Source organism: Lutra lutra, chromosome 7 (genome assembly GCF_902655055.1).
Source record: "Lutra lutra chromosome 7, mLutLut1.2, whole genome shotgun sequence".
Taxonomy (NCBI): Eukaryota; Metazoa; Chordata; class Mammalia; order Carnivora; family Mustelidae; genus Lutra; species Lutra lutra.
The window spans coordinates 90,143,559-90,215,647 of NC_062284.1; positions in this window are offsets into that span (position 1 = coordinate 90,143,559).

Below are 72,089 nucleotides of genomic sequence, written 5' to 3' on the forward strand. Positions count from 1 at the left end.
GGACTTAATGCTACTTCTGTTATCTGATCCCAGGAGTTCACAGACACTATCTCATACAAATTCTGAGATATTTAGCAGCAATGGGGCATATAAAAAAATATTTAATTTTTAAGAATATGGCTTTCATTTTTATTTTATTTTTTGAGATTTTATCTATTTATTTGACAGACAGAGATCACAAGTAGGCAGAGAGAGAGGAGGAAAAATGCTCCCCACTGAGCAGAGAGCCCGATGCGGGGCTCGATCCCAGGATCCTGGGATCATGACCCAAGCTGAAGGCAGAGGCTTTAACCCACTGAGCCACCCAGGCGCACGCACATGTGCCCCTCATTTTTATTTTAAAGAAAAAATAATCTTGAAGTATTTAACTAAATTTTACACACACACGCATATGGTGGAACCTCTAGAAATAGATGTAACTTAAATGGACATTAACTAGCTAATTTACTAAAAGGACTTGAACTTGCTCATTAAACAAGAAGTACAAATATTTGAGAATTTAAATATAGACTAAAAAATTTTTTTTGAAGATAGTTCTATTTGGGAAACAGAGATCAAATGAAAATTCTTAAGGAGGTGATTAATGTGATTTATCTGTACATAAAAATAACACAGTGTTTTAGCATCTATACTTACCCTGAGGCACTGGTCTCATTAGGAAGGGAGAAAATAATGTCCTATATATCTAGTTAATACTTTGAATGTGCAAGATCCTCAGAGAGAGGAGTTGAAGGTTTTTTAGATAATTTTTGTTTTATGGATAGAAAATAATAAGTGCTATTTTATGCTCAAAGTTTAATTTCTGTTTGATTACTTTTGAATTTGTCAATATTTTCAAGTAAGTCAAATAAGACTGGATTTTACATGAAGTCTTATTATAGTTTGTTTTTTTTACAAAATATCATTAATAATAATAATAGCAAAACTGTGACTATGTCACTATAGAATATAAATAAATTCTGGATAATTCTAAATTTCCCATCAATCAGAGCTCCTTATTGTATTTCAGCAATTCAGAATTATACTTTGAATAAATTGTTATTTTGTAAGCCAAAATACAAGAATATTTTGATATTTCACTAACTTGTATAACACGAGCTAAAAAATAAGTAAAATACTGACATATCAGGCTCAAAATTCCTATTAACTTATTTAGCTTGTATAAAAGCTGATGCTTGACTCCATATTAAAAAGAAATCCTAAAACCTCTCTCTGTCTTTGAAATCAAAAGCTCAGTTGAAATTTCTTTTGTTTTCCTTTCTAGGCTTCTAAAAATGTATCCTTTATCTCCCTTCTTCCCTCCCTCCACACAGCCCCAACAAATGCAAATGCAATTAGTCACCTTTGGAGTATGCCTAAAATGTTCCTGGCTTGTTCAATAGGGTTCAGTCATCACAATATGCACTAGATCATAATAATGAAAATTTCAATAATAATAAGCTGACATTTAATGAATGTTAAGCTTCAGATACTTTGTGAATTGCTATATATTCATCGCTCAGTTTTAATACTCATAACAACCCTGTGAGCTAAATAGTATTATCCCTATTTTGCAAATAAGTTGACAGGCTTAGAGAAGTTTAGTAACTTTTTCAAGGTCACAAAACTAATAATTGACAGATTTTGGTTTTCAAACTGGGTCTACCTCAACTACTATCTTACATCGCCTCTCTGTATTACTTAAGAATAAAACCCATTGCTAAATTGAAACCACTGAGAACTTAGATCTTATCTACTTCATCATTGTATCTCTCATGCTCTAGAAACCAGTGCAGTGCTCAACAAACATTTGTAGAATGTGTAAGAGTATCCCTCATATTAAGTCAAAAATTTTTTTATCATACAAAAAGCCACGGTCAGTATGTCCTATATAACTCAAAGCAGAAATCATGTTGCGGCAGCAATCTTTTTTTTTTTTTTAATTTTATTTATTTATTTGACAGACAGAGATCACAAGTAGGCAGAGAGGCAGGCAGAGAGAGAGGGGGGAAGCAGGCTCCCTGCTAAGCAGAGAGCAGGATGTGGGGCTCGATCCCAAGACCCTGAGATCATGACCTGAGCCGAAGGCAGAGGCTTTAACCCACTGAGCCACCCAGGTGCCCCGCGGTGGCAATCTTTTATTTTTTTTTTTCTTTTTCCTCTAATTCATCCCCGTTAATCGATCTTACTTCAGTATGACATTTTCTCCCAAGACTTCTCTTGCTTTTGTTGTTTCACTTTTGAGTAGACCTCATTGCCTTATGCTTCCTAATAGCTGCTCTGTTTCATTCTCTGGCAATTCATTCGCAAGCAGAGATCTGTCATCATTTACCAGTCACTTACCATTTAACTTTCTCTGTAAGAGAAACGCAGAAAATAATATATCTAGGTTTTTTAAAGTACTTTTTTAGACTGGAAGGGTATAGCAGTCTTTTTGTTCACTCAAGAATGGACCGGCAAAGCCCCTGCTATCCTGTCCACAACTAAAGAATTGTACCTAGATTTCCTTTGTGGGAAGAGAAGAATTAGTAGGAGAACATATAGACAGACAAGATTTCCTATGCAGTGAGAATGTGGAGGTAGAATACAGCATCTTTGAACATAATTATCCTCTATAAGGATCAGAAACTTTGCCTAAAAGTTCTTTTGTTTCTCATTTTCCTCTTTTCCTCTTTCTTCCTTCTTATTCTCTCCTCTTGATTCTAGTTTGTTTCTTCTGACTCCCTGAAGGAATAAACACAGATCATTTTCTCTCCCTCTCTCTGTTTCTCACTCTCTCGTCTTTCACTATATTTAGTCTACTTTGAAGAACTTTTAGACTTACCAAAAAAAAAAAACCCACCAAACCCAACATCCCACAAAATAGATCTGGTTAGTGTTACTAACTGGCTTTATGAGTGGTGGTTGTGTAGCATTACATAATTCATGTAAGAGAATGAAAACATTTTTTTTTCATTCCATATCAATGATTAAGACCAAATTCAAATCTTTTCAAAAGTCACCAAGTGACTAAAATTCACTTAGACTTATTTGTTAAATAAAATTTTTTAAAAAAGTATTTAGCTGTCTACTGGTCTATGGCCTTTGTTCTGTAACAAGCTTCAAAATTATGTCCCAGAACCTAATAAAGATTCCTTTACCCTACACTCTTAATGGATTCTCCTCTCCTTACTAAATTACCCACTGAGAATCCCTGTTGATTCATATTTTCCAAGCCCACCAATATTTATAACATTAGGGGAAAAAAAAACCCACATTTTTGTCTACCTCATCTCCAGTGAGATTAGGATTGTCATCATGGGCATCCAAGGCAGAGCACCAGGTATCTGAGGTATCTGACACATTATAACAAGACTTTTTATAAACATGCTGTATGAAATAAAATTACCCCTCTATTCCTGGTTTGCCAGGAATAATTCCTTTCTTTTTTTTCTTTTTCCTAATTGACTGTTGATTTCTTTGAAAAGTTCTTAAAATTCTGTGCCAAGAATAAGAGATTATTATTTATGTTCTTTTTTTCTTTAGTATATTGGCTTGGTGCATTACAGTTACAGTTTTCTCATGTTATCATATGCTTGCATTCCGAAGTTTAACCCAATATATTTATGATACACACACATACACGCAAAGTTGAATAAGAATTTTTAAAGGATGTCTGCACACAAACATCAAAAATTAGACTGTGTAGGCCAAATAATGGCCACCCCTTCAAAGATATCCGCACCCTAATCCTCAGAGCATATGAAAATGTTACTTCAAACCAAAGAGACTTTGCAACTGTGAGTAGGTTAAAGATCTTGAAATGGATTATCCAAGTAGGCTCAATCTAATCAAATGGGTTCTTTTTTTAGTTTAAATAAAATTTTATTGACTAAAATCATGCATGCAGAAAAGTACACACAGCCTTAGTGAAGAGCAAAATGCATTTCTATAATGAGTAAAAACGTGTAACAACCATCCAGATCAGGAACTAGAACCGAAAAGTAGTACTGGAAGGTCTTGCCATGATACTGTCTTTCACTAACCTAAATCTTCTTTTTGAAGATAACCAGTGTTCTGACTCTAAACACTAGAAACTAGTTTTGCCTGGTTTTCAACTTACTATATATAGAAACAGAGCATTTACCCTTTCACGTTTGGCTTCTTTCATTCAACATTATTTTTGTGAGGTTCGTGTTCCATATAGTAATAAACGGGTTCTTAAAAGTGAAGGAACTTTCTCAGTCATGGTCAGAGGGAAACATGATTGTGGGAGAATGGTCAGAAAGAAGCAACATGCAGGCTTTGTAAATGGAAGAGGGATACTGGGAGTATGTGGGTGAACTCTAGAAGCAGAAAAGGGTAAGGAAACAGATTCTCTTCTAGAGCCTCCAGAAAGGAAGGTGGTCCTGAGACACTTTGATTTCAGCTAAGTGAGATCCATATTAGATTTGTGACCTATAGAAATTTTAAATATTAAATTACATTAAACTGCCAAATTTGTGGTAATTTGTTACAGCAGCATATAATAACACAAAGATTGATCTAAAAGTTTCCTATTTGATATGTCTTCTAGTTTAGACAGTCATAGTTTTGGTCAAGTTTATTCTGGCCTTAAACATTGTGTTGAGTGCTTTTCTTCTTTTTTTTTTCCTTAACTTTGCAAAACCACATATAATACTAGATAGAACATGAGTCATTGGTGTAAATAGATTTATTTACTAATTCAATTTCTTCTATGATAATTAGTTTATTAAGGAATTATATATTCTTATGATTTATTTTTAAGATGAAAGACCATATCATCTTTTTAAATACAGTTTTTTATGATTATTTTTCTCATTTTTCTCTTAATCATTTTTACTTGAAACAAGTCAATTTTATTACTTTTTTTTGTTAAGAACCAGCTTTTGGTTTTGATTATCCTCTCCAATAATCCTGGTTTCTATCTCATAGAGAATTTATTTTTTCCTCCTACTTTCTATATGTTTATTCTGTTAAAATGTGTCTAGTTTCTTGAGATGAATGCTAAATTCATTCATTTTCAAACTTTTTAAAACTAAGTCATGTTAATGCTATAAATTTATTTCTAATTAGCACTTTCATTTCATTCCAGAATTTTGATATATTATGAATTCGTTTTATTCAGTTGTAAATATTGCAGTATTTCCAACATAATTTCTTCTTTTATTGGGGTATAATTGATATATAATATTATATTAGTTTCAGGTATAATGATTCAATATTTGTATGTATTGCAAAAAGATCACCACAATAAGATTAGTTAACATTTGGGGTGTCGGGTTAGCTCAGTTAGTAAAGCATGGGACTCTTGACCTTGGGGTCATGAGTTTGAGCCTCATGTTGTGTATAGAGATTATCTTTAAAAATAAAATATTAAAAAAGGAAAGATTAGTTAACATTTACTCATGACATACTTATGGATATTAAGAGATGAAGACTCTTAATATCTACTATCTTGACAACTTTCAAATATGCAATGCAATATTATTAACTATAGTCATTGTACTATATATTACATCCTCATTATGTATTTATTTTCGAGATAGAAGTTTGTACATTTTGATCCTCTTTACCCATTTCATCTTACCCTCATCTTTGGCAACCACCAATTTGTTCTCCATATCTATGAGTTTGTTTGTTTTTGTTTTTATTTTCTTTTTTTTAGATTCCATATATAAGTGAGCTCATATAATAGCTTTCTCTGATTTATTTCACTTAGCATAATGTCTTCAAGATCAATTCATGTTGTTATAAGATTTTATTCTTTTTTATGGCAAAATAGTATTCCTGTGTGTGTGTGTGTGTGTGTGTGTGTGACATCTTCTTTATCAATTCATGCATCAATGAACACAGGTTGCTTCTGTATCTTGTCTATTCTAAATAATGCTGCAATGAACATGAGGGATCATATTATGTTTTCAAATTAGTTCTTCTTATTTTCTTCAGGTATATACCCAGAAGTGGAATTGCTGGATCCTATAGTGGTTCTATTTTTAATTTTTTAAGGAATCTCCATACTGTTTTCCATAGTGGCTGCACAATAATTTCTTCTTAACCCCTGAGTCATATGTGACTAGATAGACAGAAAGACATGAGATTTTATAACTATTTAAAACATTTTTGCTTTGGGGCCAGATATAATGGACTGTACAGTAGTATCATTTTGAAATTTGTTGAAACTTGTTTTGCAACCTACAATATGGTCAACTTTTGTAAATGTTGTATGATGTTTTATAAATATTGCAAATGTTAAAATCAATGTATATTCTGTATTTAGTGCAGGCAGAGTTTTCTATATATCTTTTAGATAAAACTTGTCAACATATTCTATATTTTTATTAGTTTTTGCCTTTCCTAATCCTTCATTTTATTAAAAAAAATATTGAAACTTTCTAAGTTATGCATTTTTTTCAGTTTCTCCTTATAATTCTATTTTTGCTTTTTGTAATGGAAGCTATAAATTTCACAAGGGTCTCATCTTCCTGTCATAGTTCATTAGTGTTCTATTTGTTTTTATTAACCTTTTTAATTTAAATGCTATTTTGTCAAAATAAATGTTGTTAGTTGAATATTTTTTTAGCTTATAATATTTTAATATTTTAGATTCAATTCTATGTTTAAAAGTTCAAAGAATAATGATATTTTAGTCTGACTATTGTTAGTATTTGAGAAGTGAGTTCTAGATTGTCCCTCAGGCTTGGACCATCCTATCATGTAGTTGTAGGCATGACTAAAATTGTGAAACTCTTACAATCTTCTTAAATTTTCTTGTGGAAGAATGTGTTCCAGATTTCACTGAAAACAGACTATAAAACATAGATTTTGTGAGTCACTTATTCTGTATAAATACTACATATTTACATCTCTATCCATAATCATCTCTTCCTCTGGACACCAAGAAATCTTGTCTTCTGTTTGAGGCTAGATCCTGCCAAACATTTTCTGAATACAGATCTGCATCACAGGGACCTGCTGCCTTAGCTACTCACTCTTCTTTCTCTTGTATGTTTAGCTTCTCTCTAAGTGAGTTGGATACTCACTTCTTCCCCAGTGGGATAAGAAAAACAACCAGTATCGCAGATCCTCTAACAGCTCTTGAGGGACCCCATATCTCCTACTATGTACTATCTCTTAATATCTCCTCTCCTTATAGCTACTTCTCTAGCTATAAGATATCACCTTTCAAGTCTGCAGAATCTAAGTTTATTTTTTAAAAAACTGAAATTGTTTAGTCCAATTAACCTGTATTTTTCTACTTCCAAGTCCAAAAAATTGTTAGGATCTCATTAAGAAAGTTCTCTGAAATACTGATATCTTATTATTCTCCCTTCACTTATCCCCTGAGATAACATTACTTTCTTAGTGTCCTATTGCTTTGCTCTCCCTCAGCAGCACTACCATTACCACCCCTCAATCAAATGTTATCCCACCATGTTCTGCCTTAGAGTTCTTATCTCATTTAATATAAAAGTTTTGTTGATATAATTTTATTATGTTAACTCTTATCTATATTTTTATGAATTCTAAATCCTTACTTATGGCTTATTTCTCTCTCCACAGTTTCTGGGGAAATACATTGTTTATTTGACAAAGGATTAATGGCCCACATTTACTGGACTACCTTTTATTTGTGATGAAGAAAACTTGAAAGAAAAATAAGGAAGTGAAGTTTGCTGTCAGATTATGGCAGAGCAGGGAAGAAATTTGAATGCTACTAAATAGGTAACAAAAAGCATCAAAAATTTCAGCTGAAGACAGATCCTTGATAGATATATACTAGAAAAAGTATCAGTTTATGGTGGACAAATTAGAGAGAAGAAGAAGAAGAAGAAGAAGGGGAGGAGGAGGTGGGGAAGAGGAGAGGGAAGAGGAATGAGAAGAATGGAAAAGATGGGGAAACATTAGGACACAAAATTAGCATAAAAATTCAGTGACCTAAAGTGGAATGGGAAGGGTAGAAATGTAAAGTGAGGTTAAGATTCTAAAGAGTTTATAAAACACAATATACAATGATTTGCGAATGATGGAGTGTGAGATAAAAAGGAAAGAAAGACTTCGCAACAAAACTGCTTAAATATTCACTCTGCTGAATAAGAAAAGAACATTCCAATTGGGAAAAAAAGGGGTTGGTTCATTTTATCTCATATTTAAGGCATCCATTAGCCATCTCTGTGGGAAAAAAAAAATCCGCAGGCAATTAGAAAACTAATTCTGATATTCAAGATGTCATGCAAGAAACAAAAGTTAGGAAATTACTAAAGCTGATGGCGGATGTTCTATAAATGGAAAAGTTCCTCTAGAAAGGGTATCTTAGACCAAATAAAATCCTAGAGAGTGACTATATTTGTGTAGGGAAAAAAAAAGGCATTTCTATGGGCAAAAACATTGCAGCAATCACAGAAAAAGGGAACATAGCATCAGGTAAACTAAGAGAAGGTAGAGTTTCAGGAAGAAGAGTATGAACAGCAGGGCTAGAAGTTTTTGAAAAATCTGTATATAGGAGGTTTTTTAAAAAGGGGCTTTGGAAATAAAACTATTTGTATAATACTGAGTTCCACAGTATCATTTATTCAAAACACATATACTGAAGTTCCACGAAAGTGAAGCAGCAGCTTTTCCTGATTGAAGACTATCACCATGTTATGCAAAGGACAATCAAAAGGTACTGTGCCTTCTATTTGAAAGAAACAGTAAGCACTAGAAAGTTTACTGCAAGTTTACTGCCCTCAAGGGTACCTATTTGGAGAGAAACAGCTACTATTATTTTAGGGAGAAATAGCTATGTAACTGAATCAGTGCACTAAAGTATATCCTTTTTGTGTTGTGAAAAAAAAGCCCTGTAGGCTTTGTGGAAAAAAAAAAATGCTTTCAGTAAGAAAAAAAATCTGAGTCATTAATATTAGACATGAATCTTAAAAAAATAAGTAGAGTGAAGCTTAGAACTACTTAGACATGGGGAGTGACAGGGATGAATAGGTAGCTAGAAGTCAGATCATGAAAAGCTTTGTACACTATGCCACGTGGACTGTTGTAGCATCTTAACAAGAACCATTTTCCAGAGAGTATTTTAAAATATTAACAATTATACCCATATTTCTTTCACTCAATAGTCTTGTCCCCATTCAAGCAGAAAGCTGTTCTGTACAAATTGCCAAAATAAAGGAAGATAACCTCATTTAGGTAGATAACGAGGGAAGGAGCGATATTCCAGAAACAGAAAATGCTGCTTGATGGACTTCTAAGAGAGGGCCTCAGACAGCCTTCCTGAGAATCTCGTCCTCCTGCCTGACAGCAGAGCAGCAGAATGATGTCTGCGTTTGCAAGTATAGACAAATGATGTACAGAGTGCTGCAAGACCTAAAAGGATCTTGTGGACGAGATCCTGAGGCATCTCCAAAGACGCCTGTCTAGACAAACTACACATGAAACTAGATGCTCCCCACATTTAGTAATTTGACTCTATACAAGTTATGCCAACTTCTACAACTCAGCTTGCTCTTTTCATTTAGATTACAAAGAACATCAGTTCTTTCAAATAGTACAAATACAACAATACATGGCCATGACCATCACGTGGTCAACTTACCAATCAATTTGATTCTTCCTTTGATTCTACATTTTCTTCAAAGAGTAGGCTAGATTTGTTTTTTTTTTAAACTAACTAGTATATTATATAGTAATTACTTAATATTAGAAACAAGAAGTAAATCTCTCATAAAGAAGAGGCTATTCCAGCAGACCTTAACTGGATGACTATCTAAGAAAGATTATGTTTTGGCTTATTGAAAGGAAAAATGGATAACAAAATCTCTCTCATTACATAGTATATATCCATCTTTACTGTTTCTCAGTGCAACGATAAATTATTTATGTGAGAAATTACATATTGCAGTATTTCACTGATTAAAAAGCCAAATTAAACATCTCAGACTTAATACTCAAGAGGCACTCTTTGTTAAAGATGGCCTAATATTAAAATGAAATCGTCTTTGACACATTAGGAAAACTTTTGATGACTCTTTTCCTTTTTATGTCTCCCTCCACATCTGAAGATATAGTGTAAGTTGATAATACATTACAAAATGACCTTCACAAATCTAAAATAATGACTACCCAGAATGGATAATGGTATTATGGATTACCCAATGAATGAATGAACCAGTTTTAATGAAAAGGCGTAGTGAAACTTATTTGACCCTGACACTTCTATCTGCCCTTCTAAAGGGTCATAATACTATCCCAGTCCATTCATTCCCCATGACTTAATGATATCTGATTTAGCCTGTCTAGATCTACGAAGGGAAAAAATAATCTCAAGAACATTTAATCCTAGTTAATAAAACTAAGTTAAATGATAAGGCAAAGTAGTAAAATTTCAGTGACAATATTTAAGTTAGAATCTGATTTATCTGTACTACCAGCCACAGATGGAAAGTGAGAGCATGTAGGTGTATTGTTTTACCAAAAAATATATTAAATAAAAAATTAGAATAACTTCCTTTTCCCTAGAAAACATTTTAAAAAATGAAATTTAAGAATTTAGAAGCTAAGACATTTAAACAAAATATATAATCTGTTTGAGAGAGATATATGTATAGAAGTAAACAATCAGTGGCCATTTGAATGTTTCAAGTTACTAAAACATCTGTTTGAAGGAATTGACTACAGTTTGAGATTGTGGGATCATGTAAGTTATACCATAGTCGAAGATATTAATGAAATTTAAAGTTGTAGCAGTAATACCATTAGAATAAAAATTGGTAAATGAAGATCAGCACATTTCACATTAATAGTTTTTATACAGAGCCCTTAAAGTTAACCAGTTGTATCAAACAAATTCTATATGTATTATTTGCCTCAGTTAAAGTGCTAAAGTAGACTGAGATTAATTTTCCTCTCTGAAAGGAGTTAATATTTTTTCATTTTTGCTACAATAAAGACTGATTCATATTTTAGCTTTCAATTTCATATTACCAATACCCAGTTTTTATTGTCACCTCTACTATAAAGCATGTCCTCTTCTTGTCAAGCTCAAAAGGGCACTGTGATGAACCTCGCGTTGCATTGGCCCATGATCATTTTCCTGTCAACATCTATCACAATACTGCAGAAAGAGTGTCTTTTCTACAGTTACTTCAATGAAGCTATTATATGATCAGCACTTACTATGCCTGAACATCACTGCTCAAAACTGCACTTATCAGAAAAACAAAAAAAAGACGGTCTTGCGTGTTTTCCTTAATGATGTGCAATAAGTCGTATATGACAAAAAATTATTTTCCAAAAGGATCCCGCATTTAAAAGCAAATTTGCTGAATTATCCAAAAGTATCAATTAAACAGTGAGAATAAAACAAATGTGGGTCAATTTCAAACCTGAGTCTAAACATTGCTTGATAGCTTCTTAAAGCCCATGGAATTTTATGTCTTCAAAGGAAACTGATGTTCTGGATAATTTAATGGGGAAACTGATGGTGAAAAATCAACAAGGTTATGAACTGCAAATAGACCAGCTGAACAAACTCCATACGGTTGAACTATTAAGAGATTACGCTCCAAGGAAACTGAAAGACTAGTCTGTGAAACGTGGTCAACTTGCCAAGCAAATATTCTGGGACAGAGATATGGAAAATAAGGGTCATTCCCTCTCCACCTCTCATTTTTCAGGTGACCTGAAAATGCTCAGTCTTAAAATTGGACTGCCCTGGGTTCAGTTTTGTGCTCTGTTCCTTTCTTACTAGCAATGTGACACTGTGACTGTAATTTATATTGCTTATCCTTCAGTGTCATCATTTTTCAAATGATGTGAGTTTGGTGGGCGGATTAGAGCAATTTTTACAAACTGTATAACATCATTCCTGGTTATTTTTAATTTATTACGATGATAAAAAACAGACATGAAGATAGTTTAAATAATAATGAGGCTAGTTTAACAATTCCAACCTCATATAAGAAAGTCCTGTTTGATCTTAAAGGTACATCAAACATGAAGCACCATTTAGAGACCCTCTCTGAGGTTATGCTGGATAGAAAGCTTTCTAAATGGCCTATTTCCTAAATGGAAACGATTTCTTCAAGATTGGATAAAAATGCCTCTTACTTCCACATAGAGAGGAGTTTTTTTGCTTGTGTTTATGTAACAGTTACATTTCCCATGTAAAAGCGCAATTTAGCTTCACGAAGTATAGAAAGAGACCAAAGACAACTAAAAAAGAAAGAATTCCAATTTTTTAAGATCAAACAGGACTTTCTGATATGAGGTTGGAATTGTTAAACTAGCCTCATTATTATTTAAACTATCTTCATGTCTGTTTTTTTTTTTTTTTTCTTTAAAGACAAGAGTTGTTTTTGTCTTGAAACAACCAAAACCCAACTGAAGTAACTTTGGAATTGACTATTTCAAAATTGTCTAGTGGCAGCTACCACTGAAGAGAGAGACACAGACTCTATCAAGCCTTTCTGTTCTTGTGATCCATGTGTCTTTGTCAATCTCTTATTTTCCATTCTCCATAGAACTAGAATTGTGCCTACCAACAGCTCTGGGCTCAAATATGTCTAGCAACATGACACAGGAGAAAACACCCATCTTCAGTATAAACTCCTAAGGACAGTTTCATACTGCCCTAAGTTAGATTAATCACCAGGCCTGGAACAGTGATCACAAACAGGTATTGGAAATATCAGAAAAGTCCCAGGCTTGGGTCATTGGACAATCACTGTGAGTGATTTAGAAACTATATTTTTCACTTTTTAATAGAAGAAAAGTTTGATTATAAAGAGCCTCTTTGCCCTAGGGTGTAAAGTACTAGTACCAATGAGCAAGAGAAATATATATACTGTAAAAGGAGCATAAAATGTTGTACGTTATGCGTACATTAGCATATATTAATATAAATGTATATATTAAAGTAGAAATCCCTTTTTATGCCAATGTTCAGCAAAGAATATATTCTTGTCCTTCAAACTACAGACAGTGAAAAACAATGTAACATAAAAATAAGGATCATGAAAGGACAGTGGGAGTAATAAAGAGAATAAGGTGGGTTAAGACAGAAAAGAACCAAGATTAATGTTAAATTCAAGGAAGACATTCTTTCTTAACAACTACTTATATCTCTGTGCATTTTATATGTGTATAGTTTACAAATTGTCTAAATTACTTTTTCAATACACTAATATAAGTTACCCTTAAATCAAATTTAACTCACTCATTCCTAAAGGACAAATTTAATAATCCTTTTCATAAATTGCCTTAAAGAATGATTCCCCATACATGCTTATTCTCATAAGGCCAATGATGTATCCCCTAAGCAAATGTTATACTATATACACATTATTATTAATTAAGGTACGTTCAGCTACAAATAACAAAAACATTATGAATAGTGGCTTAGAAAAAAATAAGTCTATTTGTTTTGTACAACAAGAAGGTCATGGTTAGACAGTTCACACTGGTATGGAAGGTCATCCACCTCCCCAGGCACTTGTGGCCCTTCCTTTGTCCCACTCTGTCACCTTCAGCTTGTGGCAGTCACATTTCTAGGTATCCAGTTTTCGTTTCAGAAAAGAAAAAGTATAAAAGGGAAAGGACGTAGAGCAAAAAAAGAGAGACAAACAAGTTATATTTCTTTTTATAAAAACTTTCCCGGAAGTCTAACCCAGCAACTTCTTGAAATCCATTGGCTAAAACTGCATCATAATGGCCTTTTGTGGCCTCAAATTAATGTGAGAAGATAAATATTTTAATTAGCACATTTTCACCCAATGAAACTAATTTCACTACATGAAATTATTTAGAATTCTAACTAGTAAGGAAGGAGAGAATGTCAACTGAATAAGCAACTACTTATACTGAGAGTGCTATCATGATAAAAACATGTCATCTATAATTTACACCCCATGCAGGCTTTCTATACATGTGGTGTTAGAAGTGAAAATAATAATCAAAGACCATGATAGCTACAGCTGGCTAATGTCTAAAAAAAAAAAAATTCCGGTTACTGTGGCCAAGTTAAAGAGTGTGTCCAAAGAAGTTTTCAATTTGTTATGCATCCCACACACTTTTTTAAAATTCCATATAACTAAGATATTATGTAGGTATATCTTTATTTAAAGACTAGAAAGCGAACTGTCATAGAGTTGAAGTGATTTTCCCAAGTTCCATATCTAAGGCCAAGACTTTAACCGAGATATTTTACATTTCACCTCTCCTTTTTATTCACCATGCCTTCTTACCCATTCACACCTTTAGACTGAACTATTCTGTCTTCTATCCACCTCACCCCCCCATTGATATTGATGTTCATTTCAACCAAAACGCAAACTTTAAAAAAGAAAGTATAGTTTGGGGGTAGCTCATTGTTTAATTGGTTTTAGGCTTGAACTTTTGGAGAAATAAATCTGCAGAATCTTTAGTTCACTGATTATTGCTAAAATAATAATTATAAAAATAAGTAGATTGTTGATTAATTAATAAGTTACTTCTCTACTGTGCTAATATAACTGGTAAAGACCACTTTTTTAATCATATGAACACATGTGTACCTTCAGTAGCAATAGGTTTTCTAAAATGGTCAGTGATTACTACAGTGATAGATGGAGTTATAAATATACATAAAGGTCTGATTAATTCTGACAAGAAAAGTGTTTCTGAATGAGAATGAAATCTTTGAAGAAATTCTTGAAGCAAAACACAAAAGTTCTTCAAGGTAATTAAAATTCAGTTTTATTCAGATCTTTTATGTGGCTAGAACTATAGTACTTCCATGGAAATCCAAAATTGTTAGTGTAATATTTTCCATCAAAGCAATGACAGACCAGGACCTTTCATGGCATCATGAAATAATTAGAAAATGTTATGTTTTGAAAAGAAAATAAGAAAACAGTCACTCTATTTAGAACTCACTGTAATCTGTTTTTTTGTTAAATAACTTATGAGAAAATTATCCATGAATATGGACTATAGATTGCCGCTATTGACATGTAAATGAAAATTGTGTTTGATCCTTCCTAATGATGGAGTTTGAGAAGAAATTACTTGCCACATCAATAGCAATATATCAAGAACTAGAAGTTTGTGTTTTATCTGCTCTGACAAAGATCTCAAATTCAACATAGCAGCTGCACTTGGGGCTATTGCCTGTTTAACTTGGTGTCAGTCCACCTCTCTTTTTCAAGATCCATCTAGTTTCTCTTGGCCAAAATAAATTTAAAATGGATCAGGGATATGACTGGAACCTGCACCTTCAAGTGTGCTATGGTAACACTAATCTCTGAATTCCCTCCTTCCTGCAATGCTGATTCTAATTACTGTATTGTCTGGGGTGGAAAAGGGCAATTTCAGGATTTTCCTCCTAATCCTTCCTATCTTAATTGCACCTTTTTTTCTTTCTTCCCATATGTTTTACATGAGGTGCTAGATTTTCAGGTTCATGAACCCAGTTGTTCCTATTTCAGATCTAGGACACATGTGGTCAGTCTCCATGATAGTTCTGCTGGCTTGACAATTAGACTCTTGATCCTACTTTCTGGCACAGTCTACCTCTCAAATATTCCACAGTAGCCCACAGTTTTTATAAGATCTTAGAGTTGACAGTTGGCGTTCCTGGACCCACTTTTTTATTTTTCCGAAGATTCCAGTATTTATAATAGCAGCCACCCTGATCATGTGTCATAATTATTGCTCTGACACCTTTCGTTACCATGTCCATAGCACTTCTTAACATTCCACCCTGCACCTGTAAACAGACCCAATTAGCCACAAGGTACAAGCTTGATAAACTGTGATGCCACTATATGTGAAGGATTATTACCACCTCATGTGGCACCAGAGAGAAGATCCTAATTGTCAGGCTACTGAAAAATCTGGCTCTAAATCTATTCACAGGGGCTGCTTTCTAGGCTCATCTTGGTTTCAACCATCACAACTGTAGTTTTTATGTCAGTATCACATGACAGGGACTTTTCTGCTCTACCATATCAGGGTCTGTAGTCCCAAATAACAGAAATGAGAAAAAAGAGAAGCAAAAGAAAAAAGAGAATAACTACGAAAGAGAGTTTGCCAAACTGAATACTGCTTAGTATCAAATGCAACTAATTGCTTAAATCTCTGAACCATTGTCCTTTAGACTATATATATGGTTGCTTCTTCTGAATAATCCATTGGAGGAAGGAGTGAAAGATTTTTGTTTACTAGCTTTCATTTCCTTTTGATCAATAGTTTGCTCCATTGAGTGCTAAAATTCTCCTACAGTTTCTTACTATGAAACCAGTAAATTTCATAGCATCCTAGCACTTAATAGCAACAGAAAGGCCTGAAGCAGGAAACATGGATATGAGTGATTATTATTGGACTGCACCTTCAGATAATCACTTTGGGCATATGCAGATTTTGTCACTGAAGTATTACCCAGGGATAGAACTTGTGATCTAAGGTCCTGGATAGAGGTGAAACCAAAGGTTCCTAAAATGGAACATAAGAATTCTTCAATAGCTGAAAAGCTTGTGTTGAACATCAATTAAACCGAGATGACTCTTACCTCTCAGCTTCTAGGCTTGCTTCCTTATCACAAAATTCATGTCTATCTGTAAATTTTTATACAAAAAAGTTAAAGAAACAAATAAATTTATTGTAGTAAATTATGAGACTATTTTGATAAGGAAAATAATATGGTCTACCTGGCAAGGTACTCAAACTTCAAAGGCAATCAAATGATTAGATTATCAAACAGAATTTTAAGCTAAAAGCATATTACTTATACTACATCATTCCACATAATCTACAATTTATTCCATATAAACTATGAATATTTTTAGAAAGGATTGGTATTTTAAGAAAGTGAGCATTCTCAGAGAGACTGGCCACAACAACACTGATGCTATTCCATAAAGTGGTAAATCTTTTCATTAAATTGTGTTTTCCTTCATTTATTGATTTTACTCTATTTGTGTGTGCATGTACTGTGTGTCATCAGAAGTCACACGAAGTTTAAGAGAATTTATATCTTTAGTGGTCTCTTAGTTATGTTACCATTACCTGCAAAAATCTAATTTTTTTTTGCTTTTATTCTTCATTTTAACTATTAATCTCTTTTTTCCTAGGTTTTAGATATGCTTCTATGCTAGCTCATAATTTTCATGTCAACTGTCTTCATTTCTCTTTTAGAGTAATAAGCCATGATATACATGTTTAACAATATGATTTGTAATATGTCTGTATGTTGATGCTCTAAATTTCCAAATGAAAGGCAAGCATGTTGTTTTAGAGTAAATCTTCAGTAGAAATTTTAGTTTGTTGCATATCTTTAGAGAAGGTAATTAATACTCAGGTGAGAAATGTGTTTAGTTAAGCATGTGTTTCCTGTCATAATTGACATTTGAAAGTAGTCTATTTGAATATAACTCTTTATGGTACAACTTTTAATATATTTTTTCTTCTGTCAATAATCTTAACTTGCTTCTGTAAAAATATTTAGAGTGTAATTCAGGCCATCAAGATGCATTTCCATGTATTTTTAAATCTCATTGTATTGCCCTTTATTTATTTATTTATTTTTTAAGTAGGCTCTACACCCAGTATGGAGCCCAATACTGTGCCTGAACTCACAACTCAGAGATCAAGACTGAAGCTGAGACCAAGAATCAGAAGCTCAACTGACTGAGCCACCTGGGTACTCCTGTTTTGCCTTTTTTGGAACCAATTTTGCAAATAATATTGCATGAAACTTAATGTGTCATAATTTTTTAAACATAAGATTCTATAGTATAATCACATTGCTTGATATGGAAATGGTGCTTTATTTTTGAATATTCTTTAATATTCCTTTCAGAGGAACAACAGGGAATGATTTTTATCTCAAGGAAAGATTTCTTAATGCTAAGAGGAGCATTCACCTTAGGCTATGAGACATCTCAATATGTATTTATTCCTTTTTTCATTTATTCATTTTTTAATTAGTAACATAAACTATGTAATGGACATTAGTAACATGGCAACTGAATAATAACATCCCCGGAGATACACCTTCTAACCTAACCCCGCTATTTCCGAGAGCCTCCCTTGGCTATGAATATAAGCTCACTCCAAAAAATTTTTGGTTGTAATAGACTATGTTCACAGGTTTTATATCTTTTTAACCTATCATTTATTCTCACTAAATTTGTTAATGTATGCGTCTATTTATAGTGAGTCCTAAAAAGGTAGAGCTGATTTTAGCTAATGATATAAAAATTCTGCCCCATTAATTATAGAGATAGACTCTTTTGCTGGAAAAGAGCCACCCAACTTTAAATGGTTAATTGATGAAGTTCGCAAAGAAATAGTGAACAGTACTGAATTTACAACAGATAGCACCATTAAAACTAATTTTCTGAAAAAATAATAAGAGCTGATTGACAGGTAAGGACCTTTTAATATGCAATAGCTATAGCTATCTGCAGCCTCTTATTTTGTAGAAATGTGCTTTTGCTAATGAGGAATATAACTATTGGCTCTTTTTTTTCATGTTTGTTTTTGTTTTAGGGGGGAAAAAAACAACAGGAAGAGGATAAAGGAACATGGAGGGATGGAGCATTCAATCCTCCTCTGCCCAAACAAAAGCAGACTATTAATTTTGTATCACTAAAGAAGAAAGATTGGAAGAAAAGATCTGAAAAGTTTGCTGACCTGCTAGGTGTCAAGGTGATTAATTAAGACAATTGGGACCATCCAAAAGCAAAAAGTAACAATCGAGACTGTACACATTTACTGTGATGGTGCAGGTAAAAGGCAAAGAAAAAGAAATGTTCCATTTTTTTCCCCACAGAACACCATCACGTATGGGTCAATTTGGTGACATTCAGAGCAGGCATGGAAAATGTCACTGCAGAAGAACCTTGAATAAAAGGTTCCTTATGTTTTATGGAGCTGGAGAAGCTGGGGAGACCGCAAAGAGGGAGGCCTAGTAGTGGAAAAGTACAAAATCGGAATGAAGAAAAATGTCTTAAGGTCACACAACAGAGAGGTCTAAGCAGAGTTGCTGCAAAGTGCTTTGGTCAAGGCCTCCATATAAAGAAGGCTTGGAAATCAGTTGCTTGAGGTAGAAATGCTCACTTCTGTATAAACATGACAGGCGTGAGGTGGGGCAGACAGCCTGGGCCCTTGTTGCAGCTCCCTGGAGAGACGGCAGTGCATGTGCTATGCACTATGTCTGTGTGGGGGAAGACATTTTCCCTCCTGAAGCCTGTTAAACAAAGCCTTTGTAATTACCTGTGGTCAGCTGTGAAACATCACACATATAATCTTGGCCTGGACCCAAAACTCATGAAAGTTCTGGCCACCAGAGATTATGTGATACCCTGGGAACAACAATTATGCTTCAGGTTCCTGGAGGCAAGTGAAGCATAGACACGAAAGAGTCATTTTCTCACCTCCTAAAATTTGGCAAACCATAAAATGAGGATGGTCATCAAACTAGCACCCAGGGAAACATTATTCTTATCAAGGGCTCCAAAAAATGTAGCACTGATGCATCAGTTACCATAGGAAGTCCCCGAAGAGCAACTTGAGTAAAAATGTTCTGTACATGGGTGAGATTCTGGGGACAGAATCTCTGAAACAACTTTGAGGGGAAGTTTGTATAGGTTAAGGTGATCCCAAGTATGGATGCTTGTTTTAAGTACTGTAGGACTCAGGAAAAATAGTCTCAGGAGAGAGCTCTTTGCGTGAATTGAAAGAGCTGTTTCCATTAACTGCAAGACCTAATGGCCAAAAACCACTTGAGTATATTCCTCAACTGATAATTGGGGGTAGGGCAAGCATTCTCATCTTATGGAGCAACTACTGCCTAGGCAATTCAGCTAAAATCTTTGGTGACATTAAAGCCAATAGGTACGAGAATATGACCACAAAGCTTCCTTTGAGGTCTCTTCTGCTTTAATCCATAAAATCTTGGACTATAAGGTATAAGCCTGAGCAAACGTATTTCTCTACCATTGGTGTGGCAGAAGAAGCAATGGACTCTGTTCTCAAACTCTCTGCCTGAACCACAGCTATCTGGGCGCTTGGCAAACCCAGATCAAATGATAGGGATGAATATATTGAGAAAACTCATTCTCAAGATTTGCAGTAGAGCAGAAGTTGAAGGATCTGTCCTCAAGGATTCCCATCCCATCCCATGTGGTTAGACACAGAAATGTATCAAGCTTTAGACATGCTTGGAAGTCCTAGTAAATGCTTGGAGTTCCTAGTAGTCAAGATGGGGGACCCGGAACATTTACAAATTGGGACAACTTAGAAGATATGCAGATGTTGTAAATAACCCCCAAATCTTAGTGAGTTAGTACAATCGAAGTTCATTTTTAGTTTATGCCAAGTTGGCTGAGTCTCTGAGCAACAATGCAGGACAATTGTGCTCTTTGTAGCAACTCAGCAATCCAGGTTAATGAAGTCCCCAACACTTTTCAGTTGCTCTATCTGGAACACATAGTCTCTCCCAATCTACGTGGAAGAGAAAAGCAGTGCTGGAATGTCTCCCTGTAGTAATTAAAGGCTTTGGCCCTGAAATAACCCATTACATTCATTCACAAAGCCTTTGCCAGCTCTAGTCACCTGACACTGTGTGACTACAATGAGTCATGGCAAACAGTGGAATTGTCTAAGGCAGAGGATCAAGCTGTGTGATATTGTAAATGTGACCTAATTCGTACTCAGGATGGTAGAGTTTAGAAATCTTCCACACTAAAAAGACTGAAGGATGGATTGGGATAAAAATGATTCAATTACTCTCAGGGTTCTTTCACTACCAAATAGTTTTTTCTCCTGTCCACATACATTAACATTTCTTACAATTTAAGATTATGACATTAATGATTCTGGTTTTATATCCACTGCCCTAGTCATCATTATTGATGCAGAAATAGAACTATCTTTTTAAAAATATTTCATTTATTTATTTGACAGACAGAGAGAGAGCACAAGTAGGCAGAGAGGCAGGTGGGGAGGGGGAGTAGGCTCCCTGCTGATCAGAGAGCCCGATGCGGGGCTCGATCCCAGGACCCTGAGATCATGACCCGAGCCGAAGGCAGAGGCTTAACCCACTGAGCCACCCAGGCGCCCCTGAAATAGAACTATTTTTATGTCTAAAATGAACTGAGCTCCAAAGGACTCTTTGACAAAAATAGAATTAGATTCTAGATGTTAACTCCCCTTCCCAACAAATATGAAAGTTTCTTGTAAAGTTCAGAATTTTGTTGAGTTTTAATAACTGTCACTTTAACACCTAATAAAACAATGATCATTTTATATCCAGTATTTCTATTACTTAGCTTTTAAATTTATTTTTATTAATGCAAGGAAGGTGATATGAACTGGAAAACCTGGAACAGTTTATGGTCAGCTTAAAGACACCTGCTGTCAAGACTATCTAAAGAGGCATATTTATTAATTTAATTTACTACTCCTGATTGTTTTTTGATATATCGTCATTCTTCCTTTCTTCCTTGAGGGGGATATTTTTTTATTTTTTTATTTTTTTATTTTTTTATTTATATATATTTTTAGATTTTATTTATTTGATAGATGGAGATCACAAGTAGGCAGAGAAGCAGGCAGAGAGTGAGGAGAAAGCAGGCTCCCCGCTGAGCAGAGAGCCCGATGTGGGGCTCGATCCCAGGACCCTGGGATCATGACCTGAGCCGAAGGCAGAGGCTTTAACCCACTGAACCACCCAGGCGCCCCAAGGGGGAAATTTTTATGGAAGGTGTTACTGCACAGCTGTTATTTCCTCTAATAATTAGCTCATTGTAAAATTCAATCTGTTGTTACTTTAAGCTTTGCTATTTCCCTATGTCAGCTGCCAAAAGCATTATGTAACTTACTTATTCATGTTTATTTTTAAAAATGGTGTGGAAGTATATTCTACCTGATATCAGCACAATTCATTTTTATCTTTAATAAGTTTTATTTATGTGTGTTTTGCCTCACGGTAAATCACACTTGTTCAGTATTTTGGGGGATTATTTTTTGGTTTGTGCTTGTACATATTAAATGTCTTCCTATACCTTCAGATCTCTGTTCTCATCTGTTAAACACAGTGTGCTGGACACCTGGGTGGCTCCGTCATTTAAATTTCTGACCCAGATCATGATCTCGGGGTCATGATATTGAGTTCGGGGCCGGGCTCCATGGACAGTGCACAACAAGCTTCAGAGCCTCTTTCCCTCTCTCTCTCTGCCCCTCCCCTCCACTTGCACTCTGTCTGTCCCTGTCTCTCTCTCTCTCACTCTCAGATAAATAAATAAATAAATAAATAAATAAAATCTTAAAAACTAAAACAAAAACATAGTGTGCAATCTGGATTATAGGGAAAAACAGACATGAGAGAGAGGTGGCTGGGCAGGACAGCATAGAATAAATATAATGTATCCAGGAGAAAAATGGTTTAGGACAAGACTGGGCATCAAGACATAGATACACTCATTCCACCATGCAAGAGCGTCAATAATGTGCTATTCACATTTCGTCCTTATTTCCAATACTCCAATCTTCTAATCAAAATTATTTCTCTTCCCATCACAAACATGCAGATATAATATGGTAATAGTTTATCAAAAGTGACAAACAGCTAAGGATATTAAGTATCTTAAGAGGACATGTGTGTGTGTATACATAGGATATATGTGTATACACACTAGCATACATGCCAGGCACACACATAGCAAACACATAAACATCATCCACACACACATAGTCAGACACCACACGCATAAAACCCATACCTACAATATACCACATATCCATCTATATCACACAGGCACACAACATAAACCACTTCCTACAAACTATTCACACACTCACATACACTCCACCTGTCCTACCCTCACACACAACACTCAACGCTCTGACTCCTGAAAACCACAAACTTTACATCATTGGCACAAGCATGTATAAAGTATCATAGTCCTTTACAATGATTTCTTTGTTGAACATTTGTGTTATAAAGAAAATTTTGTAGTTTCCTAATAACACCTATAAAGGTAATTTACTTGTATGTCTTTGTTTTTAAAAATGGCCTTTCAATATTGTCTTTGGAATATCCCAAGGGTACAATATTTGTTTAAAAGGGTTTGTAAAGAAAAAGTTAATTTTCCTTCCAACACTTTTTATTCCTCAAAAAAAGCTATTAATTATTTCTAATATTGTTAAAAATATTCCAATAAAATGATGAAATAATTAAATTAGTCATTAATCTCATAAATGACTTTTATCATAATGCACTTTAGTATTAAGAATCATGGCAAATATGGGTTTTAAGAGATAATTATTCCCAATATTAAGTTAAAACCATTAACCCCTGTTATTAGATATTTGTCTCTGTAGGCTTATAAATACATAGTGATAAAATGTAATCATGGACGTTCGGACATAGACATCTTTATTCCAAAAATGTGTATTGAAAGCATATTTTATCCCTACTACTTGACAAAAGATTCAGAAAATACTAGAAAAGCAAAATGATTGTGAAAGCCATGATCACTGACAATAGATTTTGCCCAACTCTTATTATTTATCCTTTTCTCTCTATTGGGAGAGAAAAATGGTGGTGAGAGGAATGAGGGAGGGAAGACAGTAAGCAGGCTAGAGGGGATTAAGTCTGCTGGGATAGGGCACATGACAGATGTAACTTTTTTTTTTAAAGACATAAAAGGCTTAGACTAAATTAAGGGGGGGAAAGGCCTAAATTTGAACCACCATATCTCAGTGTATTATCTAGCAAAGCTAAATGCTTGAAATTATAGAAAAGTATTAACTGATACAGCAGCTCCTCTGGCACAGATGTTTGTGTTTGTACACATGCATACATGGACATGGACGTAGATAATTCCAAATACAAGTAAAGAAACAAAGGAATGTGATAGGCATGGTCAAAGGAAGAGAGAATAACATAAAGGATATTTTTCTTTTTTTATGTATTTCATTTATTCATCTGAGAGAGGGAGAGAGTACACAGCAGGGGGGAGAGGCAGAAGGAGAGGGAGAAGCAGTCTCCTTGCTGAGCAGAGAGCCCGATGCAGGGCTTCACCCCAGGACCTAGAGATAATGACCCAAGCTGAACGAAGGCAGACACTTAACCGTCTCAGCCACCCAGGCACCCCAAGGACAATTTTCTAAGGCCATTCATGACTACAATTCCAGTTCCCTTCTACTGTGAAAAAAAAAATCTTGTTTTCTAAGTTTATACAATATATACAACATACATATATAATATATATATATATATATATATATATATATATATATATATATAAAACTTTAATGTTCCTGACAAGGCATTCTTCTTTGTGGTGCCATATAGGAGGGCACATCAGAATAGCACAATTAATCCTGAAGATCAAAGAGATGAAGATGTCTATGATACTCCATTTTCCCAATCTCACAACAACCCCAGATATTATTGAATTAGTTGACAGAGGGGGGAGAAATGACTGTGTTGTATAGTCTTGATGTTGTTTCTCTGAATCTGTGAGAATATACGGATGGACTATGAATTTTCCATGCCTGCCAGATATACTTGTAAGGAAAGTGACCCCAACAATTTTATTTCAATTGTTGCGAGTGTTGCCTCTCCATTCCTGGGTTAATTTTCTATTTCTCACACCAGTGCTTTGCTTAGGAATTGAAGCCTTCCACCACAGGAGCTGCCAGCTCTGTACTGGGGAATGTGGCACTGGCGGGAAAGTAAACATTTAAAAGCAAGACATGGGAGAGATTCCTAAGTTCTGAAATGAACTCACAGAGACATGTCACTTAGATTAACACCAAATTAAACCAATGTAGATCTTACTTTTCAAAATATAAATGCAAGAAATTCAACGAGAAGGGCAAACCAGTCAGATCAAATTGCTGACTGAGCAACATTTCTCAAGCATCTCACTTACTGCTGAGAGTTCATTATCTATCTCAGATATGGAAGAGCAGTAGATAAAGGTAACTGCATGGTCAGTAGAGCAAATCCCTCTTCTAACACAAATTGCTATAGAGGTTTACAATAAACTACCAGCACTAAAGTGAGGGAAAGTAACTGCTATGGAAAAACAAACAAACAAACCCACTCACTAGAGTGAGTCAGCATTCTTTAATAGGGCAGGATTTTGTTTCATTTTGCACAATAATCTTAAGACAACAGGTTGATTGAGCTCAATTGATCACTGCATTGGAGAAAAGGAATTTTGAGTTTTATGTTTATGTTTTCTAGTTTTTTCCCTTGGAGAGCTCAAATAGATACAGGGACTTGGGGATGAAGAAGGGATTTGGGGAGTTTTTCATAGGGCCATAAAATGAGGTAAGGACCTTGATAATGGGCCACCAGTAAAAATAAGTGTGCCCAAGCAGTTTTAGGAAAAGTCGTGAGGATGCTTGTTCAAACTGGTTACTCTTCTATGCTCTAATTTCCTTTCATTACAGCAAAAATTTCACGAAATTTTTGTTATCATATAACACATTGTTTAATGGTGACTTGGGAGATGGCATACAATCCTTATTCACATCCAGGTAAAGGGAACCAGGAAGAATAAGAGAATTGAAAGCGATTGATAAATAAACCTGAAGCAAAGTCACAGAACAAAATGCAATAGGTAGCGAACAAGAGAGGGTAAGCATTTACGAAACAAGAATGTGTAGATTCTAGGAACCATTAAGGAAACCCTGGGCTTTGAACAAGTTCGTGGGATGAAAGCCCATGTTACTTTATATGCATATATTAAAAAAAAAAAGGGGGCAGCACTAGAGCAACAGGTTAGATGAGTACTCACTGTTGGTCCTCTTAAAAGAGACATCTGTGCCATCCACTGAAATCCATCTCCAACCCCTGACATATAGCTAGAATTTTTTCAGCTTCTTGGTAGTTACATATGGCAATTTGGAATTCTCTCCAATGGAATATGGTTGGTAGTGATATAAGCCAAATTCTGGCACATTAAAATCTAATATGTTCTGCCTCCATTTCTTTCCCCATTTACCAGCTGTGTGCAAATAATTATGTGTTCTTAGGGGATGACATAGCCGCAAAATATAAGGTGCTTCAGTTACCAAATCACCACACGAAGGAAAACCATGCCTCTCTCTTGACCACTCAACTGACTGTATGGGTAAGAAACAGTCCCTAGTATATTAAACCACTAAAATATTGGGAGGCAAAAGGGGGAAAAAGAGAGAGAGAGAGACAAGTTAAGAAACAGACTCTTAATTATATAGAACAAACTGATAGTTACCAGAGGAGAGGTGAGTAGAAGAATGGGTTAGATAGATGATGGGTATTAAGAAGGGCCCTTGTTGTGATGAGCACCAGGTGATGTATGGAAGTGTTGAATCACTACATTGTTACATTGTACTAATAGTACATTGTATGTTAAGTAGCTAGAATTAAAATAAAAATCTAAAAATATGTATATTTAAAAAAAATTAAAAATTGAAATAATGGGATGCATTATTTTTCTGAGTCCTTTTCTCCTGGCTACCATGTACTACTTTGTTGGAAGGTTGAGAAAGAAGAATGTTTACATGGGTGTAGGCATCTGACATATAGGTTACTCTGATTTTGTGGTTTTGACACATTTCCAGAAATCCTGTATATTCCTACTCTCCTTATTAATCCCAAAATACACAACATGAACTTTGTGCTTTCTTGAGGCTGAAGATAAAACTTCCATGACAAAAATATCATGCAATCAAACTTAATAGGTAGAAAGGTAATTACACATAATACATTGTGATAAGGCTCTGATAGGAAATGTAAGCCTTAAGGAAGAGAAGAGTTGGAAATGAGAGAGAGGTGCTATAACAGATGAATCTGGAGGGCTTGAATGTAGAAGGCATTCCAGACAGTGGGTGATGCAGGTGTGAAAGTCAAAAAAGCAGTAATAGAATGAGGTATTTTCTAAAAAACATAAAGTAATTAAGAGCTTTAAGAATAGTATGTTCTGAAGTCCGAGAGAGAGATCCATCAGAGTTCTTATGGAACCTAGGGATTAAAAAACATGACTCAGAGTCTAGAAGGCTGTCATAGGCACTGGAGAGTTTTAAGCAAAAAAGTGATGCTGTTGCATTTTCTGTGTAAGAAAGATCACTTGTGACCATTAAGAAGTTTAGATTTGAAGAGGAGAGACAAGATTGATGACAGAGAATGCCAACTAAGAGGTTGTTGCATTAATCCAGACAAGAAATAATGAGGCTTGAGCTATGCCATGGCACTGGGGATGGGAGAGAAGCAGTTTGGAGAGATGTTGAGGTGTTTTCAGTAATTGGATAGATCAGATTTGAATGCTTACTTTTTAGATGCTACCTTATTTACTTGCCAATACAATCTTCCCTGAGTCATTCCTGGAAGAAAAGTATATCTAAGATGTAGTATCATTTGTGGCCAAGCCAACTTCTACTGGTTTTAAACACTAGATGGTGATAAATAATGGGATTAATTACTTCACTATGTTAGTGACCCAAACAAAGTTGTGGCTGGTATATAAAAGCTGTCATGTGTTCCCTTCAAAGAAATACAAAATAAAGGAAGTAAATTTGCTCTGAGAATCAAAACACAGAATTTTCATAAAAGTGGTAAGATAAAGTCACCTTGAAAAGACAGAAGTAGGTCTGCCAGGGTGGCTCAGTGGTTAAGTGCCTGCCTTCAGCTCAGGTCATGATCCCAGGGATGGCATTGAGTCCCACATGGGCTCCTTGCTCAACAGGGAGCTGCTTCTTCCTCTGCCTGCTGTTCTCCCTGCTTCTTTTTTTTTTTTTTTTTTTAAGATTTTTTATTTATTTATTTGTTAGAGAGAGAGAGAGAGAGAGGGAGCGAGCATGAGCATAGGCAGACAGAGTGGTAGGCAGAGGCAGAGGGAGAAGCAGGCTCCCCGCTGAGCAAGGAGCCCGATGTGGGACTCGATCCCAGGACGCTGGGATCATGACCTGAACCGAAGGCAGCCACTTAACCAACTGAGCCACCCAGGCGCCCCCATCCCTGTTTCTTGTGCTCCCTTTCTTGCTCTCTCTCTCTCTCTGACAAATAAATAAATAAATAAAATCTTAAAAAAAGAAAGAAAGAAAGAAAGAAAAGACAAAAGTATCTCAAGCCACCAAGATTTGACTGAAATCACACTATATTGTTCTATATACCTTTGGTAACAAAGATCTGTGTTTTGGTTCTAAAACCAGTTATATGAGGCTGCTAAATATGAATTTATAGCTAATGAGACCCTCCATTTTCAATTTCATAGTTTTAGATGTTTGATCTCTGGTTACGCCCAAAGTTAGTTTAGGGAAGGATGGTTTTATTTTTTGCCTAGTCTTCAGAACTTTCCATCCTGGTCACCCCAAATAAACATAAAAGCTAAGTAAAGTCGATGTTTTTCTCATGTAGCCCTGAACTGAAAGATAAGTCCTAGAGACTCCACCAACCCATCAGAGATTGCTCCCTCCAATGCCTCCTTTTAAAGATATAATAAAGTGGCCAAATTTATTCACATGGTAGTGTTTACGGCCAGATCTTTCCCTTTGGAAGTTCAGTAAGATAATGATATCTGTGAGACATCTGTTAGCTTGTCTTTCCTGTTGGTTCCTCTTCCATTTTTAACCTTCTTCAAAAGCCTTCACAATTTAATAAAAGTAATTCCCCTCTAATTTGCATATTGACAGTGTTTTAAATATACCTCTTTCCTCTTCTTTTTTTTTTTTAAGATTCTATTTATTTATTTGACAGAGAGAGAAAGAGAGCACAAGCAGGGGGAACAGCAGAGGGAGAAGGAGAAACAGGCTCTCTGTTGAGCAGGAAGTCCGATGCAGGGCTCAGTCCCGCAACTCTGGGATCATGAACCTGAGCCAAAGGCAGATGCTTAACCAACTGAGCTACACAAGCACCCATGTACCTCTTACTGCCCCTTATAATGCAGGGAAGAAAATTGCAAGAGAACACTTAATTAAGTTGCTAAAATGACTTTGTCATGTATTCACTGTATACACTGTATTACCGACAAGCTGCAAAGTATAGGCTCCATGGGAGAAGTAAATTTATCAAGAGAAGAGCCTAAAGAGTGAGTGAAGCATTCTCTGTCACTAGTCCTAGGCTCCTGAAGTAGCACTGGCTCTAGTAAAAATGTAGAGCAGAAAGAGCATTTGAATAAGTCTGATTCTCATCAACTTAGAGAGCAATTATTCTTATTAAGATATTAGTCCTAGGGGAGCCTGGGTGGCTCAGTCCATTAAGCATCTAACTGTTGATCTCAGCTCAGGTCTTGATCTCAGGGTCATGAGTTCAAGTCCCTAAGACATATCAGCACTAAGTGCTAAGCATTGTGTTTAGTTTATAAAAATAGCTTGAGGGGTGCCTGGGTGTTTCAGTCAGATGGGTGTCTGACTCTTGGTCTAGGCTCAGGTCATGATCTTGGGGTTATGGGATTGGCGGTCAGGCTCTGTGCTGTGTGTGGAATCTGCTTGAGATTCTCTCTCTCCATCTTGGTCCCACTCTTCCCACGAGCTCTCTCTCAAATAAATGAATGGATAAAATCTTTAAAATAAATAAAATTTAAAAATGGCTTGAATTATCAAATAAACTAGAAAAGGATGATCTATGGTTATAGCTCAAAAATCTGCCTGATAAGAAATTTATAATTCTTAACACAGCAGTGGCTATTTTAAATCCAGGGAAAGACACAATTCAACCACTCACTGAATGAAAAACATAATTCTATGTTTATGGTGTGTATTAACTTCCTATTGCTGCTGCAACAAATAACCACAAATTTAGTGACTTAAAACAGGACAAATTGATTACCACATGTTTGGGAGGTCCGAAGTCCAAAATCGGTCTTGCTTGGTTAAATGTGAACTATCAGCAGAACTGTGTTCCTTGTGGAGGCTCTACAGGAGAATTGGATTCCTTGTCCCTTCCAGCTTCTAGATCTTGTGCACTACCTTTGGCTCAAGGTCCCCTTGGTGTGATCACTAATCTCTCCAAACTGCTTTCATCATCACATCTCTTTCTCTTAGATTCTTGCCTCTGTGAAGACCCTCATGATTATGGGGGGGGCCCAACTCTGTAAGTAAGGATAAAGTCCCCTCAAGATCCTTCACTTTGTAATATCTTAAAAATTCCCTTTTGCCATGGAAAATAACATCCATAGGTCCTGAAGACAAAGACCTGGGCATTTTTGGAGGACCGTTATTTAACCAACCACAAAGACTACACTGCATGCTACTTAAATACTAGCCAGTAAAAAATGAACTTCTTGTTACTTTTCAATAAAAATAAATGCTATGGTCGTAATCTCAAGTCTCAGATGATAGCCCTTTTCCAACGTTATTAGAATTACTTTTGTGCATTTGTTGCAGGACACTCCAGAGTTAGTTTGCAGTTTGTCTCCATACTTGAACAAAATTTAGGGATAAAAAAGGGAGAAGATGACTTTATTCTAAAAAATGCTCAAGATTTGTCCTCCTTTATTGTAAATGATAAGCAAATTGTAACTTTAGGTTATAAATGTCACAAGATACTATACCATTCCAGGTTCAGTTTAGAATAAGATGGACAGTTTGGGAGAAATACCTGTTTTTTAAATTATTAAATGGAATTAGACACGCACACAGAGATGTTTTTGAGTAGAATATGGACATGTTCTAATATCCCTGCACCCATCTATCTGCAACAAGTCACCTAAGCTGTATGACACCAGTGGCCAATTCAGGTAAACACGGGCCTCTGGCCATGGACATATTTTAAGATGGTCTTTCTCAGTATTGCTTTTTCTAATATTTTTACATTCATTTTTACCTAAATAAAACACTAAAAGATAGTCTCCTGAGATATTGCCCTGACTATGCCAACTGAGGAAAATGATATAAGTTTAGCCAAATTAATTTGACGTGGGATTGAATAGTTATAACAATCAGTGGGAAAACAACCAACTTATTATGTTCATCTAGAAACATAAAAGTCTGAAAATAAAAGATCAAAGGTTAAAATAATATATTCAAGAAATGCATTTTGTAGGGGTTAGTATAACTGTTAATAAATATTCTCTTTGCCCTATCAATTGTATTTTTGACAGTCATCTCCCAAATGTGACTCTTAGCCTCAAGAATGATTCTTTTTTTTTTTATGTGATAGAATGGTATTTACACAAATTGTTCATTTTTCTTTGAAAATAACTAGAAAAGTATAGGAATGACTTTTTATTACCAACATCACATAACAATCAACAAGAAGAAAACCAATAAATATGAAAATAATCAGGGAGCTTGGGTGGCTCAGTGAGGCTTTCAGCTCAGGTCAGGATCTCAGGGTCCTGGAATCAAGTCCTGAAACAGACGCCTTGCTCAGTGGGGAGTCTGCTTTTCCCTCTGCCCCTCCCCCTGCTTGTTCTCTCTCTCTCTGGCAAAAAAATAAAATCTTTAAAAATAAAGACCACAAAACTCCAAATTTCTTTTAAAATTGATTCAAAAAACACTCCTAAGGAATTAAATGCTGGTTTGATGTCCTTTAAATTGAAGGATAAGAAAAGAAGTTATACTCACTTTTTGCTTTCAATATAGGTATACATTTAAAGATATTTCTACTGTATTAATAATTGTTTAAGACATCATACCACAGCCAATGTCTATCTGTTCTTAAGTTACTAATCTACAGCCTCAGTGTTCTTAGCACATTGGCTTCACCAACACAGTTATATGTTCAATATTTAACTACTGTGTATTGAGATATCACTATGTGCTAGTCAGTATGTTATCATTTCACCTGTATTGTTATTACACTTAATACTCTCAGGCACACACCTAACAAAGCTGTGATTCAAATGTAAATCAGACTGGCAATATCCCAGGCTCTTACCTAATTTTTGTGTTAAGTATTTTCTGGTTAGCTAACTAAAATGTGCAATAATGGGCTATAAATAAATCATCACAGGAGCAATTCTTTTAACTTTTTGTGGAATTGTTTCCCTCAAATAATAAAATTATTTCTTCATGGTAAACAACTGGACCAAGTACTTTAAACTGCTTACTGTATTTCAGAGAACAGATAAACATTGCTCAGATGCACTGCTTAGATGGTACTCAGTCCATACCAATATGGTGAGGTAGGATTTCCAGGACACCAACCCTCTTTTTTTTTTTTTTTTTTTAATTAAAAAAATAGGTTCATGAGATTGGGAACCAAAGCCCGAACGGAATATAATTAGTTACATAAGACCTGGTGAGGAAAATTTTGTTGCGGTAATTTGATATATTTGATATGGTTTTAATAATAATAATAAATATTTATTATTTAATAAATAATCTCAAGCAGACTTCCCACCCAGCACGGGGCCCATCCCATGACCCTGAGATCATGACCTGAGTGAAAACCAAAAGTCTGACAATTAACTGACAGAACCCAGCAGCCCCTAGATTCTGCCTTTTTTTTTTTTTAAGATTTTATTTATTTATTTGACAGAGAGAGAGAGAGTTCACAAGTAGGCAGAGAAAGAGGAGGAAACAGGCCCCTGCTGAGCAGAGAGCCTGATGCGGGGCTCAATCCCAGGACCCTGAGATCATGACCTGAGCCGAAGACAGAGGCTTAACCCAATGAGCCACCCAGACGCCCCTAGATTCTGCTTTTATACACTACAATGAAATAGCTTAAAATTGTATCCGAGTCTCCAAAATTTAAAAACTTTTAAATATTTACTTTTCATGCAATACAGTTATTTGCATACATTCAATAAAAATCTGTTTTCCTTTCACCAGAATTTTAAAAATTTTTTAAATTTTTAAAATTAAAAAAAAAATTTAAATAATACAAGATAGACTTGACCCAGAATGTCATATTTGAGAATCATGCTCCTTCAATCATGTATGCATGATAAGTCACTTTCAAGTAACTTATTTGGCTCTACTTATAGACTTTAGAAGAGAGTAATTTACTGATAAGCCAGTAAAAGTGGCAGAGCCCCTATCTTGAGCTTATTTCTGAACCTCGGGAAATCAAATCACAGGGGCTTTAGCTGTCTAATCTGGGATTCCTTATGAAAACTTTCAGATAGACGTGAATTTTGTGGTCTTAGTAATTGTCCAATACTGTATGGCTCTAGATTCCACAAAGCAAACTTAAAGAGGCCCTAAATGGTAAATTGACACTCTTTCTATACCTGTATAATTAATCAGGCCAAATCTAATGTGACAGGACTTATTTTGTGATCAAGAGTCACTTCTTTTGAGATTATTATAATCACAAAATGGGGATTGGGTGGGTGTGAAAGACTGTAGTACTCTGCTCGCTGTAAAGAACAGCGAGCGGAGTACTAACCAGACCACCTTTTCATTATCTCTGAATGTAACTCAGAGATAATGTCAGCTACTTCACGACTCTATAAATTGGAACAAACTGATAATAATGCAGATTATTTTTGATTACAGAACTTCAAATTTATTGTGTCCTATGGAATACCATTGATTATTGCCTTGCGTATATCCATTTTGCATGTGTTTGTGAATGCATTCCACATTTCTTATTCTCAATATATGCTTCTGGCTCTGAATTCTCCTTTGTATCAGCTGTGTGTACTATACTACCAGCTCCCTTCATTAAGGGAATAATAAGTTAATAATAATAAGTTAAACCATCTTTAGGATATGTTCACTTTATGTAAACTCAAACATGCAATTATAACCTATTTTAACAATATTTCTTTAATATAATAAATGCATCCAAATAAAAATAATAAATTGGACATTATATTTAAAATATTATTTAGTTAAGGATAATCACCTTATTGTTATAAAATTTCTGTTTTGCTCAAACACAGAGAGAATAACTCATAAACTATTGAGGATGTATAGCCCATATAATGGATAATCCTCAGGGTTTCAAAAAACAATCACTTTTACCAAAAAAAAAAAAAAAAAAAACCAGGCCTCGAAGATCAGACAGATGAAGGCATCTGTTGGGTGAATATAATTTTTACTATCAAGAGAATTCTTTTTTGAATGGAATAAAATAAACCTGTAAATACAAACAGGCAAAGGAGAACCCTGTTTTTTTTTTTTGTTTTTTTGTTTTTTTCCATTTTCTGTTTTACCTTACGAGGCACATCAGGCCAGAAAGTCTGAAAGGGTAATTAGAAGATCATTCTACTCTACAAAGCCTGAGTTTCTCTGGAATTACAGCAAAGATGCTTGGAGGTTTCCAGAGCTAATTAAAAATGCTAAGAAGCAAATTAACACTTTCTCTCTAATAAACTGCAAACACACAGTTAAGTCCTTTTAATAATGCTCCAAAGCCTCCCAAACAGATTGAAGTAGACAAAGCAGAGAATTCAAAATAAAGGCAAAATGCTTGGGGTATTTGGATGACCTAAGACTGAATGGGAGAAAGTTCAATTTCCATCCAGAGTCAGAACACAGATTTTTGAATAGAACAAAGAGAAGTTAATAAAATAAAAATGTAGTAACCTTTTCTTCCTTTTGGTATTTTTTCAATACCATTTTGATTTACATTGTTATAGTTCCTTTTATTGCTACTATAACTACTTCTTTGTCATTTTCTGCATCTGTGTCATATCTCTCTTATTTTCTGTTGGTTTTCTAGCATCTAGCACAGTACAAGACCAGAGCAAAGCTTCATTTTTTTTTTAAACAAATGAATGGATGAATAAGTTAAAAAACGAATAGGTTGCTGAAGGAAAAATATGTGGCAGAACAGAAATATGAAGAACATGTTTATGATTTCATTACAGATAAAATATTTTAATTTGTAATAATTATTCATTTGTATAAAAATGAGTTTGTAGGTCTCATTTTTCTGTCACCTATTTTTCAGAATCATGTTTTCTTTTTTAAACAATATGCAGATCACATTCCTCTCCCGTCCCAAAACCTCAATGGGCTCTAAAATCAGTTAAGCTAATGTCGCAACTCTGCCCTTCATTAATGAGTCCCTGACTTCCCCAACTTGTCTCCCAATTTGCTCTCTTACTTGGCTTCAGTCACAGTAGCCACTCCGTGTGTCTCAGGGTCATAAAGACTCTTTCTTACCTCAAAGTCTTTGATTTTGTTCTTTCATGCACATAGAATTACGGCCCGAGTTTATCTGGAACTCTGATCAAATACCAATTTATTGGAAAAATCCTTCCCAAGCCTTTTATAGTATCTATAAAAGGCTCACTCTCCTTTTCAGCTACTATCTGTTTATCTTGCTTTACATGTCTTCATAGCACTAACCTGCCACCTAAAATTATTTTACATATTTATGTGTTTACTCTCTCCTCCTGCCAAAAATAAGCCCTCAGTTTGAGTCATTCACCTCTTTATTCCCCAGGGTATAGAACATGCCTAAAAAGTACTATATATACAATAGGTATTTGCTGAGTTAATTAACATTTTTATGTAGATATATAAATGTATACTTTATAAACAGTAGTGTTTATAGATGGTGAGATTCAACATTATAAAGGTCAAATTAACTTCAAAGTTTTGTGTGGCAATTAGGAGTTAGTTGCCTTATCAAATTTGTAAATTCAGTGTAATTCCACCACACACATACAAACACACACACACAAAAGATTTTTTTTTTTAGTTTGGCGATTGATTCTAAATTTTAAATAGAAGATTAAATGTACACAAATAGTTAAAATAATTTTGAAAAAAAGAACAGAATGGATGAATAATTCTATCATATATCAAAATGTTTTATGTTTAATTTTATCAAACCTAATCTGATTACATCAGTTTGATATTGGTGCAGAAATAGAATAGTAGATAGATATTGAAGCAGAATACAAGGTCCAGAAAAAGACTATAGTCAGAGTTAGACAAACCTTGAGGTTTGGAGGTACAGTCCCCACAAGAATGTCCTCACTTCTGACACCAACTCCAAGTTTGGGGGGATTCCCAAAACTACCCTCTTGTTAAGTAATTTGCTGGAAGATTTCAGAAAACATACTGAAAGCCATTATATTCATGGTCACAAGGTTTACCACATGGAAAGGGTACAAATAACGACCAGCCAAAGAAAGATGCATAGAGCACAGTCAAGGGGGAGGTAGATATATGAAGCTTGAGGTCCTTTCCGGGTAGATCATGGATGTGTGACAATACTAACAAAGTACTGTCAACCAGGAAGCTTGCATGAGCATGCGTATCTGACTTATGTTGACACTCTTGATTAATTGATTGTCCATTGGTTAAATTTAGTGTCTAGCAGCACCTCTCCCCAATGGTTTGGTTTCATACCAGATGGGGATTCAATATCTCATTGGCATAAACTATCAGGTGTGGTCAGAGAGGTCCATCATAAATAAAAACAAACAAAAAAACCCTATTCCTATTTTATTTATATATGTTTTAGATAAATAAAAACAAAACAAAAAATGAAACCTATTCCTATCACTCCTATTCCTATCACTAACCTACAGTTACCTTTAAGAAGCCCAGGACCCAAGCTGAAACTCTTTTTAGTCAAGGCTAAATTCTTCTCTACACAGACGTGTGTATTTGTGGATATTTGGTATAGGACAGGTTGATATCATATGTGGGAAAACAGATATATAGTACATCATGTTTTTGAAATTGACTTTCCTTAGGGGAAAAATGAATAAAACTAGATCACTACCTCCAGCACTAAAAGTAAATTCCAGATGGATCAAAGATCTAAATGTGGAAAACAAATATTTACAACAGCTGAAAGAAAATAAGTAAAACAATGTTATGACCCTTGAGTTAGAGAAACTTTCGTAATGAAGATAAAGAAAGCACAAGGGCATCTGGCTGACTCAGCCAGCAGAGATGCAACCCTCAGTCTTGGAGTCATGAGTTTGAGGCCCATGTTGGAGGTATAATTTACTTAAAAAAATAAAATAAAATAAAACTTTTTAGAAAAGAAAAAAAAAAAAAAAAGCACATACCACAAAGGAAACAATAGATAAATTGAGCAATGAGAAATTTAAAAACCTCTGAACAGAAAAGACTACAAAAAATGTTGACAAGCAGCAGTCTAGGAAAACATATTTGCCGATAGTGGTGAGATCAATTTTCCGAACCTCTATACATCCATCAATAAGGAATAAAGCAATAAACACAACCTCTGCGTTCAGCTCAGGTCGTGATCTCAGGGTCCTGGGATCGAGCCCAGCATCGGGCTCTCTGCTGGGTGGGGAGCCTGCTTCCCCTTCCCCCTCCCCCGTCTGCCTCTCTGCCTACTTATGATCTCTCTCTCTCTGCATCAAATAAATAACTAAAATCTTAAAAAAAAAAAAAAAAACAATAAACAGTAGAAAAGTAGGCAAAGGATAGAGGTAAGGGATTTATATGAGAAGAAATATGAATAACTCCTGATTTTAAATTAATATGTTTATAAACCAAATTATAATTAACACTTACTTTCAGTTTATTTAACTGTATTTTTGTCAAGAAAAGAGTACCAGACCCTACCCCCACTCCCAACGTCCTCACTGTAACAGAAAGATGATACCTTTCCTTTCAGCCCGTTGCCTTCCAAATCCTTTCAATAATCTACAGCTCAGACCCACAACCTAATTAGCTGATAGTTTAAGTTCATCTTTGCAGGTTAATTAGCTGGTGGTTGAAATTACTTACTGACTTCTACTTCAACGAAAATCATCATAGATATCTGTGTTCCTTGACACAAAGTAATTTCACAAGGACAATTTCAGAGAAGAACCACCACTCAGTCTGTTGGTTTTAGAAGTGAATTTCTGAGCATAATACAAATTTCTGCAAAGGTGTTAATCTTGTCTTTTCTAACAGTTCTATTGGAACACCAACTGAATAGTGAAATTAGGGGGGAAATATTCATTTGTTCTAGCAAATAGCAATAGATAGCAATCACTTCCTGGAAAAAACAAATAATTTGAGCTATATGTAATTTTTAATTGACTCTAATGAAGGAAGGGCAACTTGAATATAACTTTCTGTCAGTGAAGGAATAGCTTGCTTATGTGTTAAATGGCAGAAAACATAGCTTCACAAAATCTCAATAATACTCCCTAATCTGAAAAACAAAGAAAAATGTGGGGCAGCCAGAAGGTGCATTTGGGCAGAACCAGCTATTCTAGAAAGGGTGTCACAGGTTAAAGGCCACTGGTTTAGATGGATGTGCCAAACAGAAAACATTACTATTACTGACTTCTAACAAGGGAGGTTATGTTTGGCAAAATGAAAGCATCACCCCATTGAACTGCTGGTTACCACCTGAAATTGAGAAGAAGATTTCTTTATTGCAATGCCCAAGCTAAGTGATGTGGCTTCCTCTACATGGGTGCTGTTTCTTCTCTGTTAGGGCTGCTTTTAGTGCTGAACCAGCAAAGTCATATAATGACAAATCTAAACTCTTTTCTCCATTACTGTAGTCTCTTCTCCCTCACTGATTAGGATTTACAAACTTATTCTAGTGCCAGATAAGCCTAGTTATTTCCATTGCAAGGGTGAGCAGGAAAGTACACATAAATTTAAGGTGTCTATATGAATAATTAGAAAATGCTTTCTTATGTAATAGAATTATTGCACAGTGGTAGGAAAGCTCATATAAAACGTTTAGCTTGTGATCTCAAAAAGATAGCAAGGCATGTCATCTATGGTACTAGAATTTTGTTAAGGATTCAGAAAGCAATTGCTAAAGAAAGAAAAGTTATTTTTCATGTTGGCAACATTCATTGGTGAACCTAACATGTCCTGCTGTAAATTTTTAATTTCAAGGGTTTTTAAAAATCCTATAGAGAACCAGAAAACAAAAACAAAACAAGAAAACATTTTGTCTTCATTCTTCCCAATAAGCATAAAGGTCATAATAGTGAAGAGTGTATATTAATATAACTAACCTTTATAATAATCCTCTGACTCTGCTATCTCTGGGAATAACTGCTACTCAGAAGGCTAAGACTCAAAAATTTTATGTTCAGCAAATTGCCCTTCTATATGAGCACAAGAAAAGATACACACACATGCACACTTATTAGAAAATAAACTTTCCATGCATACTTGCCATTAGAAAAAAAATGCTTAAAGGTGTATTCCTTTTAAGCAGATATACAATTCAAGAATGGAGAAATCGGGGAACAAAAGTAGTGGTGATTAACAAAAAAAGAATATTTAAAAAAAACATAAAACAGGATGAATTCTAAAATAATCATTGTTAAATTTCAATATCAATATCAAGACAATTTCTTTGAGAAAAATTGTGGTCAAAATTAATAAAATTATTCTGCATCTGAAAGCTAAGATTATATTTTTTAATAGGAAAATTAAACAGAAGGAAAGGAGGAATGGGAATTGTGTTAAATTTGAAATGTCAGAATGGAACTATTTCAAACTTTATAGTGATAATTAGGAAAATGCAGGTCGAACTAATATTTTAAGTCTGAATTTTAAATAATAACTGATAGGTTAAAAAAAATGGGCTGTACCCGCAAAAAAACCCGAGTTGTAAAGTATTTACTTTCTCATCTTCAGAAATGTAAGTTCTTTAGCAATCAGGGAAAAACATTGTCCCAGTTCAATTTCTGTTGACTTCCCTTGTATTTCTTAGCCTGCTCCTCTCCTCAGACAGAGATCTTTTTCTTCTTATTTTAATTCGGAGGCCTAACAAGTTTGATTTAGTTTGACTTACTGTATGTGTTTTTGCCACAAGATGGATTTATTTTTATTTAGACATGCTCATCAGCTCATTTTGTGAAAATTTAAAGTACATTAATTCTAAGTACCCCAGGGAAGAACTAAAACATTTGTAGTTATTTATTCAAATGCCAATGGCAACTATCAATAAATGGGAAGTTTGCTTGGCCCCAAAGAAGAATATATTCATTTAAAGTAGTAATACTGAAGAAACTTGCTTAGAAAATTTAACTTGGTGTGTACATGTGTGGATACATGTGTGTGTGCCTTTGAGTTCATGATGAGATTTTCTGATGTCAAAAAACAAGAATAAACTAATAGAACAGGATACTAGGACCCAGGGGACCACCTGAGTACCAAAATAATCCCCCTGTCCCCATTAGGAGGCAGCATCTTACCTCTCATGATGACCAAACTCAATTGTCTCAGACAGTATAATAACTCCTTTCTGTGATTGACGGTTCACCCCCACAGAAACCCTACATGAACAGATGGAAGCTAAGGCCTCAATTTTAGTGGAATTCTTATTTTCCCTCCTCACACCTCACATTTTTCCACCTCACAACAGTATCACCCCTTTGTATCCCAGCTCCATTAGAGACATGAGCACAAAGTTTCAAGGTTAGGAATACAAGTCACCTATGCTGGTCTTCGGAAGTAATGGTACGTAGGGAAATTCCTACTTCTACCAGCTGGTTTCCAGACCCATGTAATCTACTTAGAGACACAACAACATAAAATGACCACTGTGTCTTGAAGGATACACTGCGTGCTGAAGGATAATGCCCCATAAATGCTAAGTATGTCCATTACAATTATACCATGGTGACCTGGAAGAACATCTGGTGTGCCAAAAATACAATGGACCCTTTTAGATGGACTTCTATTAGAACTCCAATATTACCTGACCCCCAAATATCCATAGGTAGCATGGGGCTATGATTGTACTAATTACCTGTGAATTGGTATCAACTCAGATAACCTTCAAAAACCTAGGTCCTTTCTTTTCCATCTTTTCCTGTATATTCTGTACATACAAGAGGGACCAAGAATGCATGCACCAAAGGCTGAGGTTGGCTTTCTGTGTGTGTGTGTGTACATATGTGTATATATATATATACACATGTAGATGGATAAATATAGAAAGATATCAGTATATAAATGTATACAGATACAGGTAAAGACATCCTTGCAGGATGCCCATATATTCTGCCCCTTGGATACTGATTTTGTTAACCATCTCCAAGGATCCCATTGATAGGGCCTTGCTATCGTTCAACTGTGCTACTTATATATTAAGGTAACTAAACTTAACATTGCTTCTAACAGTTAAGTGCTTCCACTAAGCTCCACAATTCTGAAATCCTATTATCTGCATTGTTACTAGAAAACCCAATTCTTTAATAGATTTCCTACCATCACATTGACCTACAGAGAGCAACAACTAATGAGCTTCTCAATAACGTACACGCCTCTCCTTATTGACTTGGTAAATGGACTATCCTCCAGCCCTCTTCTTATTTATTTTTTTTTAAGATTTTTTATTTATTTATTTGACAGAAATCACAAGTAGGCAGAGAGGCAGGCAGAGAGAGAGGGGGAGGCAGACTCCCCGCTGAGCAGAGAGCCCGATGTGGGACTCCATCCCAGAACCCTGAGATCATGACCTGAGCTAAAGGCAGAGGGTTTAATCCACTGAGCCACTCAGCCCTCTTATGGAATGTAATCAGTTGGGGAGTTTGGGGTCCTGTAGAATATGCCCATTCTAGCATGCTTACTTCTCTGATTATTTTACCTCTTCCTTTCAAGACTGTCATAGCAGTTCTGGCATCATTTGATGCGTGCCTTTGCTTTTATAAAATCTCCAAGATCCATCTAAGTGGTATATTAGAACAATCTGGATCCTTTCCAGAATTTAAATCCTATGTCACAGGAAAGAGCCCCCATATGAATAAACTCATAGTTTAGGGAAAAATCTCAACATCATCCAGCTGGGATTGTTAACAAACTCCTCCATATCTAACTTTCTTTTATTGATTGATAGATTGTTTGATCCGGGCCTCTTAAAACCCTCATTCAGATCCACAGACATATTCTCACAGTTCCTGCTGGTAATGTTTTCTAGATCCTAGCATATATTATTATTAGCATATAATGCTCTTTAAAAAAAAAGTCTTTTTTAAAAAAACAGGTCTTTAAAAAAAAAAACTGGTCTAGAAATACTCCCTTTGAGTTCTGCTAAGATTTGCCCCAAATATGAAAATCTGAATTTGAGACTCTTAATTGCATATATCCAGGATCCTCATCCCAAACTGCACATCAGACCACAGTCGTCTTAGGTCTCTGATTTACCTGGTCTAAATAATAAACTCCTTTGAAATTCTGCCACTCCTAAAATTAATATTCAGCTCTGTCTGCTGTGCAGATGCTGGAGAGTAGTCTCTTGCAATGCTGCCAAGGAAGCCCTCTCACTCTCACACTGCCCAGGAAAACATGTAAACTAAAAGAATGTACATCATCTAATAACAGAATATGAGTGAAAATTAAAGTGGGGATAACTTTTATTATTGGCACAGACATAGGCAAAAGGAACTCATGTGTTTTGCTGCTATAATTATAAATTGAGAGTGTAAATTGGTATATTCACATTCTTTTGAATAGAAACATGGGACTAATTAATGTGACAGATCAGATTATTGTTTAGCAAATATTTATGCCCCTTTCCCCTTCAACTTCCATAGAAGGAGTACATTTCACCATAACTTTGATACTGGGCATGGCTAATGATTTGCTATAGTCATTGAGAAGTTAGCATATGTGAGATGGGCAGAGACTTCAAATGTGTGTGCTCTTTTCTCTTGCCATAAGAAGAGCATGCCTAAGGCAGTGGCTGGTGCAAGGAGGATAAAAGAGAGGAGTCTCCCCCAAGCCTCAGCTTAGAGCAAAATCCAGCTGAATGTGGCCTAGATCAGCTGAACAGCAACCAATTGGCAAACATGTAAGTGAAAAATGCATGTCTTCTGTTACAGGCCACTGGGTTCTGCAATGATTTGTTACATATCATTATTATGTAAATGAGTTATTCATAGGACTTCTTAAGTGGAAGACGTACATAATATGACCTGGGAATTCCACTTCTATGTATCCTGGACAAATCCACCCACGTGTATGTGAGGAGACTTGTAAAATGATGTCTCTGGTAGTATTGCTTGTTCTGCGTCACTTGACTCACCTGCAAGTTTAATGTTTTTTGATGCCATACCGCCCTTTGAAACATGTGAGCCAGCCAGCACGAGCTGAGATGGGTTTGTCATTTTCTCACCCTAGGTAACATGATCATTAATTTCTTTGGCTTTCGGGGTCACAACAATACTATCCACTACACTTTTTAAAACTTGATTGCCATTTCATAAATCCATAAATTCAGCTACATTTCAATGTTTTTCTATAGCTTTATCACACACCTCACTCATGTTACTTTGGCACTTTCCAAAGTGGCCTCATGTGCATTTGGTAAATATCCTCTTCCCTTTTCTGAATATACCGTACTTTTGATTCATTAACATTGAACCTCTGGCCAACAGCACTATAACTCATGCCTGAATGGAGTTTATTGAACACACATATTTTCTTCATAAGGCTCATCACAGCCTTCTTACACTTGGGAACACTAGACAGCACTTCAGTACTGTACTTGTGAGCCATTTTAAATAGTAAATTCCATCTCCCAAGTGAGTTAGGAAAAATCGAAGGGGGAGACTGTGGACCACGAGAGACTGTGGACTCTGAGAAAAAAACTGATGTTTTTTTTTGAGGGATGGGGTGAGCCTGGTGGTGGGTACTAAGGAGGGCACATATTGCATGGAGCACTGGGTGTGGCACATAAACAATGAATTTTGGAACACTGAAATAAAATAAAATAAAATAAATTTTAAAATAAATAGCAAACACACCAAAAATGTAAAATCAACAGAAATGTAAAAAATGTGGCTCTAAATAAATTGCAAAAAGCTAGTTATTTATAGTATGAGAGCTGAAACAAGAAGGCTGAGCGTCGCCTTGTTCAACCTCAGCTAGAAACAGGTGCATTGGGCAACTCAAATTTTCCGTGCCCCTAACGCAAGCCTGTGAATGACCACGAGAAGTGCCATGAGTATTTGCTTTGGCAATACAAATATATTTTAGCTAGTGGGCAAATTTGCAAAGACATGCCCCATGAAGAATGAGGATCAACTAAATTTAGTTTAAGTAAAATGCAAAAATACTCATGGGAATGATCTTACCAAACATCAGGATAGTGCTTACATCTAGCAAAGGAGGAAGTGAAAAAGATGCTTATGTGGGTCTTAGTTTTATTTTTAACATTTTATTTTTAATAGACAAGAGATGTTAACCAAATACTGTAAAATGCTGATGTTCTTATAATCTCTGGTAAGTATAATTGCCTTTAAGTTTTGGAATATTTGAAGTGTTTTCTAATTTTATACACTCTCTATTCACAATACAAATTTTTATTCAAGTAAAGAAAAAGGGTACTGTACAAATATCACTGTTCAGGTGCAACCCACAGAGACATGGCTGTAGATGCTTAGCTGTATCAGGAAGTGCTTCTATAGATTTTTAGGTTTAGAGATGACACCATCTGGATACCTTGGCTTGACCCACACAACCACATCTGGTTCTAGTAGGTCGATCCTATCCAGTTGGTTTCACAGAGCGATGCAGCTGGGCTGCACATTGTGTGGTTGTCCAAATAACTCAATCTTAAGAGTGCCAAGGGATGGTCTCAATCATGACATAGATTTCATCTGGTTTATGACTGATGGAATGAACCTCAGTTACAATCACATCACAATCTGGACCCTGGTTGAAGCCTTAGGAATTTCTTTTGACACCAACAAACCGATGTTCCTTCCTATGATTCCAACAGTTCAAACAGTGACCTGTACAGCTTTCCAAATGTTGCAGTTGATCTGTCTTCACCCAGATACATATCCTCTTACACGTTCTCTTTACACATTCTCTTAGGAAGAAAAGAAAAAATACTGGGAACTTGAGCTAGGCTATCCATCTTGATACAGAGGACATATGCTGAGATACCAGCAAGTTGAAGCACAAATCTGGTAAATGAAGTCACAGAGGTACCGACCTCCATTGATTCCTGAAAAGGCCTCTCACCCTACATTTAGAAACCATTCAATTATAGTTTCAAAGAATATTTTGACTGTGGGCTACTAATATTTTCGGTGTTCAGTTGATTTAAAAACTTAAATCCATTAAGGTATTCTGAGAAGTCACACAAACAAGCTCTAATTATTGATATCATGTTCTTCACATGTATCTCCTACAATCTGGACCAACTCTGAACTAGTGACCTCTACTTCTTACAAAACACTGATTTACTTCTTTTCTGGATATTCCATCCTAAAACAATGCCAGCTGTTTTCCTGGCCAGGAGGTAATCTGGAATTACTAGCTGAATACTGACGGAGGAAGAGGTTGTCTTTAGTTACTGCTTTTCCACACAGATCACTGTTATACCTTAATATGAAATCTCCCAGGAACAATAGCTATTTCTGATCTTTCATTTGATCCTTCCTAGACCTTTGCAACTGTGGCTAGAAATGATATTTATAGCCCAATCTGCACAAGCTCAAAATTATGACTATGTTATTGTCGGCACTCAGAAACTGCATCATGCTACTATGCAGAATCAGATTTGGAGGGAACGTAAATTGGATAGAGAAGGTAGAAACTTCTAGAAATGTAAAACAGATTCTTATTTTCTTCCTTATTTCTTAAAAATTATATATTAACCATCTTTTGCCTAATTTGATAAGAGTGTCCTATTAAAAGTTATAGATCGATACAGAGTCATCTATATGCAAGTCATTATATATAGATAATGGTATAGTAAAGAATTTGGCTTTACCTAAGGAAAAGTCAGAAAATTAGAAAAGCTTTTGCTCTGGCTTTTGGGAGGTGAATTCTAAAACCTTGGATTTCTCCAGTGATAGGTGTACCTTTTTTTTCTTCATGGTGGTCCCCTCAGAGCACAACTGATATTTTATGGTAATGAGAAGACTGAAGGTGAAGCTGGCCAATGTGACAGTTTTAGGATGGGAAGCTGGACATACTGAAATAACCAACTATATGATTTAGATTGGGGGCTCTGGATTATGTGATATCACCTTGTCTCTGGGAGATGAGGAGGCTAGATACTGAGTTCTACTATGTGGGCAATTAATCAATCATGCCTCAGTAATGAAGTCCCAATAAGAACTTTGGACACTGAAGCTCAATGAGCTTCCTGGGCTGACAATATTTTGTGTGTATTATCATTTATCAATATAAAAAGTAATGTATACTAAAGATAAAGAATGCTTTGTGTTTGGAACTTTCCTAGATTCTAAGATATCCACCTCTTTTCTTAGTTGATTTTAATGTACCTTTTTCCTATAGTAAATAAGACCATCAGTATAATCATTTTCATTGAGTTTCACTACATTTCATTTAGTTTCACTACATTTCTAGTGAATTACTAAAACTGAGGATGGTTTAGGAACCAAGCTTCTGCCTCAGGCAAACTTGGCAATCTGGAGGACTATGCCTTAACTTCAAAGTCTGGCTAATTCAGGGTAATTATATATATATATATATATATATATATATAGATAGATAGATATATATATAGATATATATTATGTGTGCATGTGTGTGTGTATCTAAAAGTAGACATAATCTGAAAATAAAACTAAAAATTTATTTTCTAACAATTACATAGAGGGGCTATATATCAAGTATTCTCAAACCAAAATAAATCTTGTTATATATTTTTAAATATGTAATGGGTTTGTAAATACTATAGTCTATTACAATAAGATAGCTTACTTGTATTCCTTGGTATATATTCCCCAAAAAGCACATCCAGAATTGTTATAAAATAATATTGCCCAAAGTAATGCACTCTTTAGATGGATGCTTGTTTGAAGAGGTCATCCAGAAGACATGACTGCCAGTTGACCTCTGAGCTGGACCTAAGCAATCAGAAGCTTCTCATCCACACCTTGTTCTTGTACATTCTACTCACTGTTCCCATACTAGGGGTTGCTTTAAGGATATAACCTTAAGAAAATAAGGTATTTTTGAGACTATCTTGACTGAATATGTGATTGAACTCAGTTAAGGTCTCTCTGTAAATGTTTGGGATTCTGGCCGATGAGTACAGAAATCTACTCTTCTTGTAACCACCCAAGACCAGCCTCTTATATAAGTTCCTTTGCTTATTAAAACTGTCGCCCACCAATCTGGAGTGGTTTACCTCTTTCTTTAGTCTCTCCTTGCACTCTGTGAATAAGGGTCAGTTTCAGATTTTGCCTGAAAACCCCCCAGCGTTGTGAACAAATAATATTTCATGCAGATTTTGTTTAGGTTCAGCTGATGCTGGATTACCCCTGACTTAAAAATAATTCTGAACAAAACTATTCAGCAATGTAGAATGGAAAAGAACTTTAGAATGTTGAATGAAAAAGAACTTTAGAGTGTTAATTGTTCATCCTTTATAAACTGGAACAGAGTCAAAACAATTATGAAAAAAGAATCAAGATTCTTTCTGTGATTGTGCCCTCAGCTCACCTAAGACTAAAAGAAGAAACAATTCATATTGTGGTACCTCTGTTACTGAGGCATCTGTCTCCCATTAAATAAAAGCAAATAAATACCATGACAGTAACCTACTTTTAGCTTGATTATTTGTTCAAGTGTATGTGTATGTTCAGCTAGTAATACAGAATAACTTTAGTATATATTAGTGAGTGTGATTTTAAACTCATTAACAATCAAAATCCCAGCTAATAGAAACAATATTCATCTTACATATGATACATTATGTATCATACCTGTCTTTCTATATTCTGAAATATATTCTAGACAAAGCCAGACTCACAAAGAATAGAACAATGTGACAGTGACTACTCATTCTCTACTAATCATTTAGCCCAATGAAAAATTTAAAATTAAATTTTACCTGGATACATCCCTACTCAGGATAAATGTTGCATTTTCTATTACTTTGTCTCTAGGTATGCTTGTGTGATAGAGGCTTTCTTAATGATAGCTTTGAAAGAACAAAGTAACTACCTTGCCATACAAAAATACAAGCCTACAAAGATGAGAATACTGGGCACCCGGGTGGCTCAGTGGGTTGAGCCTCTGTCTTCAGCTTGGGTCATGATCTCGGGGTCCTGGGATTGAGCCCTGCATCAGGAGCTCTGATCGGCAAGGAGCGTGCTTCCCTCTCTCTCTGCCTGCCTCTCTGTCTACTTGTGATCTCTGTCTGTCAAATAAATAAATAAAATCTTTAAAAAAAAGATAAGAATATTATGCTGCCATCACACCCAAATCATGTTTATCAAATGATCCCCCAAAAGCTGCTACTATTTGCAGAAGAAGGACTGGGATGGAGGGGAATAAATAAATCACAGTCAGTAAGAAAAGATCACAGACTTCAGACTCAAATACTATGTCTGGCAAGATCTCTAGATTTGACTATGCTAAAACTAAGTTTTCAGAAGATTGCTTTGACAGAAAACCAATCTTGCCTTGCACATTACAGTAACTGTAAACTCTTAGAGTTACCAAGAGTAACAGCCTTCCTTGCAATATCCCCACACACGAACAAACTGCATCTCCAGGACACTGGCTGCCAAAATTGTATAGTCCCCAAGAAAGACATTTTTGATGCTATTCACTTAAGATATGAGCATGCAAGAAATTGGTCAAAGACAAATTCCCAGAGAGCTATGGATTACCAGGTAGCTAACCAAAGAACTTGTACTTTATACTCACATACAGTTAAGATTTGCTATAGACCTATAATTACTATGTTTCTCTTTCTTCTTTTCTGCAAATAAGTATCTCGTGATTATTTTGTGTATATGCTGAGGTGGGAAAATATGGCTCAGAGGTCAAGTCTGACTTACTCCCTGGTTTTAGCAAATAAAGTTTTATTGGAACATAGCATGCCCATTCAGTTTTGCCTCTGGTTGTTTTCACCCTTCAGTGACAATTGAATAGTTGTAACAGAGAGAGTATGGCCTACAAAGCTGAAAATATATACCATCTGACCCTTTACAAATAGTTTACTGACCCCTTGATCTACATCATTTTATACTGAACATGCTACTAGCAAATTTCTTGTTCCTAAACTAGTGACAACTGTATCAGATTTATCAGATTTAAGGCAATGGATTACACATCTAATAGATGTGTAATCAGATTTAAGGCTATATATCAGATTCAAGGCAACAGATTACACATCTATTAGAGACCCTGGACTTTAAGCTGGATACTGTAACTAGATGGAATTTTGCCTGCACCTTGGAGAAGGAAGGAAGTGCATGGAGAGTTGGGTATTCAAAAAAACAGATTGTGTCATAGAAAGCTTCCATTATTTATTTTTCCCATTGAAAGAAAAAACTTCCTTGGGCTGTTTGGGTGGCTCAGTTGGTTAAGCATCTGTCTTCAGCTCAGGTCATGATCCCAGGGTCCTGGGAACGAGTCCCGCATCTGGCTCCTTGCTCAGTGGGGAGCCTGCTTCTCTCTCTGTCTCTGGCTGCCACTCTGCCTGCTTGTGCGCTCTCTTGTTCTCTCTCTCTCTCGGTAAATAAATAAAATCTTTAAAAAAAAAGAAGAAAGTTCCACATATATCAAAACTGCATGTTGTTAATCCCATGAAAAATAGTTTTCTCAAAAACCAAATATTCCAGTCAAGAAATGGACAGAAAACATGAATAGAAACTTCTCCAAAGAAGACATACAAATGTCCAACAGACACATGAAAAATGCTCCATATCACCTGCCGTCAGGGAAATACAATTCAAAACCACAATGAGATACCACCTTACACCAGTTAGAATGCCTAAAATTAATAAGACAGGGAACAACAAATGTTGGCAAGGATGTGAAGAAAGGGGAACCCTCTTACATTGTTGGTGGGAATTGAAGCTGGTACAGCCACTCTTGGAAAAGAGTATGGAGGTTCCTCGAGAAGTTAAAAATAGAGTTACCTTGGGATGCCTGGGTGGATCAGTGGGTTAAGCTGCTGCCTTCAGCTCAGGTCATGATCCCAGGGTCCTGGGATCAAGTCCTGCATCAGGCTCCTTGCTGGGCAGGGAGCCTGCTTCTTCCTCTGCCTCTGCCTGCCACTCTGCCTGCTTGTGCACTCTCTCTCTCTCTCTCTCTCTCTCTGATAATTAAATAAAGAAATAAATGAAGTCTTAAAATAAAGATTTTTTAAAAAATAGAGCTACCTTACAACCCAGAAATTGCACTGTTGGGTATTCACTACAGGTGTAGTGAAAAGAAGGGGTGCCTGCACCCTAATATTCATAGCAGCAATGTCCACAACAGCCAAACTGTGGAAGGAGCTGAGATGTCCTTCACAGGTGATAGTTCAGAAGATATAGGGATGCCTGGGTGGCTCAGTTGGTTAAGTGTCTGCCTTTGGCTCAGGTCATGATCCCAGCGCCCTAGGATTGAGTCCTGCATAGGGCTCTCAGGAAGCCTTCTTCTTCTGTCTGTCCCCCTGCTTGTTCTCTCTCTCTGACAAATAAATAAATAAAATCTTTAAAAAAAAAGATGTGGTTCATATATACAATGGAATATTACTCAGCCATCAGAAAGGATGAAGACCTACCATTTGCACCAACATGGATGGAATTGGAGGTTATTATGCCAAGTGAAATCACTCAGTGAGAGAAAGACAATTATCATATGGTTTCACTCATATGTGGAATATAAGAAATAGTGCAGAGGATCATAGGGGAAGGGAAGGAAAACTGAATGGGAAGAAATCAGAGAAGGAGACAAACCATGAGAGACTCTTGACTCTGGGAAACAAAATGAGAGTTGTGGAAAAGGAGGTGGGTGGGGGATGGGGTAATTCGGTGATGGGCATTAAAGAGGTCACATGATATGATGAGCCCTGGGTGTTATACGCAACTAATGAATCATTGAACACTACATCAAAAACTAATGGTGTACTATACATTGTCTAAATGAATTTAAATTTAAAAAAAGAAAAAAATGTGAAATGTGCAAGCCTGATGATTCACAGACATGTACCCCTGGGGCAAATAATATATTATATGTTAATAAAAAAGAAAAAAAAGATGGTGATACTATTGGAAAAAAATTTGAAAAAAGAAAAAAAGAATAGTTCACATTAATTGTCCTTTTAATTACATCTGCTTATATTGTAAATAATAGCCTTTAGAGATTTTAATTTAGTCAATGATAAAGATATTGTTCAAGTTGTTTATTCATTATGGCATTATCATACTATGCATTAATTTCTACCAAGACAAATGATCACGCTACCTAGTGATGTTCTATTTTCTCAAAAATTTGTTTATCTCAAAAATGTAATAAATTGCATAAATTATAAAGTTTCTATTTTTTCAAATTGATGCTTGTAGGTTGTGACACATGTATGCTTTACTTACAGAACATATGTATCATTCTTGTAAATACCTTACTTTACCCTTAGTTCCATTTCACTACAATCTTGTTTTGCTCTGCTTTTAATTTATAGTACAAATATGTCACATTATATGCTATAGCTCTTCCAGAACAAGCAGAAAATAGAGTGAAGCACTATCTCATTTAATACTAATATGACTTTTTTTTTTTTTTTAAAGATTTTATTTATTTATTTGACAGACAGAGAGCACAAGTAGGCAGAGAGGCAGGCAGAGAGAGAGGAGGAAGCAGGCTCCCTGCTGAGCAGAGAGCCCGACATGGGGCTCGATCCCAGGACCCTGGGACCCTGGGACCATGACCTGAGCTGAAGGCAGAGGCTTTAACCCACTGAGCCACCCAGGCGCCCCCTAATATGACTTTTTAAATTCATTATTTATGCTTTCAAGAGAAAAGACAAATTACAGGTAAAGACAATCAAAAAATAAGTAAAGAACCTAAAATTTAAACATATATTTAGCTCCATACTTTTTCCATGTTATCATGTTGTTTTCCTTTGGACTTGATGTGGGAGTAAAACAATATTATTCTAAAGTCTAGATCAAATTAAGTTAAAAGTTGAAACAGGCCTGAGGATAAGTTCTAAAACCTTGACCTGACAGAGTCTCATTTTTATGTCTAACAATGTTGAAGAGGTTATTATGTGTATAAGTAGCTCTAAAAACTTTTAAGACTTTGATAGAGAATTGGCATATTAAAAAAAAAATGCAAACCAGGGGCTCCTGGGTGGCTCAATCAGTTGAGCATGGACTCTTGGTTTTGGTTCAGGTTATGATCTCATGGGTCAGGGTATTGATCCCCAGGGTAGGCTCCATGCTCAACAGGCATTCTGCTTGAAGATCTCCTACTTCCTCTGCCCCTCCCCCTACTCATGAGCACACATGCAGACACTCTTCTCTCTTTCTTAAAAAAAATAAAATCTTTAAAAAATTGCAAACCACTTCAAAAGTTCATGATAAGCAACAATTTTTAATATTTCTGAAGCTGCTGAAATAAATGAGTCATTAGGTTAATATAACATAGGAGCCCACAGCTGGAGAGGAAACCTGGCCTGCCATGCAGTATGCAGCTTTCCATCCAGTCTCCTTGCTCTCTGTCGTCTTTATGTTGTCAGTCACTCGTGAAAATAAAAATAAAACCTTATGTTTATAGGTTAAAAAGAGAACACTTAAAAACATCTTGCATATAAAGTTAAGGGGTCTAAAGATGTCTTGCATATAAAGTTAAGGGATCTAACACTAAAAATGTCTTGCATATAAAGTTACCTAGAAGGAAATTTTGAATAAAGAATAGAATAGCAAATTCTGAAAGTGTCCAAATTTATGACATTCAAAGTTACTGTATGTATGCACACAATACAAACAGTTCATGGAATGAAAGCACCAGGGCAGTTTGCTCAGTGACAGAGACAGAACTTCAGTGAAATTTGAAAAAATCAGGTAACTTACCTTTGAAGTTATGTAGTCTGAGAAAACATAGAATGATTTCAGAGCTCTCTGCATGTGTGAAAGTACAAGAGAAGAGACATGGCACTAGCCTTTATTCCTGAGGAGCAGGAGAGAGGGCATACCTTAGAAAGGAAGGGTTGTGAGGAGAAACAAGGGTTCAACACTGATGAAATCCATCTGGTTTTATAACAAAATGTCTGTAGAAGGGGAGCAATGCATACACTGATTCTTATATCGTGGCAATGAGGGATGTTTGAGCCATGCCTGCTGTATGATAATGTTAATCTCAATTCACAATAACAAAATAAAGAAAAATCTCTTCTATTCAGATAGTCTTTTAGAAAATTTGCATCATTGCACATTTATTTTAACATGATTTCACAATTATACATGTGTTTAAGTGATAATTCACAAATTTGAGGTCTTAAAAAGATTATAAGTGATTTTTGCTTATGAATGTCAGGATTCTACTCAGATTTCTTTGGGCAAAGCCACTTAAATTGAAATGATCCCTAGCCGACTGACGTCTTTGCCACAACCAGTCTTCAAACTGTTTCATTTTAACAATATAACTGAAATCCAGCTGGCTCACACTCAATTATAATAAAAATCCAAAGTGTTGCTAAGTGACTGGGGAATAGAATATGAAATTCTGACAAGAAATATTCCCTCACCCTTGACTGAGGATAGTAGTGCACAGATGGTGAAGGTGATGTGCATTCTTGGGCCTTTCAAAGACTAATTTCTTCTCAATTCCTATATAGAAATAATCCTTAATATAAAAAATAATAATTTTCACCTTTAAACTCTGATTCAAAGTGCCCATTATTAACTCCTACCATAATTTAGGTTTTATTCAAGTCATGCATTCATCCTTGCCTCTTGTTTAGACTACTGCATACACTTCCAATTCTACTACAAGCAGAAGTTTCTGGGGCAATTATAGTTCTTTCAGAGGACAAGAACACTGAGGTCACATCACACCAGTACTTCCTGCACTGTACTGATACCAATCAAATTTTGAAAATAATTTAAGGTTTTGGTCCTTAGCCTTAGGGCACAAAACTCGATAGAATCTAGCAATTTCAGAAACCTTATCATGTTCAACACCACAGTACTCATGGCAACTATTTTCAACAAGAAGTCTGTAGTATTGATCCCAAAACTGAAATGGACAAGATTCTAGGTCAGAATACATCTTTCAAATCAATGAAATTGTGGAAATTAGTTTGAAAACTTCTATCAGGACATTAGAACATTTTCAAAGAGCCTGGCAACAATTCAGCAGGGTTCATCCTTTCATTTATTTAGAAAAACACCCATTTTCAAGCCATAGCTTTATTCAGTTCCCTCTCTGATTTCTAACAAGTGTTATTTCAGTTTCTCTAAAGCCCCTCCTCCATTCAAACAGCTTACTTCTCCTTGTCTTTACCTCCTACCTGACTAGACAATTCTAAAATCAGAAACACCTCTGCTTGTGGCCCTCCATCTTACCCAATCATTTTTACATCCAAGTGTTTCTCAAGATTCAGATTTGCAAATAACAACTATTTTAAAAACAGTTCAAGCAGCAAAGCTGTTTATTAAATATATTAACTCCATTTCTCTCTTTCTCTCTTTTTCCTCTCTCTTTCACCAACTGAACATGTAAAGGGAAGCCAGTAGCCATCATGGCCACCGGCTTCTATCTTTTAACTATAACATGAAGCTAGACTTAGGCTCAAACCAAAAATAAGGGCAGCAAGCAAAGAGAGAGACAGAATCTCAAAGAGATGGCTATCTGGACCTCAGTCATTAGCCTGGACAATAAGTATGCTTTTATCAATGAGCATACAATCAAAGAAGAACTACACCTATTCTTCATTTCTTTAAAATGGGAGGACAAAACTCATAACAAACTAGATATAGAAGGGAAGTTCTTCAACCTGATTTAAAGAAATAACTACAAAAAACCTACACGTCATACTTAATGGTGCAGTAATGAATGATACCTTCCTAAGATTGAAATGCAGAACAGAGCAAGGATATCAACTTTCACCATTTATATTCTGCATTGTACTGAAGATTATACCCAAGACAATTGGGAGAAAAAAGAAATAGAATATATATCTTTTTTTAAAGTTATATAGGTTGTAAAAGAAAGATTAAAATAGTTTTTATTCACAGATGACATGATTCTGGATTTAGAAAATCCAAAGAAATGCCTGTGTATGTGTGTGTGTGTGTGTGTGTGTGCGCACATGCATACACACACACACACACACACACACACACACAAACTAGAAGTAACAAAAAAGCTTACCAAGTTTGCAGGATACTGATCAATATATAAAAGAAGTGAAAGTTTATATACTGAAATACAAAATAAAAAGGATCTAAGGGAAAGGTAAATCATGTTATATTCCTGGATTGAAAGAGTCAATATTATTAAGATAGCAATTTGCCCCCCAAAAAATTTAATGCAGTTCCTACCAGAATAATTGCAGATGTTCTTACTGAAATTCGTAGTCTGATACTAAAATACATATGGAAAAGGTAGAGGACCCAGGAAAGTTAAAATAAACCCTGAAATATAACAAAATTGGAGGACTTGCCTTCTTGATTAAAAGCTTATTAAAGGGGCGCCTGGGTGGCTGAGTCGTTAAACTTCTGCAATTGGCTCAGGTCGTGATTCCAAGGTCCTAGGATGGGGCTCTGCATAGGACTCCCTGCTTGGCGGGAAGCCTGCTTCTCCCTCTCCTGCTTCCCCTGCTGATGTTCCCTCTCTCGCTCTATCTCTTTCTGTGTCAAATAAATAAATAAAACCTTTTTTAAAAAAATAAAGCTTATTACAAAGCTATAGTAATCAGGACAGTATGGTACTGACATAAGGATAGGTATATAGATCAGTGGAACCAAATAGACCTTCCTAAAATAACTCTTATTTTTCTTGCTGATTTTGGCAAAATCTCCAAGATAATTCCCTGGAGAAAGGATTTTATTTTCAACAATGGAATACTTCCCTCCCTCTACTGGTTTGGAAGTTGTCTCTTTAATTTATATCTCAGTGATAGTTCTAGATATTTTACTATACTTACTAGAAACAGAGACTGCTAAATTTCTAACCAATATTCTTACTTTCAATCTCTTGTTCAAAAAGAATCTTGATTTAGGGGCGCCTGGGTGGCTCAGTGGGTTAAGCCACTGCCTTCGGCTCAGGTCATGATCTCGGAGTCCTGGGATCGAGCCCCGCATCGGGCTCTCTGCTCTCTCGGGGAGCCTGCTTCCTCCTCTCTCTCTGCCTGCCTCTCTGCCTGCTTGTGATCTCTCTGTCAAATTAAAAAAAAAAAAATCTTAAAAAAAAAAGAATCTTGATTTAATTGGAGACTATTTGAAAACCCCTCTTCAATTCTCTGTGGAATTTCAGTAAATGTGATTAAGTTTATAGACAATAGAATACAGATGAAATTTGGGGTTCAGGCTTCCTTTAAAGAGGGGTCAGAATTAATTTGGAGGCCAATTGCCTTTGACACTTCTTGCTACCTTATTTCATTGTCTTGATACCTGACTAGTGGCCATGATGGGAAAAGATTTGGTCATTGGCTTTCAGTGAAATGCAGAAGCTAACGGGGCAGGGAGTCTGGATCTCTGATAACAATAAGAAGCAAACATCTCTGCTTTAGACTATCTACCTCTTGTCTTATTTTATGTAATAGAAAATAAACCCCTAATCTGTTTAAGACACTTATTTTGGAACTCTGTTACAAAAAGTCCAACACAATTCTTAATAATACATTAAACAGATCTATCCATCAAACCTATTAACCTCTCTGTCATATTTTACATTTTATTTTCTATCTGGTCTGCATTCTAAGGAGATTCTTCTGGTAGTTCTTCTAGTTTATGATTTTTTTTTTATCCATACCTGATCTATCAATAAGCTCATTCATTGTGTTGTACTTAATTCATTTCTAAACTTTTACTTTTAAAAGTTTTGTTCTGTTCTTTTTAAAATTTGCCTTATGATTTGAAGATATATTTGTGTATTGTTCTCTCTTTAGATTTATCTCTCAATTTTCTGAACTTTTCATGTGATATATATCTGATAATTCTAGTTTCTTTTGTCCAATTTTATTGAGATATAATTGACATACAATTTTCTGTTTGTTGAAAGTATATGACATAATGATTTATTAAATGTATATAATGTAAAATTATTACCACAATGAGTTTAGTTAATATCCATCACCTCCCATAGCTACCAAATTATTTTTCTTATGATAAGAGCTTTCAAGGTCTACTCTATAAAGGAATTTTTAAAAAAATATGTTATTTATTTGACAGAAACATAGCGAGAGAGGGAACGCAAGCAAGGGGAGCAAAAGGGGAGAAATAGGCTTCCCACTGACCAATGAGCCCGATGGGGGGCTCAATCCCAGGGTCCCGGGATTGTGACCTAGCCAAAGGCAGAAACTTAATGACTGAGCCACCCAGACACCCCAATAAACAACTTTCAAATACATAAGACAGTACTGTTAATCATAGTCATTATGCTGTACGTGGTATCTCCAAAGCTTACTGATCTTAAAACTGTACATTTGTGTCTTTGACCACCTTCCATCATTTCACCTAACCATGCCCCCTGCCTCTGGCAATACTAATCAGCTTTGTTTCTATAAGTTTGGTATTTTTATATTCCACATAGAAGTGAGATGACACAATATTTAATGCCCATGGAAACAATCCATCCATATTGTCACAACCGACAGCATCTGTGTTCATCAGGGATAGTGGTCTGTAATTTTCTTCTTTTTTGTGTGTAAAGGACATAATGAAGGTCAGAGTGGACATAAATGAAATAGAGACCAAAAAAGACAATGTTCTTAGGTAGGATGAAGTGATACTGAGTTGAGCAACATCAGCCCCAGGGAAGAAGCTGCAAAAACAGTCTCAAGTGTTCTCTTTCTGGCAAGAGGTCAAACATCAGAATATTGTAATCAGCTAGTGCACTAATGTGGTGATCAAAAGACAAAATGGGCCATGGAATTATAGGCATTCCTATAGATAATGTTTTTCAATGTGTGGGCCCTAGAATAGCAGTGTAAGCATCAATTTGGAACACTAGAAATGCAAATCCTTGAGCCCTTGATGCAGACTTACCAAACAAAAACTCTAAGGAAGGGACTCTATTCGGGTGACAGGGATACATGCAAAATTTGAGAAACACTGTTTCAGGGATTTCTCAAATCTTTTCCTTAAAGAAAAAGCATCTGGAAAAAAGACTGGATTTTTCAGCAGCTAAGCAGAATGATAGCTTTGAAGGAAAGTCAGTGAAACTATGTATTAAAGTAATAGACTGATAAGGTCTTGGCATATGAGTTATGTACATTAATATGACTTCATTTTAATCCATTTCTAATTAGTCATTATGATATTTCAGTTGCAGAAAGTTACCAAATTTTCTCAATTTAAGAAATTATTTGCTAAAATTCCTTTTTAAAATACAAAGAAATTATTTTTAAAATGTATTATTATATTAAAAGTTCAAAACAAGTCAAAAACAGAATACTCCTGAAGTCTCTTCCTACATTTCTACAAAGGAATTCAGCATCTCCTCAAAATTATTTAAATTATATTTCTGCAAACAAAAATGTAGGCATAATAAAACATGGTAGTTGGTCATTAACTATTTGCTCTGTCTCTCTAATTGCTATTCAGAAGAAAAGTAATATTTACCAATAAATGCATGATATTTTTATTATGTTCAGTTAGCTAGCATATAATACATCATAAGTTTTTGTTGTAGTGTTCAATGATTCATTAGCTGTGTATAACATAAATGCATGATTTTAAGCAGCTTCATAGATCAGGATTGCATTCACTGGTCACACGGGACATCTTAATAGTACATGCTAGAAATACATAACTAAGGGCTGCCACAGAGCATGTGACTCTTGATCTTGGGTCTTGAAATCAAGCCCCACATTGGACATAAAACTTTACTTAAAAGAAAAAAATACATAGCTAAGTCTGAGAGAATCTCTAAAAGTTACATCCTTACAAATGGTTAGAATGTAAAATTTGATGTTAACACAGAAAAATCAGAGTCATTTGTCTGGTTTTATTACACTTGCATGTTATCTCAGCTGTACACACCTCATATCTTGAGGCTACATGCAGATAAAACAGTGGTAACATCTGTCTTCTGTGCACCAACCAAAAGATAAGCCAGCTAGAAACTTTTCATCTTTTCCATTTCCATCTTCCTTCAGTGTGATTTCTGTCTTTCTTTTTTAAGATTATGTATTTCAGAGAAAGAGAGAGAGAGAGAGCATGCTCCCATGGTGGGGAGAGGGAAAGGAGGGGTAAAGAGAGAGGATGAGAGAGTCTTTTTTTTTTTTTTTTTTTTAAGATTGTATTTATTTGTTTGAGAGAGAGAGAGTAAGTGAGAGAGAAAGAACACAAGCTGGGGCAAGAGGCAGAGGGAGAAGGAGAAGCAGGCTCCCCACTGAGCAGGGAACCTAATGAAGGGCTTGATCCCAGGACCCTGGGATCATGACTGAGCTGAAGGCAGACGCTTAACCAACTGAGCCACCCTGGCACCGCAGAGGGTGAGAGAGTCTTAAGCAGACTCTGCTCTCCATGCAGAGCCTGACAGTGGGGCTCACAACCCAAGATCATGACCTGAGCTGAAACCAAGAGTTCGACGACTAACTGACTGTACCACTCAGGTTGTCCCTAACTTTTGTCTTAAACATTAATTCAATTACGCGAATAGTTTTATCCCAAATATTGCTACATGTTTCCTTTAATGTAAAGTGGCTATTCTGTAATTTATTTAGTTTAATAAAATTAAATATAAAGCTCTTAATTTAATGGAACATTTCTAAAAATAGGTTTCTAAGTAATTCAAAGTATTTGGTAGAATCTAATTAATGCCTCTTTTTCACATATGAAATTAATACAGTCTAATTGGGTTTTGGGGTTTTATAGACTTCTCTTTTAAAAACACCACAATACTTTTTATATTATCTGCATTGAATATTTTAGATAAAACAGTTAATTTCATTACTTTGAAGTCTTAGGTTTTTTAAAAAATAGTAATCGCTTTTTTAATTTTTTCTTTTTTTTAAGACTTAATGTATTTATTTGCAGAGAGAGAGAGAGAGAGCACAAGAAGGGGGAGCAGCAGGCAGAGGAAGAAGTAGCCTCCCACCTGTGCAGGGAGCCCAATGTGGGGCTGGATCCCAGATCCCTGAGATCATGACCTGAGCCAAAGGCAGATGCTTAACCAACTAAGCCACACAGACATTCCTAGTAATCATTTCTTTTAAAAAATCAAATAAAGAGGGCACCTGGGTGGCTCAGTGGGTTGGGGCCTCAGTCTTCGGCTCAGGTCGTGATCCTGGGGTCCTGGGATCAAGCCCCGCATCAGGCTTCCTGCTCTACAGGGAGCCTTCTTCCCTCTCTCTCTCTGCCTGCCTCTCTGCCTACTTGTGATCTTTGTCAAATAAATAAATAAATTCTTTTAAAAAATTAAAATAAAATATTTGTGCAAGTTCATTTTTTATTATATTCTTTTAAGATGTAAATCCATCAAGAATTAATGAAAACTTTATACTGTATGCATCAAAAATGGACCATCATAATTATTTTGAATCCTATATACTGACTTCAAATCTTGGATTAGTAACAAGGTAAAAGTTTACATTGTCATCAATACATGAAAGAACAGAATCACAAAAACAATGACAAAGCAGCCCATTCCATAGGATTCTCCTGTAATTAGCCAATTTTATCATCCAATCTCATAATGCATGAATACTCATAACTTGTTTTGCTAAATTGTATGGAAAGACATAATTCATTTGTAGGCAGTACAATGGGGAAAAGCACATGAAAATGATACATCAAAGATTAATTTAATAATGCCATTAATTTGCTAAAATATGTCTATAGTAATTCATCATAAATAAGATGAGGATACACCAGTAAAGACAAAACAAGATGAAGACCATAAACTTCCTTGCTTTTCATTACATTCATTGTGTATTTGTGAGTTGGTTATATCTGAAAGTTCTTTTGGTATTCTCTAACATCATGAAACACAGTAAATATATATGTACAATTCTGCATCCAACACAGTGCCAGGTAGGGCCATTTAACTTCTCTGGAACACATATTATCTGTTGGGTTATATTTGCAGGTCATCTTAGAGCCTTTGACGTATCAGAAGACTAAATGAACATTCAAAGATAATGCTGCAAAACACTTTTTGTTTTGTCTTTTGCCTGATACAAGGGAAGGCTATGGAGAAACCTAATATGGCATGTAAGGAATTTTAAAATAATGTCCTGATTGCTGAATTCATATTATCCTCTCACAAGGGAGCCATCAGCCTCATACATTAAATAAAAATAATAAGAGAAAGAACCCATTCTTGTGGTTGCCAGCTGAAAATAAATTAAACGCTGCTTCTTTTTTAACTATGTTCAATTGTCCTTGTCCACAGGGACCATGCTTTGGAAATATAAAAGAATATATTTAGTTCTTGATGAAAGAATAATAATTTTGTAATCTCTCCTATGAAAAAAACATTAAAGCTGTGGTTATACAAAACCATTTTCCTGTCCATGAATTCTCAGATTTAAGACTCTAAAATGCTTTGGAAAACATTATCTTTACACTCCAGTGGCACAATGTTTTAAATTAGTCATTTAGAAAGAGGAAACAGAAAAATTTGAAGCATACATATGCTAACAGGCTTTTCTGATCTCCCAGAAGCCAACTGTAGAAATGAAACCATGTGTACTGATAGCTAGATGATCTTTCTGGCATAACATGTTTTTTAATCAGAATAATTTGAGGAATAAATAAGAAAGGTGAATTTATAGCTTTAGGAGTATAAAATAAACTATAATTAAAAATAATAATAAATCAGATGATCAATTTTTAGTTTCATTATCCTAAATGAACTATTCTGGATTTTTTTCATTATGGTTATGTTTGTTCGCTTGTTTTAAAATAAACAAATGAACACTTGTGCCACTGTTGACCTCATAAGGAGTTTTTGGTGAGAAGAAATAAAAAGGAGGGATAGAAATAAAAAAGAGGGATAGAAATTGTTATTTTCAAATCACGCTGAGTACCATTATATAAGTTCAGCTATATAATCCACATAATCAAAATTTATATTAAAATTTTACATTACTTTCAGTGTAGGATTCTCATTACCCAACTGTTGGGAAATGATGTAAGTAATTATCAAAATATAATATGGGGGCACCTGGGTGGCACAGTGGGTTAAAGCCTCTGCCTTTGGCTCAGGTCGTGATCCCAGGGTCCTGGGAACAAGCCCCGCATCGGGCTCTCTGCTCGGCAGGGAGCCTGCTTCCTCCTCTCTCTCTCTCTGCCTGCCTCTCTGCCTACTTGGGAGCCCGCTCTCTCTCTGTCAAATAAATGAATAAAATCTTTAAAAATATATACATATAATATGGACCTCTGTTCTTAAACAATGTTTTTAGATCTTGAATAAAGCCAACCTAGCTTCTTTTCTTTTTTAAATTTTTATTTGTACTTATAAGGTCTGTATTATGAATCTTCACATTAAATTGCAAAACTTATATGTTTCATACACACATACAATTCAGTGTGTACCCATAGATTTGTTATAGTACAGAGTACATCTCTTTGTGCTGTTCTCCTATATTTAATACACAGCAAGGTTAACAAATGCTCAGTTTGAACATGGGGTTGGATATTATCGCTTGTATTCCCAAATAAAATTACTTGACCTGTTACTCAGACTTTATATACATTCAGAAGATGCTCACATGCCTTCCTGAGGAATGTAAACTAACTCCAAACCCCTTCTTTCCAACTTGCTAGATGAACTTTCATGTGGTTTGTTAAAAGGTCCTGTCCTGTCCTGTCATTCCCTTCCACTACAATACTGCTTACAACTTTGAGAACAAGAAAGCCATGTACTCTTCACATCCTTTTTAATAAATACTATTAGAATTTGCTACATACTCTACATATTTCACCTCAAAACATGACAATGATATTACATGGTAGTTGCTAGTGTTCTCAATCAAAAACAAAATGAAACCAAAACTCAAGGAGTTAAAAGTGAACTGATCAACATCAAGTAGCTTCTCAATAGGACATAAGTTTGTCCATCTAACAGCATCTGAAAGCAAATTGCATGTCCCTGCAATTAAGTTTTTGGCTTCACCCAAAGTTGATGCTCTGATCATTGCCATGAACCATAATTTTGTGTAATTTGTATAAATTACAATTCCTTTACCCATAAAACTACCTCAGTTTCACTGTTAAATATGTGATACCAATATAGACACTAACATATACAAACACTGGTTATTTTGACCTAGTAGTTTTAAAGTTTTCCAGTTTATATGACCTCTTAAGAAAGCCCAGTCAAATTCCAGATTATGCCATATGACCACACTGTTTCACAAATTCCACTCACAGGTTTTTACTAAACAGAAACAAAAGAATTTCCACAAAAAGATTTGTACAAGAACAATTATATAAGCTTTATTTGTAATGAACAAAAACTGAAACTCAAAACTTCTGTAGAAAGAAATATGATTAAACAATAAGTTTTATCATTGCATAATAGGATGATATTCCACAAATAAAAAGAGACAATTACTGATACTACAACAATGTGGATAAATCTCAAAACATCAAGTCAACCAATATAAGTCAGTACATGTACATGAAAATTACATAGCATGATTTCAGTTATATATGCAATTCGAGAAAATTCATTGTTCTGACAATCACTGCTTGGGTCCTAGGAGTGTGGTGCTGACTAGAAAAAAGCATGAGGGAATGTCAGGGTAAATAAGAAATGTTCTATATCTTAATTTGGAAGATGGCTACATGAGTGTGTGCATTTGTAAAAGCTAATCAAATTAGGCACTTAAAACCTATGAATTTAACTATTTTAAAAATATAACTCAATACAAAATTTTACCTTATTTTAGTAACTAATTAATGGTACTAAAAACATTAATTGCCCTAACATCTGTCTCTAGTTTTTCATTAATCAAGAAAAAGTTAAAATCTGTCGTGAGTTTGAGGATCAGTTATCCATATGACTTAATAAAATAAGCTGAGAATTTTATTATAATTAAGATAATTGGGTACTGAAAACAATTTCAAATTGACAAAAAGCTGTGACTAATCTTTCTGTACGTCACACTGAGATTCTAGGCAGTTATATTGACTCCTGAAGATACTTTCACTACTAATTCTTTTGAGCGAACACCCTTAAAAATAGATCATAGAGTTCATTGATCCCTGGCTCCGTTTTTGACAGGCAAAGAGAAGCTTCTTAGTAGGGCAAATATTTTGACATTACTTACCAAAAGCATCATGGTGCATCCTACCTTAGAATCTATGAATTGCTGTTTTTCCAAGTGAAAACAGAGTCACTCAGTGGAAACCTTTCCAGAGGTATCACAAATAGTGTTTTTTTGTTTTGTTTTGGTTTTGGTTTTGGGTTTTGGGTTTTTGGAGATTGTTGATAGCCTTCAACAGGGGAAGTTAACATGGAATGAATAATTCACTAGATTATTCCTATTTGAAACAGAGACAAAATAAGCTAATACATAACTGAATGGAAATTATCTGCCCTCAATGATCTCATTGAAAACATATTTGATCCATACATTGTAAAATGTTTTATGGTATATACAGATAGAGAAATAGTTTTCTACTACATCATCATGATGCCATCTTCAAAAAGACTGTCTGCATTTAATACAAGTTACTAAGAAACATTTCAGCATCAAAATTTTTGCTTTCCTTCCCTACTTGAAATTGAATAAACCTGAATAATTTGTTTCTCTTGTTTAATTTAATTATGTTAACAAAAATGGATATAATCACTGTTAGAATTTGTAAGAATCTCTGGAATGACATTGTTGCTATTAAATTTCTTTTCAGAGAATTTGTTCCTACATATTTTGTTCTCTCACAGTTTCATGATAATAGAGTATTTGTAGCTATAGCTGGAGTTAAAGAAACTGTATGTATACACACACATACACCATGGGGAAATGAAAATTAAAGGATTCTTCTTGTGCAGTCATTATACAGGTATTATAAAAATCTAGAATGGTCCAATAAATAAATAAGCTCCAGGTAATCTTATTTATTAAAACTTTTACACTCCGCAGGTGGTAACTAATTTAATCTAACATTTCTACCCAGGCATGTGAAAGGAGCAATAAAAACAAAATAAGAATAAATAAATTAATAGGTATATATGAGAGATAATTCATTATTAAATGCATACAATTTTAATTAAATCAATTATTATTTAATAGTATTATGCTTTAAATAATTATATTCCACCTCTTTCCTCTAACCACCAAATAGGAGTTTGGTCAACTGAAATCGAAATACATATAATATTAACTGTATGGTTTAGGAGTTCATTGCATTCTCATCTTTAGATACTTTATATTGAATCATAATTTTAGACTGAAAAGGATTTTAAAATCTATTTTTGGGGTTATTCTAGCATATACATACATACAATTATATAAATGCCTTGACATGGAATCTACATTTATTAATAGAGCCAGGACTAGAACCCAGTTACACACTTCTTTTTTTTTTTTTTTTTTTTTAAGTAAGCTCTATGTCAGCCTGTACCTGACATTGGGCTTGAATTCAAGATCCTGATATTAAGACCAGAGCCAATATCAAGAGCCAGAGGTTAACTGAGACACTCAGATACCTATGAACTTCTAATTTATAGTGCTCTAAAGTTTAATATTTACTTATAAATCCAGTTTTATTTAAGCAATAAAGATTCACATTAGTCTATCTATCTGATTTTTAAATTTTTTAAAAGATTTATTTATTTATTTGAGAGAGAGAGAGGCACACATGGGCATGGGGAGAGTCAGAGGGAGGAGAAAAGCAGACTCCCTGCTGAATGTGGAGCCCCAGGTGGGGCTTGATCTCAGGACCCTCAGTTCATGACCAGAGCAGAAACTGAGTCAGACCCTCACCCAACTAAGCTACACAGGCAGACCTCTCTGATTTTTTTTTAAAATAAATTCTTCCAAATATTCAGTAGAAGGATTTCCCCACTTTAATTTAGGCATCAGTATTATCAAACATCTTTATTCTTTCCATACTTTAAAAAATGAGCTTTAGTCATGGAGTTTATTCTCCCTCTTTATATATCAACTGCACAGAATGTTATCATAGAATCTAAAGGCACACTATTGTATACCCATTTAAAAAGCAATGAATATCAATAAAATAAAAAATAAATAAACAAACATAAATTTTAAAAATTAAAACACTGATTTCACAATTCAAAGGATTATAAATTAGAATTTTTTATAACTACCAAAATAGTATTTATAAGACCCTTGAACATAAATTAAATTCAAAGATGTCAATTGAGCACTAGGCCAAGTTGGAATGATAAGTCAAGAACTTTAAACCTTCCTTGACTTCAAGGAATTTGCAATACAACAGTATAAATAAAAACATTTCCAAGGTTCCTGGTGGCTCAGTAGGTTAAGCAGCTGCCTTTGGCTCAGGTCAAGATCCTGAGTTTCTGGGTTCAAGCCCTGCATCTGGCTTCCTGCTTCTCCCTCTTCCAGTTCTGCTGCTCCCTTTGCTTGTGCACTCTCTCTCTCTGTCTCTCTCAAAACGAATAAATAAAATCTTAAAAAAAACAAAGATCTAGAGGGAGACAAACCATGAGAAACTCTTAACTATAGGAACAAAAACTGAGGGTTGCTGGAGGGGAGGTGGGTGGGGGAATGGGGTAACTGGGTAATGGCCATTAAGGAAGGAATATGTTGTGAAGAGCACTGAGTGTTATATGCAACTGATGAATAACTGAACTCTACATCTGAAACTAATGAAATAATATATGTTGGCTAATTGAATTTAAATTTTTAAAAAATCTAAATGTGAATAGTCAAATTAAAAAAAATTAACAACAAAACATGTCCTAAATAGGAATGTAAAAAGTCCTCACTTTAAATTCGACCATTCTCCTACACCATACACAAAGATAAACTCAAAATGGATAAAAGACCTCAACATGAGGCAGGAATCCAATAGAATCCTAGAAGAGAACATAGGCAGTAACCTCTCCAATATCAGCCACAGCAACTTCTTTCAAGATAAGTCTCCAAAGGCAAAGGAAACAAAAGCGAAAATGAATTTTTGGGACTTCATCAAGAGCAAAAAGCTTCTGCACAGCAAAGAAAACAGTCAACAAAACAAAGAGGCAACCCACGGAATGGGAGAAGATATTCACAAATGACAGTACAGACAAAAGGCTGATATCCAGGATCTATAAGAACTTCTCAAACTCAACACACACAAAACAGATAATTGTGTCAAAAAATGGGCAGAAGACAGGAACAGACACTTCCCCAGTGAAGACATACAAATGGCTATCAGACACATCAAATCAAAACCACATTGAGATACCACCTTACACCAGATAGAATGGCCAAAATTAACAAGACAGTAAACAACGTGTGTTGGAGAGGATGTGGAGAGAGGGGAACCCTCTTACACTGTTGGTGGGAATGCAAGTTGGTGCAGCCTCTTTGGAGAACAGTGTGGAGATTCCTTAAGAAATTAAAAATAGAGCTTCCCTATGACCCTGAAATTGCACTACTGAGTATTTACCCCAAAGATACAGATGTAATGAAAAGAAGGGCCTTCTGTACCCCAATGTTTATAGCAGCAATGGCCATGGTCACCAAACTGTGGAAAGAACCAAGATGCCCTTCAATGGACGAATGGATAAGGAAGATGTGTTCCACATTCACTATGGAGTATTATGCCTCCATCAGAAAGGATGAATACCCAACTTTTGTATCAACATGGATGGGACTAGAAGAGATTATGCTGAGTGAAATAAGTCAAGCAGAGAGAGTCAATTATCATATGGTTTCACTAATTTGTGGAGCATAAGAAATAACATGGAGGACATGGGGAGATGGAGAGGAGAAGGGAGTTGGGGGAAATTGGAGGGGGAGACGAACCATGAGAGACTATGGACTCTGAAAAACAATCTGGGGGTTTGGAAGGGGCTGGGAGGTTAGGTGAGCCTGGTGGTGGGTATTATTGAGGGCATGTAGTGCATGGAGCACTGGGTGTGGTGCATAAACAATTAATTCTGGTACAATGAAAAGAAATTAAAAAAATAAAATTTTTTTTCAATAAGTCCTCACTTTACTAATAGAAATTACTCCTTTTATTTAAAAGATTTATATATATATTGGGGGCTTATATAATATTCGTGTGTGCACAGAACTATGTCAGGCATTCAAGCTTGTAATAGTAAACAGGACATTTTTTTCCCTAGTAAAGCTTACATTATGGTGAAGAAGACAGCCAGCTAAATGAACAAGTACATTTGTAATGTGACAAATGCTCACATGGGGTGATTTGTGCTAACTAAGTAAAAGGAGCTGAGTGCACAGATAGGAAGAACATCTAATCCAGCCTGAGTCATGGAAAGGATATTGAGGTTCCTAGGGGAAAGGATGATGACTTAGAAATGGTAGTAAAAGCAATGAAAAATGTAGAGAGTCCCAGGCATAAAGAATAATATCAGAAAATTTTTAAATTAAGAAAAACAATTGGAGAAGAACAAGCAGATGATGGGCAATAAGGAACACAAGGCCAACTACTATAGTGCTATCAAACATTTTAAGAGCTTCATTTTTTTATACTCCAAATAGAATCAGTGTGTCTTGGATAAAGTCTGTGGGCATTCACAAGAGAAAATAAGTAGAGATCCAGGAAGTCTATATGTAGGAATTGAAATTCAAAATACATCTTGAAATAATAACACTTTTAATAGAAATGGGAGCAGAAAGAACTTAGACTGCTAGAGAAAAGACTGAATGGCAAAAGGAGGTATTTTAAAAGTGCAGACAACATTAGTGTCTTTCAACAGTCTTTTTCAATAGAAAAAGGACAGGAAAGAAAAAAAAAATAGAAACCAAAACACACGCTTGAGTATTTTTAAAGGGTTTAAGAGGCAGTTTGATGAATTGTATAAGAGTTTATAGTATTTTCTGATCAAAAAATATTTCACTGACACAGTGACTTAAATTCCATCATCAAAAATGCTTTTAACATTTCACACACACACACACACACACACACACACACACACACACCCCAAAAGGGAAAAAGCCAAGATTCAAATCTACCTTTGACTATCTCTAAAGGTCATGTTCTCTCCACTATAGCAGGATTCTTTTCAGGTTGAATGAATACTGGAAGGGCACAAATACTAAAAGCATTCCTTATTTTCTTTTAAGCACAGTTACAGTTGACTTTATAAGAGAAACCCAGGAAAAAAACATAAATATAAATAAGAGAAGCATATAAACACATATCACTAACAGCTAATTACAAACAATAACAAATATAAAAAACATTTTATTGCAGATTTCCTCTACAAGTCTGCAGTATCTATCTCATATTTGGAAAGTACTATTATGAGATATGAATTCTACACATATTAGCATATTTAAAACATACTTCTCCATTGAAAAAAATCTATTTTTATCAGCAGGAAATACAAAAAGACATGAATAGCTCGTTTTGTAAGCGTGGGGTCAAGGGTCTTTCAATATGACATTGTTCACTAAAACAAGCTTCTGTTGAAAAATGGCTGGGAGAAAATTATTGCTGTTTGTGAACACTTGCCATTTTAGGAGTATGTAACTAAAAGTGAAAGTATCGTGTCTGCATAAAAGCATAAAAATTTAGGTTAACAAAGTATACAGAAGAATTTCCTATTGGATGTATATATACGTATGTTTCAAGTGAGCACCAACCATGTGCTCTTATATTTGGAATTCTCACAGTGCCTTGCTGGTCATACAGATGCTTAGCTTTCTTCTTAAAACAGGTAAGAAGTAGTATCTGCACTTATGCATCATATACATTATATTTACTATAATTTCAAGGTTGTCTCCCGACTAGAAGAGGTGAAACAATTCAAGGAAGACAGCTTTAGGATCTAGTGATCAATACAACTTAGAATGTAGTGAACATTATCCAGAAATGAAGCCAGAAAATTTAGGGCAAGAGAAGAATTATATCCCAGATTAGGAAACAAACAAACAAAATCCTAAAACCCTAAAGTAGGACAATGGGTTTAATACTCAGGGCAATAAGAGCAACATTGAGTCACAAAAAAAAGGAACATAAAGCCATAAACATAAAGCCATAAATAAGTTCAAGGGAAGGAGCTTATTGGAGATAATCATTAATCTCAAAGGACGGTGGTAGTCAGTGACTCTGGAGAAGTACAATGCCAGCCATGTGTATATGTGACATCCATCTTTTGCAAACACGGTTTTCCTGATGTATGTATCAAAGAGGTAATGGAAAGCCTTCTGACTTCTAAAGACTTATAAAAACTGTGATACCAATTCTGTTGATTTACTTGGCAACAAATGACCAAAGACAGAATAACCTCAGTATCCCCTTCAAGTGAATAGAATTTCATATATAATAAACTGAAATTTAGACTAGGAATTCATTTTTCCTTGCAGCTGAGTATCATGAAAAGTGGGAAGTAAATAGCAAGTTATGTGATGGTGTAAAATACTCAAATTTTATTTTCTAGACAAGGAATTATAACAAAAAGAAAAGAGTGCACATCAGAAAAACTAGGGGAAAAAATTAAAATGTCCAAATAAAGATATAACTGCATTCTTCATAGAAAAACAGACTCAACATAGAAAGAACAATCATAGAACATGTATTCAATGATTCACAGTATAGTTTCTAAGAATGGAAAGGAGACCTGAGACAAAAAATTAGAGTCCACTGCTATAAAAGTATAAGCAGGAAGACATGATTAGAGAGATGGTTTTCTATTTTATCCTTTATCTGTATTGCTGAAACACATATGACAGATGAATTTCACACATATAACAAATCTCCATAGGCATATTCCCATCAAAACTAATCTTAATATAATTCTACCATTTGTCTTATACATATTAGTATCAAAACTGATGAAAAGTGATATTGTTATAAATATAATCTTGACTCTTGCCAAATTTATTAAAGAAGTAAACATGGCCAGTTCTTCTGCCGTGTTGTCTTTGGCGTTTTCCAAACACTTCATTTTTGCCCATTTCATGGTCTTTGAATATACTGTTTCCTTCACCTGTGACCTGACTCCACTCCGTCATTTTTTAGGTATCAGCTTAGATGTCACCACTTCAGAGAGCCTGCAATTACAACCTATGTAAATCTGATAGAGGCTAATATATTTTTTTTTATAGGCTCTATGCCTAGTCTGGAGCCCAACATAGGGTTCAAACTCACAATCCTGAGATCAAGACCTGAGCTGAGACCAAGTGGTGGACGCTCAACTGACTGAGCCACCCAGGTGCTCCCAGCTTCATTCTTGATAACAGGTCCTTGTTTGAAGATAATTTTATCTTTATTATAACATATAACTCTATCTTACATATAATTTATTATTTTCAATTTCACCCATAATTATGCTATTATCTATGTCAGGACTTCTAAGTGTCTTATTTCTTTATTTCCTTAAATAAATGTTTACCGTAATTTGGCTATTGAAAACTAATATATAACTTTTTGAATTTAGTTAGCAAATTTATGATATAATCATCTTTTCTAATTCATTTATTTCTACTTTCATCAATTTTCTCTCATTTCCTTTTACATATTTAGTCTTTCTCTAACTTCTTTAGCATATAATAAGGGTTCATATTAACTCTTCCCAAAACATTCCTTCAAATACATTCTTATAAATACCATTCTTCAGAATAAGATAATTCAATATCCTTTACCACCACACTTTAGTCTCTAATGTAATATTTTCTATATTTTTTTTCATTGAACAGCTATCTCAAAAATAATTTTGAAATTTGCATAATGAAATACATAATTAATAAGCCTATTTATTAATACAGAGTACATATCTGATATGTATATGTTATATACAGAGAGAGTATTGGTTGTGTCTATTGAGCCTACTGCCTAAAAGTTTCAAATCTCCTCTTTGAAGTTGTGGCTTGCTGTATATTAAGAGGCTTGCTAGAACTAAAGGGATTTAAACCTGTTTGTAAACAGCAAACTGAAAGAGCACACTGAAGCCCACAGATGTCATTAGTGCTGATGATCTTCCTGCTTGCTGACACAAAGTGCCATGTGGTCAGGCCCAGATTTACAGTCATGTACATCTACGGCAGCTCTTCTACGTCCATCCCTACTTGGATTATAGCAGGGCTCCTTGTTGGTTGCCAAGTTTAAAACTTTTTTTTTTTTTTTTTTTAGTTTGCATCCTCGTATTCTTCCAGCATCCCACTGTAGCAAATTGGCTTGATATACAGGAGTTTCCAGAATCATCTATGCTGTGCTGAAAATCCAGTCTTCTGATATAAACTCAGAGGTCTTTATTTAAAAGATCATCAATGCGGGGCACCT